This window comes from Gossypium hirsutum, chromosome D10 (assembly GCF_007990345.1).
Source record: "Gossypium hirsutum isolate 1008001.06 chromosome D10, Gossypium_hirsutum_v2.1, whole genome shotgun sequence".
Classification (NCBI taxonomy): domain Eukaryota; kingdom Viridiplantae; phylum Streptophyta; class Magnoliopsida; order Malvales; family Malvaceae; genus Gossypium; species Gossypium hirsutum.
The window spans coordinates 66,209,491-66,281,579 of record NC_053446.1 but is presented as its reverse complement, the minus strand read 5'-3'; the positions used below and the strand labels follow the sequence as shown (position 1 = coordinate 66,281,579).

Below are 72,089 nucleotides of genomic sequence, written 5' to 3'. Positions count from 1 at the left end.
TAACAGTTTACTTAACATAATAATATTCTATAAGTAATATAATAAAATATATAAAAAGAAAAGATGATGAGACGTTTATCATCTTTCTTCTTCATATTGGTGCTTAGCAGGGAAAGAAAAAAGAAATTTTCTTTACCATTTTTCCTCCAAATTTGAAGTATAAGGTATGTTTTTCTTCAAACTTTTCATAGATTTTGAATATTTAAAACTTATTTTACATATATGTACCAATAGTTTTTTGTTTTATCAAGTATATTAAAAGTTGGCATTAAAGGATATTGATGGAACACCCCTAACCTGAATTCATCACCAGAACAGGGTTACGGAGCATTACCAAAATTTACAAATTAATTTTTAGACATTTCATTTCATCTAGCATTCATATTTGAAACCAACCAAAATCAAAATATTAATGAGCCAACGTTGGCTAAATTAACTTATACACGCCATTATAACTAGAATCAAATCATCCAAAATTACCGATAAAACCAATGAATAGTGTGATATATCTCCGACAAGTTTCCAACCCAATCGAGCTTCCAATAATCTGTAGGGTAAATAAGAAAAACAAATACGTAAGCAATGAATGCTTAGTAAGTTCATGTAGTCTTTAATCATATTAGTTCTTTTAAAATATGAAATCTATACATATCAAGGATAACCAAATATTGATACCACAATACCCATTAAGCTATATTCATCAACTTACAAGGTGAATAAATCTACAGTATCACTTAAACATATTATCTCAAGCTTAGTAGGATTTTATATAACTTTAACTCTTGAAAATTTCTTTATTTTCATTTGCATTTCTTTACTTCCCATGCTTGTTCTATATGCATGTCACACAAGTCATAAACATATCATTCAACCATGGTCACAAGCTAGTGTATTTACCCAAAGCCTTTCCCGAACTGATCACATGATAAGTCATTTCATAAGAAAATTGGTTAATTTAAACCTTTATATTTTTTCATGAGCAGTAGCATATTTTCACTTAAATACTTACCAATTCAGTGCATCATATAAATAATTATATTACCATTCAAGACAACTCTCGATATTTTACCTTTCGAAGAACAATTTACGGATATGAGTACATTATTTTCAAAAGCCCGAAGGCTGAACTTAAGCTTATGAGAGCTAAACAGATAGTAAACACGAAAGTCCGCAACAAATGTTGAACCTCGGTTTACTTGGGTAATTTTCCGTCAATTCATCCTTTACATTTGTAATGCCATAATCCAGTTATGGTCTTATCCATCAATTCATCCTTTGGCACAGAACGATTGTACTCAATCCCGCAGTCAATCCAAACTGGGTATTAAATTCGATAATATATTTCCAATAATTCAATCCATGTTTTCTATTACCCTTATTATTTTCCAAATTTATCTCGTTAAATTTCTCAGAAATTCAATGGATTTTTAGAGGTACACTTTCAGTGTACAAATCTGGGTCCGTCAATTCATATTCATGTGCGCACATTTCCATTTTAGAGAGCACACTCTCGCGAACCTCATCCTTATAGCAGGATTATCAGTCCAAGCTAAATCCCCTATAATATAAACTCATAGAGTATTGTCAGGATTACCAGTCCAGGCTAAATCTCCTGCAATGACAATTACTCTAATGAGCTTGGATCTGAATTACTAGTTCAGGCTAAATTCAGACCATAATTCGGATTACCAATCCAGGCTAAATCCATTTTCCACATATTCTTCGGGAAGGCTATATCAGGATAGGATCACCCGTTCGGGCTAGATCTCTTTTACCGTCAATTCCTTTTCAGAGATCCATCGAATTTTCCTTTCATTCAACCGGGATTTATTTTCTCTTTTCATAAAGAATACCAATACTTCATCAATTATCATACAATAAACATCCAAATCATATTCACAAAAAAATATATATATATATTTCAAGCATTTAAGAATATTATTCAAGTTACCCGAACTTACCGGGCTAAATTGCAGAAAATCAAAATTCAGGGACATTTTGATAATTTTCCATTTTCCTCGAATTTCCACCCAATCTTGATCTAAATTAATATTTCATTCACTTTATTAATTTAAATAATAAAACAATTCATTTTATGCAATTTGGTCACTTTTTGAATTTTTTACAAATTTACCCTTAAAATATTACTTTTATTCAATTTAGTCCCTGAACCTAAAACATGTAAATTAGCTATTTTAAAATAAACTAATATTAGCCGAATATTCACATATATTTTTCCTCCTCCTCCACTCCATTCCACATCTTTGATATATACATAATACCACTATTTACTTGTTTACTCATAACAAGCTGTTCACTTGAGTTATAGTCACTAAATTAATTATATCTTAATCTACAAAACTCCGAATTGAGATCCAAAAATTTTATCTGAAACTAGACTCACATATATTCTTACCACAAAATTTTCAGAATTTTTTGTTTATCCAATAAGTAAATTTATTCTTTAAAGTTCCCCTATTTCACTATTTGACAATTCCGACCCCTCTTCACTAAAAATTAATTATCTCTTTGTAAAGAATTTGGATGATGTTTCTGTTTGTTTCTATTGAAAATAGACTCATTCAAGATTTTAAAAATATAAATTTAAGCTTCTAATTATTTTTATTCAATTTTTGATGATTTTCCAAATTTAGAATAGGGGGACCTGAATTCATTCTGACCTTGTCTCACAAATTTTATTATATCTCATGATTTGCAACTCCACTACTTACACCGTTTCTTCTATGGAAAACTAGAATCAATAAGCTTTAATTCCATATTTTATTCATACTCTAATTCGATTTCCAATGTTTATGGTGATTTTTCAAATTTAACCTACTATTGCTGTCCAAAACTATTTTAGTGCAAAATGTTGATTACTAAATTTATAACACCCTTATTCCCTTTCTCTATAATATTTCCCTTCACTTTCTCTTATTTTCCTTCACTAATTTATCAAAAACATAAGACCTTATATAAGAAAACTCTACTATAACATTATTTCCATGCTTTTCAATAATATCAAACTTAAAAATATATTGAAATCTTGATATTCTTACCTTGTGCTATTGAATTCAAACTTTAACTTGATTTTCTCTCTCCTCTAGCTTCTATTTCTTGAATCTAACTTGATATTCTAGCTCCCCATTGTCTCCTTATTATTCTTCTCTCTTGGAAGCTATGGAAATTCTTTTGATTTCTAGGTGAAAAAGGTAAATTTTTGGTGGAAGGACCAAATTGTAAAGAAAGCAAAACTTTCTTTCTTTTCCTCTCCTCTCACTTTGGTTGCATGAAAAGATGGTGGGTTGGATGATTCTTCATCTTCCTTTTCTTATATGTACATACAAAATAAAATAATGATAAAATAATAAAATATCATTTAAAAATCAAATTAAAATATTAATAAACTAATATTTATTTATTTATTTAATCTAAAATATCTCCAACATCATCATTATCTTCTAGATTTCTCTCTCTTCTAATTGACCATTTTGCCCTTTATGATCTTTTAAAATTTTATCCTTGAGTCATTACTTAATTTGGTAAAATTACGATTTATTCCCTCAAAATTCTTCACCTTTTTCAATTTGGTCCTAATCCATCCATTTTCCTTAGTTTCTAGATCACTCCACCCTTAAAAAATTTACACCATTGGTCCTTCAACTTTTTCATATTTACACTTTAACCTCTCAAATTTTGAGTATTTATTCTTGGGTAACAAAACTTTTCCCACTTTTGCGATTTAATCCTTTCTTGAACTAATATGTCATAATATACTTCCCAATGTTGACATAACTCCAAAATTTCCCCTTTTTATCACTTTATTTCCTTATGTTATTATATCAAAGATAATATCTTATTGTAAAAATTTTTGGGGTATTACATTGGAAGCTTATAAAATTAAGTGAAAAGTGTATTTTTTGGATGGAAAATGATTAGGAGACGGTTTCTAACTTGTTAGAAGTGTAAAAATGAAACAAAAATAGTTAGATAATGTTATAGTAAGTTTGGGCCAAAGTGAAGGGGAGGAAGAAAACCTTGGTCACTTTGTTTAAAATTATGTCAAATGATAGCTTGTGAAGGAGTAAGCCTTCCTATGAAAACGGAATAAAAAATGGTTAACCGAGTCAAATGATAGCTATTTCGTCTTAATTGTTGGAATACTGCTTCTTTTGATTATATTTTTTTTATATTTTTAAATCGAGTGTCATGTTGGAATACTTCTTATTTTGAATCGATTGGTTATATGTTTAAATCGGTTATTACATAACTCTCCTAATTTTAACTTGCTCCCAAGATTAATATACTAGCTCCGCCAGTGTCCTCGTATATTTATGGGAAAAGTACTATGATTTCAATACCCATAGCTGTTGAGGTTACTTATGATGTACTTCCTCTAAACATCTTTAGCACAAAACTAAAAAAAAAAAAACTTGACTTTCTATAATGCAAGAAAAGCCAAAATTGGTAAATAATGAAAATGTAGTTTAGAAAATAAAAAGGTGTAATATTTCTATAATATTATGTTTGGTAGAAGTATTACTTTATTTCTAGTATGTTTTAGCACAGGAGTTAGTAATAAACTAATTTAATTGGTAATATTTAATCATTCTTATGCTTTATGTTTAGCAAGGAGAAGAAAAAAATTTTGCTTATTTGTAGATGTCTTATTTTTTAAAAGAGTTTTACTCATCATTTTAATTTAAGTTTTAATTTGTACTAATTATTTTTTATTCTATATCCAACCATTTTAACATATGTGTATTGAATAAACTTTTTCCTATGCTTTTACATTAGAACCAAATATAACATAAAAATTAAATAACTTAAATTTAATGATTATATTTTATTTTTAAATATAATTATAAAAGATAAAAAATTAATTAAGATAAAAAAATAAAATTTGGATTATAAAATTTCAAAATGTTGTAACGACTAAAATTACAATTTGGTATGTAGGTCAGTATTGATCGAAATGAATTGAAGTTGGTGAAACACATTAAGATTTTAATAGAAAGGGGATTAAAACTACTTAATACTAATTTAAAATTGAAATGATAATACGGACTAGACCTGTCCATGGGCTGGGCGGCCTGGCCCGGCCCGACGGCCCGCCCGAAATATGGGAGGGTTTGGGTAAAAATATAGGCCCGAAATATGGGCTTGGGCAAAATTTTAGGCCCGTTTAAAAAATGGGCCGGGCCTCGGGCAAGATTTTTTGGCCCGGGCCCGGCCCAGCCCGGCCCGGCCCAAAAAATATTAAATATATATTTTTTATTTTTAAAATATAATAGTTTTGTATTTTAAGTTTATTTACTTTCATTTCCTTAACTAGTGTTACAAAATAATAATAAAAAACATCAAATTTGTTTTACTAATCAAATGTTAGATTTTGTTACAACAATTAATACAATTAATACAATTAATAATTTGATAAATTTACTAATCAAATGTTAGATTTTATTACAACAATTAATACAATTAATACAATTAATAATTTGATAAGTTTACTAATCAAATGTTAGATTTTATTACAACAATTAATACAATTAACAATTAATAATTTGATAATTTTACTAACAATTAATTTTAATAACAATTAGTTTTAATTTTATTAAAAAAATAATTTAAATTTTAATTAAAAACGGGCAGGGCCGGGCCGGGCTAGGGCCCCATATTTTTTCTTCGGGCCGGGCCTGGGCAAAATCTCAGGCCCATATTTCGGGCCGGGCCGGGCCCGGGCCTAGTAAACGGGCTGAAATTTTTTTGTGGGCCTGGCCCGACCCCGGCCCGGCCCGGCCCATGGACAGGTCTAATACAGACTAATAGGAGCATGATATTCACGGCTAATTATTGTAGTGATGTTGCTAAATACCTAACATTTTGGACCATTACTCACCCCTTTACTTGTGAGAAAAATGTGCATTTTTTAAATATGTATTGCATTAAATCCCATTTTGTTAAGGGTCGGTTTAGAAGGATAGTGGGGTGCGTTTAGTTTACTTTTTGTATTATGTTATAGTATCGTTACTGTCAAAACTATTTTTTGATAAAGGTCATCAACTTTTATTTTGACGACGAAAACGAAAATAGGAGTCGCCACTAGAGGTGTCTATAGGTCGGGCGGCCCGGCCCGGCCCGACGGCCAGTCTGAAATATGGGAGGGTTCGAATAAAAATATAGGCTCAAAATATGGGTTTGGGCAAAAAAACGAGGCTCGTTTAACGGACCGGGCCTTTGGTACCACTTTTTTGGCCCAGGCCCGGCCCAAATATATAATGAATATATATTTTTTAATTTTTTAATTTTAAAATATTTTTAAAATAATTTTTTATTTTTTAATAATTTTTTTGTGTTTATTAAAAAATGGGCCGGGCCGAGCTCGGGCTTAGGAATTTTTCCCGGGCTGGGCCTGAACAAAATTTTAGACCCATGTTTCAGGCCAAGCTGGGCTCGGGCCTAGGACGCAGGCCAAAATTTTTGGCCCGAACTCGGCCCGGCCCATGAGCACCTCTAGTCGCCACCAATCATTTTTATGAGGTGTGATCGGGTCACCTCGTAATTTAATCATTTTAATGAAAGTTTAAATTTACTAAAAAGATAATTTTTGGTCTACAAAATCATTTTAATGTCAGTTACGCACGAGGAAGGATTAGCACCCTCGATGCGCCCAAAATCCCTTATCATACCACCCTTATCCCTTTCTAATCTTCATGCCCAACGTAATAGACCATCTCCAAGATCCTTAAGACGATCCGAAACCTCTTTTCTACTATTGTTCCATAGGCATGGAATTTCCTCTTCACACGAATTTTCTAGCAGCCACCATTGTTCAAATTGAAATCTCTGTACTTTAGGACCCTAGACATCATCATCTGTATCCAACAATAATGGGCAATGATCCAAAAAAAAAGTGCCCCAGATGCTTGAATATCCTATAATTTGGGAATAACATCCACCAATCCATGTTTGCCACAAAACAATCAAACCGCTCCCTAATATTATTGTTCTCAAAATTTCCCCTTTCCCATGTAAGCCACGACCCAGTAAACCCCAAATCCTCACATTGACATTGTTCCAAAGTCTCTCTAAATCTCTCCATTCTCTCTCCCTCCCTTACCACCCCTCCCCCCTTTTCAAACGAATACAGTATCTCATTAAAGTCCCCTCCAACCAACCATGGTAAACTGCTATCTCACCCTAAGTCCTTAACAGATTCCAAGTCACCTCCTTTAAATGAGCATTAGGAGACCCATAAAATCCTGTAAATCTCCACTTCCTATCAACAGACTCTTCTTCAACTTCCACCTCAATATGATTGATCAAGAAACTCCTCAGATTTACAATAATTCCTTCCTTCCATCCTATACTCAGCCCACCCCTCATACCCTCAGATGGTACATCAATACCATTATGAAACCCACACTGACATCGAACGCGTTCCATCCTTCTACACTTCAACTTAGTCTCCATCAAGAAGACCACATAGGGACGATTGGCTTTCAGCACGTGCTGAAACCTTCTTCTAGCTCGAGGGCTCCCTAACCCTCGGTCAAAATTTATGTTATAATAATATAATATTTTATATATCACATTAATTATTACAAAATATTTTCTTATTATAAAATAAATTTTGATTGTTAAAAGGAAATTGCACTATAATATTTTATAACAATTATATTTATCTAGTGTTTGTTTTACAAAGAACAATGTAAAATATAAATTTATATATTAAACATAAACTCAATTAAACAACGAAAAGATGAGAAAATCTCAAATGTATGTTTGTTTTGTTGTAAATGACTTTTATGAAATATTTTATGTATATCTACCAAATAACAAAAAATATTTTACATAGATTCATTCAAACACTAGAAAATATTAGCTTTCTCAGAGAAGTAAGTCATTTTCCAAAAATAAATTTTCAAAAGTTATTTTTTAGTAAAACAAACGGAGTCTAAAAAAATGCATTAACAAGTAATAACCCTTTACCTAATTCAATACTTATAAAAAAAAGGTTTAATGATAAATTTGGTCACCAACATTTACATGTTTTGTCAAAACGGCCCTAATTGTATTTTTGAGCCTTTTTTGGCTACCAACTTTTGTTCTTTTTTTCAATCTGCTTTTTCTAATAGATTTAATGAATAAATTCAACGTTTCAAATTTTCTTTTCTTTCAAAAGATTTCAATCTTTCATACGTTTACTTACTGAGAAGTTTTTCTATTGAGTTAATTTTTTTAGATAATTACGTCTATTTTCTTTAAATTAAGAGTTATTTTTTAATTTAATGTATATTTATTTATTTTTATTTTTTTCGCATAAAATTATCTTATTGGGTTATCTTAGTAATAAATTATCTCATTAAAAATATTCCACATATGAAATTCCACATCATCCTCGTTAACCTTTTTAACGATACTTTCATTAAATATGTTAGAAAAAGTAGATTTAAAAAAAGAACAAAGATTGATGGTCAAAAAAAGGCTCAAAAACACAATTAGGGTCTGTTGGAGATCGACTCGATTAAGTAAGGAACAAGTAAAAATAGCAAAAGAAATTGAGAAATTGAGCACACAATTTTAACGTGGAAAAACCCCTCCAAAAAGGATAAAAACCACGTGCAAAGATAATTTTACTATAATGGCAAAAGAAGCAAAGAGTACAAAAGATGGAATAAAAAACTAAAACCTCGAAAACCCCAAAACAAAGAACCCTCAAAACGTAAATACAAAATTCTCTAAATGTGTTATGAGTTCTAATCTAATAGGGTGTATTTTCTAAGGTTGTAAAAGAGCCTATTTATAGGCTAAATTCATATGTCAAATAATAATAAAATAATCTAAACTAATCAGTGTTTGATTGAAACAAGTAAACAGAGTTTAACTAAAAGATTATTTCTCAAATTTGACTGAAATAGGAGTCATACTTAACAGGGTCATTTTAACAAAATATGCAATTAAGCCGGAAAAAAACAAATCACAGACCATTTGAATTCTAACTAAATAAGGTCTCTAAACATTAATTAATGAATTTTAAATTTTTTATTCTTTTTAACTTTTTTGACACATGGTAGCTTGTTATTAGTTACAAAATGATATTAATAATTTTTGTAACCAAATTTGGATTGAGGCAACGGAATATACAAAATTAGATTGATACAAACATCAAAGTGATAATTTAACTATAATATAGGAGCCAAAAAAGATATTATTACGTTCCAATTGGCAAACTATCTATCTCAATTTTAAATTAAAAAGCAAATGCATTAATGAGTAATAATACTTTACCTAATTCAATGCTTGTAAAAAAAAGAAGCAAATTGAGTTCTGACAACATTAATTAACCATTTAAATTCTAATTTAAAGTAAGTATCAAATTGATACAAATTTAAAATATAACCACACAAAATTCACACATGGAAATGGACAATTACAATAAATAAGTTAGTGACGATAACGAACTTCCAAAATGTCACCACGTGTTGATTTACTTATGACTTGTCCTATTGAATTGATGAAATTTAAAAGGTTTAATTTTGCATTTGACCCCTAAAATTGACATTTCTTCTAATTTAGCACTTGTGATTTTTTTTTTTAATTATAACTATTTTTTGTTAATGGTTTTGGTTTTCTTTAACGCCATTAAAAAAAATGAAATAGCATTCCAAGGTTATAACACATGAAGAAAATATCTAATTTCTTTTCAAAAAGTATATATATATATATAGAAAATAAACGTATTTATATTTTTAAAAGAGAAAAGTCAAATTCGTATCAAACAATATTGTTGAAGAAATATTTGATAAATAAGACTAACCATGCTGTTGAGTTCAGTGTCAAGTTAGCTCATCATGTCTCGGAACCATATCCTCGTACAGTGGCGGAGCCATGTTGAGGGCATGGACACCCAAAGTTTAAAATTTTCAAATTTAGTCCTTTCTAAATTTACACTATAGCCCTCCTAAAAATATAAGTAAGCGCCTTAAAGTTTAAGATTTTTACAATTTTGCCCTTTGTATATATATTATAGCTAGAGGTGATCATGGGTTGGGCTATTCGGCCCAGCCCGATAGCCCGTCCGAAAAATAGGAGGTTCGGGTAAAAATATAGGTCCGAAATATGAGTTTGGGAAAAAATGAGGCCCGTTTAGAAAATGGGTAGGGCCTCGAGTAAAAATTTTGGCCCGGGCCCAGCCCGGCCCAAATTATATATTAAATATATATTTTATTTTTAATCAAATATACTTTTTAAAATTTAATATGCTATTTTCTTTTTAAAATATACTATTTTGGTATTGTAAAATTTAATATGGGTCGGGCCGGGCTCGAGATTAGCAATTTTCTTTTGGGCTGGGCTTGGACAAATTTTTTGGCCCATATTTTGGGTCAGGCTGGGTCAGGCCCGGGCCTAGAAAATGGGCCTAAAATTATATGGGTCCAGCCTGACCCATGATCACCTCTAATTATAGCCCTCCTAAAAATATAAGTTGGCCCCTCCAATATTTTTATAAGATTAAAAATAATATTAAAAATTTTATTATTGATAAAAATAAAGAGAAAATCTTCTTGAAGAAGCGAAAGTACTCATGATGACTTTTGAATGATATTTTTGTTAAATAATAATAAATTAATGTTTATTTAATAGTTTACTTAACATAATAATATTTTATAAGTAATATAATAAAATATATAAAAAGAAAAGATGATGAGACTTTTATCATCTTTCTTCTTCATATTGGTGCTTAGCAAGGAAAGAAGAAAAAAATTTTCTTTACCATTTTTCCTCCAAAATTTGAAGTATAAGGTATGTTTTTCTTCAAACTTTTCATAGATTTTAAATGTTTGAAACTTGTTTTACATATATGTACCAATAGCTTTTTTTGTTTTATCAAGTGTAGAAGCCCAAATTTGCGGGCCCAGTACCAAAGCACCCAACCGGCCCTAAAGCAAAATAACCCCATCCCGAATGGCCCAAAATCAGGCCTAACTTCAGCAGGAGAACCCTAGGGCGCTGCACGCCGTCTGCCCAGCCCCAGCACCAATTCGCGCACGCCACCGCCACTGCCGTTGTTCTCCAATCAATCGCCAATTTCGTGTCTGCCTCGTCACATCATCGCCTGCAAAGAAAAATAAAGAAACAAGAACAAAGCAAAAGGAACAAAACAATACAATCCAACATGCAAAACGACAAACGAACAATCCAAGGCACAAAACGTCGAAATAGAAATTTAGGGATTTTTTAAATCGGTTATATAAACCGAATTCGGACTGTAACGCCGGTCTTCTTCGATTTTTTCTTTGTAAAACAACGCATATCAGAGAATCAAAAATAAAAAAGGTTTCTGTTTACCTTCTTTTTTTTTCGATTCATTTATTTTATTTATTATTTTTTACAAATTTGTTCTAAAAAATTTTTAATAAAAGAAAATAAAAGAGAGGGGAAGAGGTGCCGCACCTGTTCTCTCCGGGAACCCCATCGTCGGAGACCTTGTTTTGTCGCTGAAATCGAGCCAGAAAAGGGGTGGGGTTTTCTCCGTTCGGCTTTTGAGCCCAGAAGGTTCGGCCTTGAAACGGTCTTAAAATCGGTAAAAAGACCAATCTTTGCGTCGCTTCGAATTTCGCCTACGGCGGAGCCACGGCGGCGCAGACGAAGACCCTGTCGAACGGAGTTGAGGGCCGAGAGAGAACCAAACTGTTCTCTGTCTTTTTTTGAAAAAAATGAAGCTGGAAATGTTTTTTTCTCTTTTTTTTTTAGTATTTATATTAGGTGTAAAACGACGTCGTTTTGGTCCTATGGCCCGGTTCGACCCGACCCGATTGGCAAGGGATCCGCGCGTTTCTCTTTAGGGGATATTTACGCAATGAGGCCCTTCGTTTTTTAGCGCGTTCAATGTAGTCTTTTTTTATTTTTCGATTTCGGCCTTAAGTTTTTCTTTAATTTCAATTTGGTCCATAGACCATGCGCAGATATACCCTGAAACGGTGCCGTTTCAAATGGCATGGGATATTTCCCTTTTGACCCTGTATCTCTGTGCGCGTTTAGATCAGGCCCCGACTGTCCTTTTTTTATTTTTAAATTATGTCATTTAATTTCGTTTTAATTTCAATTTGGTCCTGGGTCCATTCAATTTATTTGTTTATTATTGTTATTTTAAAAAAAAAACAAAAACTCTTTTATATTTGTTTGTTTAAGTTTTTATTTATTATTTATTGTAAACTATTATATATATATATATTTCTTTTCTTTTCTTTTCTTTTAAATTTTCGTATGTATGTACATTTTCTTCAAAGTTGTTTATACTTTTTTTCTTATATATATAATATTATTTATTTTAAAATTTTTTATATTCATTTATTTTAAGTTTTCTTGTATATTGTTTATTCGAACCTTTTATTATTTATTGTTCTTATAAATCATTCATCTTGGATTACTATTTACTTTAGATTGTTGTATATATATATATACACATATATATATATATAATTATATATATATATTATATTTTGTTTTATTTTCCTTTGATTAGTAATGTTGGTATTTAAATTAGATATATTGTGTGTTCATTGTCGTTGTGCGTACTATAATTTGCTTATTTGTATCCATGTATATTTGTCATGCATTGATGCATCATTTTATTCATAAATTGTTATGTCATGTTCCGTTGTCATTCAATTTCATTTCATCACTTCAAAGCTACGCTCGATTTTGTACACTCCAATAATAAATCATTGTATTTTGTCCTAAATAAAACAAATGCATCTCGTTCGAGTATTGTACTCGCAATTATTCAAAAAGGGAAAAGTTTTAAATTAAGGCAATATTTCACGTTTGGAAAATTCGAGAAAATGTGCCCTAACGTGCTGGGTTTCGATTTCTCGTTCGACTAAATAGCCAAATATCCTTTTTAAACTTTTAAATTAAGGCAATATTTCGCGTTTGGAAAATTCGAGAAAATGTGCCCTAACGTGCTGGGTTTCGATTTCTCGTTCGACTAAATAGCCAAATATCCTTTTTAAACTTTTAAAATAAGGCAATACTTCGCGTTTGGAAAATCGAGGAAACGTGCCCTAACGTGCTGGGTTTCGATTTCTCGTTCGACTAAATAGCCAAATATCCTCTTAAAACTTCAAAGTATGGTTTCATTAAACTATAAGGTGATCTTGGTTTCGATGGTTTAAAGTATCGTGTCCTAACGTGCTGGATGTGATATTCCTTCGGAACAAGAGAATCTTATATTTCAATTCACGTTATCAGAGTTTCTTTTAAGGGTCGTATTTTTAAAAACTCTTCAAATTTTCAATTTTCGACACTAAGACACTAAGTAATCAACTAGGTAACAATTTTGGGCGTATCGAGGGTGCTAATCCTTCCTCGTGCGTAATCGATTCCCGAACCCATTTTTCTGAATTTCGCAGACCAAAAGCGTTGTTTTAATAAATTTGAATCGTTTATTAAAAACAACCATTTTTCAAGGTGACCCGATCTCACCTCATCAAAAAATATTGGTGGCGGCTCCCATTTTCGTTTTTTTTTTAAAACCCAAGTCGACCCCGTTTTCATCAAAAGAATGGTGTCAACATCAAGTATATTAAAAGTTGCCATTAAAGGATATTGATGGAACTTGGAAGCTTATAAAATCAAGTGAAATGTGTATTTTTTGGATGAAAAATGATTAGGAGACGGTTTCTAACTTGTTAGAAGTGTAAAAATGAAGCAAAAATAGTTAGATAATATTATAGTAAGTTTCGGCTAAAGTGAAGGGGAGGAAGAAAACATTGGTCACTTTGTTTAAAATTATGTCAAATGATAGCTTGTGAAGCAGTGAGCATTCCTAAGAAAACGAAATAAAAAATAGTTAACCGAGTCAAATGATAGCTATTTCGTCTTAATTGTTGGAATACTGGTTCTTTTGAATATATTTGTTATATTTTTAAATCGAGTGTCTTGTTGGAATACTTCTTCTTTTGAATCGATTGTTTATATGTTTAAATCGGTTATTACATAACTCTCCTAATTTTAGCCTACCCCCAAGACTAATATACTAGCTCCGCCAGTGTCCTCGTATATTTATGGGAAAAGTACTATGATTTCAATACCCATAGTTGTTGAGGTTACTTATGATGTACTTCCTCTAAACATCTTGAGCACAGAACTAAACTAAAAAAAAAAAAAAAAAAACCTTGACTTTCTATAATGCAAAAAAAGCCAAAATTGGTAAATAATGAAAATGTAGTTTAGAAAATAAAAAGGTGCAATATTTCTATAATACTATGTTTGGTAGAAGTATTATTTTCTACGTATGTTTTAGTACAGGAGTTAGTAATAAATTAATTTAATTGGTAATATTTAATATTTTATTTTTAAATATAATTATAAAAGATAAAAAAGTAATTAAGATAAAAAAATAAAATTTGGATTATAAAATTTCAAAATGTTGTAACGACTAAAATTACAAATTGGTATGTACCATTATAGGTCAGTATTGATCGAAATGAATTGAAATTGGTGAAACACATTAAAATTTTAATAGAAAGGGGATTAAAACTACTTAATACTAATTTAAAATTGAAATGATAATACGGACTAATAGGAGCATGATATTCACGGCTAATTACTGTAGTGATACATACATTTAATGTTGCTAAAATAACTAAAATTTTGGATCATTACTCACCCCTTTACATATGAGAAAAATGTGCATTCTTGAAATATGTTTTGCATTAAATCCCATTTTGTTAAGGGTGGGTTTAGAAAGACAGTGGGTGCGTTTAGCTTATTTTTTATATTACGTTATAATATCGTTACATTATCTAATTTTACTGTCACAGTTATTTTTACACTAACCGCAGATAAACGCACCGCCCATTTAAACTCAGCTTAAATCTTTATAAAAGGTTACTTAAATCCTCAATTGATCATCTCAAAATCCCTTTCCTACATATCTTGTTTAACATGGAAATTATTGAAATATATTTGCTTATATTTCTTCTTTTAATCTTTGTTATCACCAAGCGCTTGAATCAAACAAAATGTAAACACATGAATCTCCCACCAAGTCCACCAACTCTTCCCATTCTAGGCCATCTCCATCTGCTTAAGGAACCCCTCAACCGGTCCCTCTTTGCCCTCTCGCAAAAACACGGCCCAATCTTTTCCCTCAGGCTTGGTTCACACCTCGCGATTGTCCCATCATCCCTGTCGGTTGTCGAGGAATGCTTAACAAAAAATGACGTTGTTTTCGCCAACCGTCCTTACTTCTGGGTCGGCAAGTACATTGGCTACGACTACACTACCCTCGGCTCTTCCCCTTACGGTGACCATTGGCGAAACCTAAGACGAATATGCAAGCTTGAAATCTTCTCCGCCAATCGTTTGAACTCGTCTTCGAGTATTCGACGAGACGAAATCAAGAACTTGTTGCGGAAACTGTATTATTCTTTGAGTGACGATAACTTCGTCAAGGTAGAGTTGAACCCATTGCTGTCAAATCTAGCGTTTAATATTACAATGAGGATGATTGCTGGCAAGCAACATAAACCGAAAGCAGCAAAGCTTCATGATCTCCTACAAGAGCTTTTGAAACTGGGGGTCTCACCAACTGTAGGAAACTTCTTTCCATTTTTGCAGTGGGCTGATTTCTTTGGATACAAGAAGAAAGTGGTGAAATTAACGAGAGAAATTGATGGATTATTGGAAGGTTTGGTCGATGAGCATCGAAGGAACAAAGATGGTTTCGCGAAGGAGGATACGGTGATCAGCCATTTGCTTCGTTTGCAAGAATCGGAAGCTCAGTATTATACTGATGGAATTATCAAAGGGATTGTCCAGGTTATATATGAAATCATTTCAAAATCATATATTTAAAAAAAATAAAAAAATAAAAATGCGTATAGGCTTAGGGGTATAAATGAGATACTTGTCCTCGCAAGCTATTCAAGTTAAACTTGAAAAAAATTCAAACTCGATTCGATAATTATCGAGCCGAGTTTGAGCTATCGATTGAGCCGAATTCGAGCTTAATAATTCTTAACTCAAATGGCTTACGAACTTTATTTAGCTTTTCATATTCATATATTATTAAATTCTGTTATTGCCTTTAATAAATATTATTAACCTTAAGTTTATTTATCAAACCGGGTTCGAGCTCGAGTTCAAGCTTGAGTACAAAAATTAGTAAATGAGCTTAATCGAGCTCAAGTACAAAAATTAGTCAACGAGCTTAATCAAGCTCGAGCTTAAAAATAGATGTTCAATCGAGCTTGACAGTATTCGGGCTCGGCTCGAGTCGATTACACCCTTAATAGACCTAAATGTAAGGTTAGTTATTTACAAATGTAAATCAGCTTAGACAAAATTTCAGACCCATATATGAGTTCATTCAAACTTGGGTAATTATATTTAGTGTTGAACTTGATGTCATATATGAGTTGATTTGACCAGGCCCAAGAACATCTTTAGTCATCGAACAACTTATATTAAAGAAGAGTTTAATCACCAAGTATTGGATGCAGTGATAAGAGACATTGTATTCTCAAGGAAGGAACACTGGTTCGAATCTTAAAGACGATATTGTTGCGAGGAGTAGCCACGGACCCTGAATATAAACCGTAAAATAAATATGAAAAAATAAAGTAAAGGAATTTTTAGATGATCCATGCAAAGTTTATGGTTTATGATTAGATTAGTATTCAAGGTTGTAGACTTTAAGATTTGGGGTATAAGGATTAGAATTTATAAAAATAAATAAATAGCTTAATTCAATTTTTTTCATCTATAAAAGTTGTAATTTAATTTAAAAGGTTACGAAGAAGAACCATACCCAAGTCTAACATGGGGGACTTACACACACAAAGAAAATAGATAGAGAGGGAGACGTACGCTTTGATTTATTCTTGTAATCAAAAAGTAACATTTTAAGATTATCATAATCTAAGTTAATATCGAAAAAATTTTGGGTTTAAAATTTAGAAATTAGGGTTTCCTGAAATAGTTAATTTCCTTCTAAAGTTTAACTTGCTGAGTTTTATTGTCTCACTTAACCAAACTCTATTAATGATTTTCTGTTTTTTTTTTATATAATTATCACGCAGGATATGTTACTAGGTGGAATCAACACCGAATTTATAACATTAGAATGGTCCATGTCTCATTTACTCAACAATGTAAACACATTGCAAAAGAGTAAATCCGAACTAGACTTCCACATCGGTCACGGTAGATTGCTAGACGAAACCGATCTTCCGAGACTACATTATGTACAAAACGTAATCTCAGAGACCCTCCGACTGAATCCAGCGGTGCCACTCCTTATTCGCCACGTCTCATCTGATCGTTGTAACGTATTAGGGTACAACATTCCCAAGGGTACAATATTGCTAGTGAATGTATGGGCAATCCATAGGGACCCAAAGGTATGGGATGAAGCAACAAGTTTTAAGCCGGAAAGGTTTGAGAACGGTCGGATCAAGGGTTGTAAGTCGATGCCATTTGGGTTAGGAAGAAGGGGTTGTCCCGGAATGGATTTAGGCCAACGTGTTGTGGGATTGGCTTTAGGGTCATTGATTCAATGCTTTGAGTGGAAAAGAGTAAGTTCAAAGAAAATTGATATGGCGGAAGGGAAAGGACTAAATTTACAAAAAGCTAAACCTTTAGAGGCCTTTTGCAAAGCTCGCAACACAGCAAAGGAGCTACTTTCATGAATAGTTATGGTATTAGTTTTATGTCAGCCAAATTTTACTTTTAGTCCCTCTACTATATTTAAAATTTGGATTTAGTCCTTGTATTCTAATTTAGCATATAATGTCATTAAGTAGTAAAAATAAGGTTAAATTCTACTATTAGGCCCTGTACTTTGCAAAAATTGTGAGTTTAGTTCCGATGCTTTTATTTGATCAATTTTAGTCCCTTTACTTTTTGAATTGGTCAATTTTAGTCTCTGTACTTTTCAATATTTTAAATTTGAGTCCTGGCCCAAACAATAGCAGTTAAATTCAATTATTTGTTTTCTACTATGCGTACAATTGTAAATTTTGTCCATCTTCTCCAATTGGATAATTCTAAGTCCCTATACTTTTCACATTTTGAAATTTCAGTCTTGACACAAATGACAACCATTAATCTATTAATTGGATTTTTTTGGTGAGCAATATGTGAAAATAATAAGCCGACATGGCGTTATAATGATAATATGTTTGGTGCATCAAATTTTGGAAATGATAGAACTTAACTTAGGGTGTGTTTGATAAACTAAAAATTTAAGTGTTGAAAAATTAAGTAATGAATTTTTACTGCTAAATTTTATAAGTGTTGAATTTATATTACAAAATTATTTGGTAAATTAGTAAATATAAGTTTTGAATATAACTATGTTGTATGATAAAAGTAAATACTGATTTTTAAAAAATATTTATTTTTTAATTTAATCTTATTAATATAATAATTTATATTATTTTGGGTAGTTTTGATGAAAGATAAATATATTACTTTGAAATTTTCATTTTTTAAAGAAAATGATAATTTATTCTAATTTTTAATAAAACAAAATGAACTTAATATTTTCAGCATTAAGTGATATGTAGCTACCTACCTACTTGTCTTATTCAACACTTTTTGTATTGAAAATTTTAAATTACGTAAAAAATTAAAATGATTATCAAACACATTTAAAATATTAAATGTTGAAAATTTTCGCTTTGAATTAAATGAAATTTTTCAATGGTTTATCAAATACACTTTTAATGAATTTAATAGATATTGTTTGGTGAATGCTGAAATTTTAAAATTTAAAAAGTACATAAACTAAATTTGATCAAATAAAAGTATAATGACTAAATCCAAACATTGGTTAAATATAGGGACTAATATCAAAACTTAACCTACAAATAATTAGCCCGATTAACTTTTCCAATTAAAAAAGAAACACTCTTTTCAATAATATGTGTTAGAATGGATGTTCTTTAAACAAGTTTGTCAGTAAGGTGTTAATTATTTGATCTCGGTAGTAGTATTATAAAAATAGAGAGATTCAATTATGATAAATTAAAATATAAGATTAAAACATAGTAGAGGGATCAAAATTGAAATTAGACTATTTTATGTAAAGGACTGGAAAATCTTGACCCAGTAATAAAAATTCGATTTTCAATGATTGATGTTTTTTTTTTATGTATATCGATTCTTCTATGCTTTTAACAACTCACTTAGATAATATATATTTTTATGAATTGTGGAGTAAAGAAAACTTTTACATTACGTCATGTATACATAAACATAAACTTGGAAGTTTTTTTCATAGAAGGAATAAAATTAATTTGCATTCTTTAAAATATGGGAGTTAAAACTTAAATAATGGAGTCGATGTTATTTTTAAAAGTGTCTTAATCATTCTACCTAACAAATATATTTTTTTAATAATTTCGGTTATGATTATATCTGTGTTTTTTTTACATAATGTCTCCCAAACTCGTAAAATAGGAGGATAATGCATTTCAACGAACTCAAATTTATATCCTCTTACACTCACAATAATACTCACGTTAATCGAGTTAAGACTCAACCGATACCTAACAATTATTTTTAGTCGATGCAATGTGAGTGTTTCAATCCCATAGATGATATATATTTTTAATGGTAGATTAAAAGGATTTTAGTCTTATATATTTGAGGGTTCGGTAAGAGATTTAAATTAAATCTTTGCAACTAAACATGTGTAAAAATAAAATAAATTTTGGTGTTGAGCAAATCGGTTCCTCTCAAAGAAAAATTGTAGTATTTTAATTTTTGTCAACTTCGAATGCGAACAACTATGGACAATTAATTATGGTGTTAATGTTTTCTGTTAATTGTGTATAATTTTGATTTGCATAATAAAAAATTCTAATTTAACAAATTTAGCCAGCAACATTTGTGCAAATGTGTAAATGTTGAGGCTAAATTTGTTGTTTTTTTAGAATCAATACCAAATTAACAAAATATACAAAATATGTAAACATCAAGGGCTAAATTTATTATTATACCAGTCAAAAATATATGTACAATTTATAGAATACATTAACGTCGTGATTAATTGTCCTTAGTTATTCACTTTCAAATTTGATAAGAACTAAATTACTCCAATTTTTAGAGGGACTAGTTTAGTCAATATCAAAATTGAGAGAGACTAGAGAGGTCGCTCCACCAATTTTCTTTAATTTAAAAAATTACACTTATAATGAACGTAAACAAATGGATGTCCAGATTCAAATGTACTTGGACATCATTTTATTCAAGTTATTTTGGACTTGATTTTTAATAACTTTTATTTAATTTATATATATATATATATATATTGGAGGTGGAACTTCTACGTTAGCAACCATTGGTACATGGACTATCATGTCAACATCAAAATGACTAATTCAATAGTAGTTATCAGACACAACAATACATTAACGACTAACTATATATGTAAACCGTTGATTAAAGTACTTAATTGATGTGTTGTTATGATTTGATAACTTAATTTTTTTGACGGAAAAGTTTAATTGATTATTTAAAAAAAACACTTTTTTTTGTACTTTAAACCTAATTAAGCATGATAAAAAAATGCATTACCTACTAATTAAGGATGATACAAAAGCGTTACAATTGGCAGACTAACCAGCTCAATTTTAAATTAAGGGTTTATTTGTTTCACTCAAAATGGTTTTTGAAAAATATTTTTTTGTATTTTTCTATATTTGTTTCACAGAAAATAACTTAGTCAATAGAAAATAAGTCCCTTTTTATTGTAAAATGACTTACCTTTTTTAAAAGCGTAAATTATTTTTCAAAAAATAGTTCTTTTATGACTTAAATCAAGCTTAATTTACTATAATAAATTTTTATTTTATTTTTAAAAATATTTAAAATTAATAAAATATTAATATAAAATATTATAATTTTCAATATTATTAAATATACAAATCTAATTATCTATATCCAATCATAGAATAAATTATTAATATAATTTATTGTTTTAAAGTTAATTAATATTTCAAATTTATTTTAGTAATTAATATTTATTACAATTATAAATATATTAATAATAAATGTTTTGTAGTATAAAGGTTAAAATATGCCATAAGTCTATGTACTCTTTACAAATTTGGAATTTAATCCCTATACTTTTATTTTTAAGAATTTAGTTCCTCTACTTTTCAGATTTGAAAATCAAGCCCAATTGTTAACATTGTTAATTTTTTTTTCAATTTTTTTGATGTCACATTTTTAAATAAAAAATAATCGGTATTCATGTAACTAAAAAATGACGTTATAATGAACATGAATTTAACAAATTATTTTTAATAATCCTAACAGGTGAACCTGAATTTTGATAACTAAAGAGTAGGTCTAACCCAAAAATAAAAGTACGTGGACTAAATTTCAAGTTTATGAAGAGTACAATGAACTATGACATGTTTTAACCTCATATAAAAATATGATTATTTTAATTATATAAATATGAGTATCTGTTTAAATAATGCTTACATTCGTTTATCCCTTACAACTCTAACGTGTCGATATGTACTCCCGTATATGTAATATATGTAATTTAAATTAAGTTTTAATTAAGCATTATTTATTATGAAGTTTATATATGATATTGATTATTACAAAATATTTTCTTATTATAAAATAAATTTCGACTGTTAAAAGGAAATTACACTATAATAATTTATAACAATTATATTTATGTCATATTTGTTTTACAAAGAACAATACAAAATATAAATTTATAGATATATAATAAACTCAATTAAACAATAAACAGATGAGAAAAATCTCAAACGTATGTTTGCTTCATTGTAAACAACTTTTATGAAATATTTTCAGGATATTTGTCAAATGATAGAAAATATATATCTTAAAAATATTTTACACAGATTCATCCAAACACTATAAAATATTAGCTTTCTCGGAAAAATAAGTCATTTTTTAAAAATTATTTTTTGAAAATCATTTTCAGTAAAACAAACTAAACTTAAAAAATAAATGCATTAATGAGTAATAGCCGCCCTTTACCTAATTCAATACTTATATATATATATATATAAAACAAATCACAACCATTTAAGTTGTAATTAAATAACGTCTTTAACATTAATTAATGAATTTTTAAAACAATTATTCTTTTTAACTTTTTTTACACATGGCAGCGTGTTATTAGTTACAAAATGATATTAATAATTTTCTAATGAAAATTTGGATTGATGCAACATAATATATAAAACTAAATGCGATAATTTAACTATCCATCTCAAAATTTTTTTGATGAATTACAATGACAAGACAAACCTGAACAACAAACACGATTAGCGCGACTCAAACCTAGGCAAACTATTCATCTCGATTTTAAATTAAAAAGTCAACTAGTAGTAACAATAGCCTAGCCCCGACCACTAATAACAACATCCTAATCTGCTTATTTGAAAATGTATTATTTTTGTATATAAGAGTTTTATTCATCATTTTGATTTCAAGTTTAAATTTGCATTAATTATTCTTTATTTTATGTCGAACCACTTTAATTTATGAGTATTAAATAAATTTTTTTCTCATATTTTTATATTAGTAGCCAAATGTAACATAAAAAATTAAATAAATAAATTTAATGATTATATTTTATTTTTAAATCTAATCATAAAAGATAAAAAAATTAAAATTAAAATTAAAATTATAAAATATTAAAATTTTTGTACCAGCTAAAATTACATATTGGTATGCACCATTACAAATTAGTATTGGTCGAAATGGATTGATAGTGCTGAAACACATAAAAATTTTAATCAAAATGGAACTTAAGCTATTTAATAGTAATTTAAAAATACTCACGACTAATTAATTTAGGGATTCATACATTTAATGTTTCTAAATACCTAACATTTTGGACTAATTAATTTAGGGATTCATACATTTAATGTTTCTAAATACCTAACATTTTGGATACGCCTAATCATGATGGGTCGGATTACCCGTCAAGGCCCAAAAGCCCGCGCCGAAAAGTGAGAAGGTTTGAATAAAAATATAGGCTCGAAAAATGAAGTTGAACAAAATAATAAGACCCATTTAGAAAATGAGTTGGGCCTCAGGCAAACTTTTTTTGCTCAGGCTCGACCCGAATTTGACAAAAAAACAATTATGTTGTTGTTTGTTGTTGTTTACAGCTATTATGTTGCTGCTTTGTTAATATTATGTTATTGTTTTGCTATCATTTTACTATTATATTGCTACTATTTTGTTGTTATTGTATGAATATTGAATAATTCTTATTTTGTTGTTAATTTTACTATTAATTTAAAGGCATTTGTTTGTAAAGTTACAACTATGTTAGTGTTATTTAAGTATAAAAATATTTTTTATATGTATTTTTAATTTGTTAGGAAATATTTATTTTACTGTTTTTAGTCTATTTGATGTATTATATTTTTTAAATTTATTTTTATATAAAAATCTAAAAAAATTTAATACAGGTAGTTCAGACTTGGATTGGACTTCGACAAAACTTTAAACCCATTTTTCGGGTCTGGCCAGACTTAAAAAATGAACTTGATTTTTTGTACTAACCCAGGTCAGCTCAACCCATGATGAGCTCTAATTTCAGACCATTACTCATCCCTTTACGTGTGAGAAAAACGTGCATTTCTACAATTTTGCATTAAATAAGAGAATTTCCCATTTTGCTAGGTCTTTATAAAAGGGTCCCTCAATCCTCAATTGATCATCTCAAAATCCCTTTCTTACATATCATGTTTAACATGGATTTTATTGAAATATATTTGCTTATATTTCTTCTTTTAATCTTTGTTATCACCAAGCTCTTGAATCGAACAAGATGTAAACACATGAATCTCCCACCAAGTCCACCAACTCTTCCAATTCTAGGCCATCTCCATCTCCTCAAGGAACCCTTCAACCGGTCCCTCTTTGCCCTCTCTCAAAAACACGGCCCAATCTTTTCCCTCAGGCTCGGTTCACGCCTCGCGATTGTTGTATCATCCCCGTCGGTTGTCGAGGAATGCTTAACCAAAAACGACGTCGTTTTCGCAAACCGTCCTTACTTCTGGGTTGGCAAGTACATCGGCTACGACTACACCACCCTCGGCTCGTCCCCTTACGGTGACCATTGGCGAAACCTTAGACGAATATGCAAGTTCGAAATCTTCTCCGCCAATCGTTTGAACTCATCTTCGAGTATTCGACGAGACGAAATCAAGAACTTGTTGCGGAAACTGTATTATTCTTCAAGTGACGATAACTTTGTCAAGGTAGAGTTGAAACCATTGCTGTCAAAGCTAGCGTTTAATATAACACTGAGGATGATTGCAGGCAAGCAACATAAACCGGAAGCAGTAAAGCTTCATGGTCTCCTACAGGAGCTTCTGAAGCTGGGGATCTCACCAAATGTAGGAGATTTCTTTCCATTTTTACAGTGGGCTGATTTCTTTGGATACAAGAAGAAAGTGGTGAAATTAACGAGAGAAATCGATGGATTATTGCAAGGTTTGGTCGATGAGCATCGAAGGAGCAAATATGCTTTCGAGAAGGAGGATACGATGATCAGCCATTTGCTTCGTTTGCAAGATTCGGAAGCTCAGTATTATACTGATGAAATTATCAAAGGGATTATCCAGGTTATATATGAAGTCATTGCAAAATCATATATTTAAAAAAAATTAAAATTAAAAATATGTATAAGCTTGGGGTGTAAATTTGACATTGATATTCCCAGGCTACTCGAGTTCAACTCGAAAAAAATTCAAACTTGACTCGATAATTATCAAGCCAAGCTTGAGCTATCGATCAAGTCGAATTTGAGCTTAGCAATACTTAACTCGAATAGCTTGCGAACCTTATCGAGGTTTTCATATTTTTATATTTTTAAATTAAATTATTACTTTTAATATATATTATTAACCTTAAGCTTAATCATTGAAAATGAGCTCGAGCTCAAGCTTGAGCTTGAGTACAAAAATTAGTAAATGAGCTTAATTAAGCTTGAGCTCGAGTACAAAAATTAGTAAGCGAGCTTAATTGAGCTTGAATTCGAGTAGCTTGATTGTATCTTGAGCCAAAATCGAGTTTAAAAATAGATGTTCAATTGAGCTTGACAGTATCCAGGATCGTCTTCATTTGATTACACCCCTAATAGGCCTAAACGTATTTAAGTTAGTTACTTACAAATATAAACAGGCTAAGAGAAAATTTCAGACTTATATATGAGTTCGATCAAACTTGGATAATTATATTTAGTGTTGAACTTGATGTCATATATGAGTTCGGTCTGACCAGGCCCAAGAACATCTCTAGTCATCAAACAACTTATGTTAAGAAGAGTTTATCCATCAAGTGTTGGATACAATGGTAAGACACATTGCATTCTTAAGAAATATTGGTTCAAACCTTGGAGATGATATTATTGCAAGGGATAGCTACGAACTCCGAACATAAATTATAAAACAGATATGAAAAAAAAGTTAAGGAATTTAAACTGTATTAAGATGATCCATGCAAAGTTACCATTAGTTTAGAAATTAGGGTTCCTGAAATAGTTAATTTCCTTCAAAATTTTAACTTGCTGAGTTCTATTGTCTCATTTAACCAAACTCTATTAATGATTTTCTGTTTTTCTTTTTTTTTTTAATAATTATCATGCAGGATATGTTACTTGGAGGAACCAACACGGTAGTTATAACATTAGAATGGTCCATGTCTCATTTACTCAACAATTTAAACAAAATGCAAAAGAGTAAATCCGAACTAGATTTCCACATCGGTCACGGTAGATTGCTAGACGAAACCGATCTCCCGAGACTACGTTATCTACAAAACATAATCTCAGAGACCCTCCGATTGAACCCGGCAGTGCCACTTCTTGTTCCCCACGTCTCGTCTGATCGTTGTAACTTATTAGGGTACAACATTCCCAAGGGTACAATGTTGCTAGTGAATGCATGGGCGATCCATAGGGACCCAAAGGTATGGGATGAGGCAACATGTTTTAAGCCAGAAAGGTTTGAGGGCGGTCGGGCAGAGGGTTATAAGATGATACCGTTCGGGTTAGGAAGAAGGGCTTGTCCCGGAATGGATTTAGGCCAACGTGTTGTGGGATTGGCTTTAGGGTCATTGATTCAATGCTTTGAGTGGAAAAGAGTAACTTCAAAGAAAATTGATATGGCGGAAGGGAAAGGACTAAATTTACCAAAAGCTAAGCCTTTAGAGGCCTTCTGCAAAGCTCGCAACACTGCAAAGGAGCTACTTTCATGAATACTTATGGTATTCGTTTAATGTCAGCTATCAACTTTTAGTTTTAGTTCCTCTACTATATTTAAAATTTGGACTTAGTCCTTCTTTTCTAATTTAGCATATAATGTCATTAAGTAGTAAAAATAAGGTTAAATTCTACTATTAGGCCCTGTATTTTGCAAAAATTGTTAGTTTAGTTCCGATGCTTTTATTTGATCAATTTTTTTCTTCATTCAAACTTATCTGTTGTAAATACAACAAGAACAACATTCAAATGAACAACTTACAAAATACCACAATGAAACATTTCCTACAAGTGAAAACTAATATTCGACATCAAAGCTAATTCTCACTACCAAGCTTTACACATGTCACCACAATTAATACATGCTACAATTATTTGATCAATTTTAGTCCCTATACTTTTCAACTTTTGAAATTTGAGTCCTGAAAAAAAAAGTAACAGTTAAATTTGTTTGGTTAAATTCAATTATTAGTTTTGTACTATGCATACAATTGTAAATTTTGTCCATCTTCTCCAATTGGATAATTCTAAGTCCCTATACTTTTTACATTTTGAAATTTCAGTCTTGACACAAATGACAGTTATTAATCCATTAACTAGATTTTTTAGTGAGTGATATGTGGAAATAATAAGCCGACATTGCATTACACATAATAATATGTTTAGTGCATCAAATTTTGGAAGTGATAGAACTTAACTTAGTGTGTGTTTGATAAACTAAAAATTTAAGTGTTGGAAAATTAAGTACTATTTTTTTACTACTAAATTTTATAAGTGATGTATTTATATTACAAAATTGTTTGGTAAATTAATAAATATAAGTAATGAATATAATTATGTTGTATGATAAAAGTAAATATTGATTTTTAAATTATTATTGATTTTTTAATTTAATCTTATTAATATAATAATTTATATTATTTTAGATAGTTTGGATGAAAGATGAATATATTAATTTGAATATTCTATTTTTTTAAAGAGAGGGTAATTTATTCTAATTTTTTAATAAAATAAAATTAATTTCATATTTGCTACATTAAGTGATATGTAGGTAAATGGAATATATACAGAATTGTGATCAATCAAATATTGCAAAGCCCTGATATCTATCAATCAGAATTGGATCATAACGGAACTTCAGTCTATATTGATACCATAATATCGGATTGGGGGTGGAGGTTAGAATTAGAGATTGATAGAAAAGCAAGGATATGGGCTAGTGTAAGTAGGAAACAGAAAATATCTATTCTAGTTCTATCATCAGCTATGGGTTCGAATCTAAGAGAAATTCTAAAGAATGTTTGCTACCCTAAGATTTTCTTGTCTTTCTTGACCGATAAGGAAAAAGAAATTGGGTCAAAAGAAAATTCCAATTTGGAGTTTTATTAACAATTTTCTTGTGTAGGCGGGGATCCAATATTTTCTGAATCTTTGTGTAAGGAATTACAAAAGAAATTCTTTCAGCAAAGATGTGAATTAGAAAGGATTGGTCGACGAAATATGAACTAGAGATTGAATCTTAATATACCTCAGAACAATACATTTTTGTTACCGCAAGATATATTGGCAGCTGCGAATCGTTTGATTAGAATGGGTACTCTTGACAATATGAATCATTTGAAAAATAAGACCTGCTTTTTTTATTCAACACTTTTGCATTGAAAATTTTATATTAAGTAAAAAATTAAAATGGTTATCAAACACATTTAAAATATTAAATGTTGAAAATTTTCGTTTTCAATGAAATAAAATTTTATTTTTTAATGGTTTATCAAATACACTTTTAATGAATTTAATAGATATCGTTTATTGAGAATTAAAATTTTAAAATTTAAAAAGTACATAAATTAAATTTGATTAAATAAAAGTATAATGACTAAATCCAAACCTTCGTTAAATACGGGGACTAATATCAAAAGTTAACCTACAAATAACTAGCCCGATTAACTTTTCCAATAAAAGAAACTTATTTAAAAACTCTCTTTTCAATGAAAGTTTGTCAGTACGGTATTAATTAATTTATAAATAGAGGGATTAAATTATGATAAATTAAAATATAAGATTAGAATATAGTAGAGGGACCAAACAGGGATTGGACCATTTTATGTAAAGGGCCGGGAAATCTTGACCCAGTAAGTTTGGGCTGCTTGGGCTGATTTGTGATTCAAATTGGTTACTCGCCAACACCACTATTTTTTTAATATTTATTGTATTTTTAATTTTTTAATTATATTTAAATAAAAGTAAATTTTTAATTAATAATTAATAATCCGAGTGGGACCGAGTTGACTTAAAATACACTGAGTTTGAATTTTGGTGTATGATATGAGCATAACACCTCTTATCATTGGTTTCATTGGACCGTTTGCTATAAAGGCAAGAGTGTGATTTTCAACAACAATAATAATAGTAATAATAATAAAACTATGTTTGAGTTTGATGTTTGGATTATTTATTTGTAATAATAATTAATTGTTGATTTTTTTTCTTTGTACTTGAAAACAATTTAATTCCCATTTTAATTTGAAAAAAATGACTTTTTATCATTTAATTTTTTTTAAAAAAAGCACTAATCTCTCTCTCTCTTTTTAAACTTCCGTTTTTCATGGTATTTATAGGTTGGGTTAGGTCAGATTAAGTCGAGACTTGATTTTAAGAAAAAAACAATTTCACAAAAAAAAACTTGAGTTTGGCTCAACTAAGTTTATTCAAATAGTTCATTTCACTGTTTAAAAATAATAAATTATTAAAAATAAAATTTTATATTAATATTTATGTATTTTTATAATTAATTTTTAGTGGGTATTTGGTACATTGGCTATATACTTTTTTATTTCATAAGCAGTTTTAAAAATTTGACATTTTCTCTCTTATTTTAAATATTTTATTATATTCCTATAAAACACCTGTCAACTATTGGCACTGCTTGTGTAGTTTAAAAACTCCACAGGGTAGCAAATAATTTTTCATTAATTTCAAATAAAATTTTAGTTCAAAAGGGTTAGCCCGAGAATAAGAATTTTTTTATCCAAGCTTAAGTTGATCAAGTCGAACAAAGCCACCCAACCTATGATCAAGTCAAAACGCAATTAAAATAAATTGCTTTTTCCCTATTATCTATAAGGTAGAAGTTGTTTCATAAAAACTCATACGAACCATCTTTATAATTTTCGAACTTTAATAAAAATCCATAAAAATGCAATCAACAAGTAAAAAGGACTAAAATTTTAAAAATAAAAATAAAGAGACTAAATCTCAAAAATCCAAAAATATAGTAACTAAAGCCGTATTTAAACCTAGGAACTCATCTTGTCATCGGCTTTACGTTGAATTTAGACGAAGTCATGAAGAATTAAAAAGAAAAAACAAAATCCACAAATTTGATTCTAAATTTCTACATTCTCATGTAAGACAAAGAGTCATCTTTCTAATACCCCTTCAAAGAAGTCATGGATTTCATTTGATGGATGAATAAAGTTTCCAAGAAGAAATTCTCTGGAATTCTTTAAACATCTTCCATAAATGAATAAGCACATGTGCAAAAATCTACTGTATTTGTTGCGGCTTGGTGCAATTGGTAAAAGCGAAGATTTTGAATTGAGTATTCAGATTAAAGATTCATCATGTATAACCATATATGTAGATTTTTAATTTTATAATATGTTATTATTATGTGTAAGTTTTAATCCGATTCAGTCGATATTAATCTACATTGTTTAATTTTAGTTCTTTGTTGATTTGTGTTAGACCTGTCCATGGGTCGGGCGGCCCGGCCCGGCCCGACGGCCTGCCCGAAATATGGGAGGGTTTGGGTAAAAATATAGGCCCGAAATATGGGCTTGGGCAAAATTTTAGGCCCGTTTAAAAAATGGGCCGGGCCTCGGGCAAGATTTTTTGGCCCGGCCCGGCCCGAAAAATATTAAATATATATTTTTTATTTTTAAAATATAATAGTTTTTTATTTTAAGTTTATTTACTTTCATTTCCTTAACTAGTGTTACAAAATAATAATAATAAAACATCAAGTTTGTTTTACTAATCAAATGTTAGATTTTGTTACAACAATTAATACAATTAATAATTTGATAAATTTACTAATCAAATGTTAGATTTTATTACAACAATTAATACAATTAATACAATTAATAATTTGATAAATTTACTAATCAAATGTTAGATTTTATTACAACAATTAATACAATTAACAATTAATAATTTGATAATTTTACTAACAATTAATTTTAATAACAATTAGTTTTAATTTTATTAAAAATAATTTTAATTTTAATTTTAATTAAAAACGGGCCGGGCCAGGCCGAGCTCAGGCCCCATATTTTTTCTTCGGGCCGGGCCTGGGCAAAATCTCAGGCCCATATTTCGGGCCGGGCCGGGCCCGGGCCTAGTAAACGGGCTGAAATTTTTTTGTGGGCCCAGCCCGAACTCGGCCCGGCCCATGAACAGGTCTAATTTGTGTTGTAATAATTTATATTCAAATTCACCCTCCTTGACCATAAGCAATTGATTATAAATTAAATCCTTAAAACATTATATGAGAACTCTAAAAAAAAAGTGGCATTGTGTAATCTCACATTGAGAAAAAAATTCTATGGATATATTGACGGGTGCGCTGCAGACATGGGTGTACCCCGGGGTTTGGCAAGATACTCGGTCCCCTTTAAAATGAATTTTTCTTTTTATTTAGGCATTGTAAAATTTTTAAAATTCTAAATTAATTGATGCGTCATTGAGAACACCAAAAATATTTTATCCCTATAAAATAACGAAAAGAATAGTATAAAGGAAGTAGGGTCCAATCCTTAAGGACTGGATTTGCACAATTTCCTGTTCCTCGAGATCCTGGGCAGAGTCGTGCCCAAGAAAAACGACGTACTTGGAAAAAATAAAAAAAAAACATAATTAAAAATTTGGATGAATTGAAATTGCGTAAATTGAAATTGAAATTGTAAAAATAAACAGAGTTGAGAAAAGAGAGTCTTTGATGGAGAGATTCCAACCTCCAGTTATCTCGATCCTCATTAGGTTCAATCCTAGGCTTTTAGATGATCTTGCTCATAACAGAATAAGCCATTTATAGTGGCAAAGGACGCATATGACCACCAGCTCCACTTAGATTTTAGACTTACGATATAGAGGAACCTGACTCTAGCCAACCGTCACTTTTGTGGGACCGTCTTACACTAGATCATCACTTCTCAATGGCGAATGCCATGCCATTTTGTCTCTTGGGCTCGACAACCACTGACGCAGTAAGCTAACTAACCGACTGTGCAACCTTCTCAAAACGTACAAAGCGGTTGCCTTTGCACAAGATGAAAAGATCACTTTTGAAAGGACATGGACGGAAGCGTCAGTCCTGTAATGCGAAGAAACGATGAATATTCGTTGAGAAGGCTAAGCGCGGATTCTAAGCCTCATGAGCCCTTTTTGCGAAATCTCGACAACCTTTGGCTAGATGAATTTAGTGGCTTATGCTTTTTGGGAAAAAAGAAATAAACTTAATAAAAATGGAATTTTATTGAATAAATGAAAGGAACAAAAGCTAGAGCTTTTACAGAAAAGATGAGTCAAATTTGTGTCACTCCATCCCCGATTTATAGTACTTAGAAAACCTAGTTTGTTCCTATTTAAATTCTAAAAGATAAATAAAGATAAAAATTGAAATTAAATCTAAATAATAATCTTAACAATAATCATAATATAATTCAAATTTAAATAGAGTATTGTGTTTATAAAATCTCTTCTTTGAACTTTTGCCCCCAAGTCTTCCACACTTTATATTTTCGGCACCACTTCTTTCCTATTTCGCATGCTGGTCCATTTTATTTTTAAATTCACGCTTTTTCCCCCAAATTTCCTTTTGCCTTCAATTTAGTCCCTATAAGATAAAAAAAACCATAAATAGCTCAAATTAGTAGGATCATACTCAAAATAAATATGTAATTAATACATAAAAAATATGTCATTCTAGAGTATTATCAAATTCCCCCTACTTAGCCCATGTTTGCCCTCAAGTATGGTTCCTATCCACCATGTAATTTAGATTTTACCTTGAAAGAAGTATCACTCCAAAATTTTATAAAAGGCATAATCCATATGAAAATAAAAAGAACCTTTAGCTTGCTTTAAGTAAAACCGAAAAAATATTTCAATTTAAACATACAAAAATCAAAATCGACTTGGATAATTTCATGAAAATTAGGTAATTTACTAAACTTACCAAGACACCCTATTTGCTTTATTATTATTTTTACTTGTTTTTCCTTTTTTCGTTTTTTCTTTTCTTAAGAATATATTGAACCTTTTGACGTGAAGATAGATGACAACCAAGCACCCCACCCTGATTACTGATCCCAACATACTCCTAATTTATTATATTTATATATGTTTTTTTCTTAAGAATATATTGAACCTTTTGACGCGAAGAGAGATAACAACCAAGCACCCCACCCGGGTTACTCATCCCAACACATTCTTAACACATCACACAACCTTTTGAAGTGAAGTAGGATGACAACCCAAGCACCCTACCCCGGTTACTCAGTCAGTCACGTTTTAAGTTGCGCTCATAACCACAGAGGCATCAAAATTTATTATTATCATGAAACAGAATTTTAATTTTGGAGGACTAGGAAAAACAATCAAGTGTCAAAAATAAGTTTCAGCAACCACCTAACAGTCATGAACATAATTTTAGCATGCAATTGTATTAAGTGTCCTCTTTGCATTTAGACTTAATCGATTTTACTATAAGCAAGATAGGGTTAACTCTATTAATCATAATTATTTTAGCATAATAGAAATAAAACAATAGAGACGAAATTAAACTAGCAAAATTATAACTAACTCAGTAGACAAGAATCATGCTTGCAGGTCAAACAGTGGACAATTTCTGGTTAAAATCTTGGGCATGAAAAGAGGCAGAATATTCTAAAAAAATAAATGTGGGCAGAAACGAGCACAAGGCAGCAGCAACAATAACACAATAGTAAAAGCAGCAGATAAAATGACAGAAATAATGATGAATGCCTCCCCTACTTAAAACACATTGTCCTCGATGTGAGAAAAAAATATGCGAAAGAAAAAGATTTTAGAAAAAATCCCCATGTAGTTATTGTCATTCACGTATAGTTGCAAGGAGGGGAAGGTTTGACATCACGTGGAGGAGAGGAAGGAAATGAAGGCTGTGGTGTAGCTCCTATTCCCATTCCTTCAAGATGTCATTCCAATTTTAATTTTTCTTCTCGTCGATTTTCTTGGATATAAGAAGAGAGAATAAAATTTATTAACATGAAGAAAATAAAAATAAAAATAAAATATATATAAAAATAAAAATAAAATTGGGTTGCCTCCCAACAAGCGCTTGTTTAACGTCGTTAGCTTGACGCTCCATATTTGAGCTTGGAAATTCTCTTTTTTTACCACATCCACTATATTTGGGTTCAATCGTCCTTACGCCTCTTGCTTTGGTTTTTTATTTTCCTCCAAGAAAATCTTATGAACGCATGTCAAGGGGTTGACCCTTTTAAGTCAGCAATGGTCTCATCATTCTCTAGAAATGTGCATTTGAGATGCTCGGGAGATGGTTTTAATTCCAGATTTGGTGCCTGCACAATAGAAGGTAGAAGTTTTGTATTCATCGGAGACAACAATTCATTAATAGATTTGAAATCATCAAACATCGTTTTAGGTTTATCTCCATAAGATGACTCAAAAGTTTCTTCTACTAATGAGTCAATCATGTCGACAGGGTTTACGTTCAAAATTTCACTAAGGTGACTAATAGCGCCATAAACGTTAAACTTCACAATCTCCCTATCAAACTCCATCGTGAGGGTTCCGCTGCGCACGTCAATCTTAGTATTTGCAGTACTAAGGAAAGGTCGCCCCAACAAGATGTCTGAAAACCCAATAGCGTTATCCTCTTCCATTTTTATCACATAAAATTCCGCAGGAAAGATAAGTCCATTGACTTTCACTAATACATCTTCAAGGACTTTTTCAGGATGCATAATAGACCTGTCTGCTAATTGAATGATAACACCTGTTTTCATAAAAAAAACCCACGTTAAGTGATTCATAAAAAGAAAAAAAGGCATTACATTTATGGAGGCCCCTAAATCACACATAGCTTTTTTAATTCCTAAGTGGCCTATTTTGCATGGTATTGCAAACATGCCTCTATCTTTACATTTTACTGGCATCCTCTGCTACAACACCGCAGATACATTTTCACCAACACTTACTCTTTCATTTCCAGTCAATTTTTGCTTGTTGGTGCAAAGCTCCTTAAGGAACTTGGCATACCGCAGAATTTGTTTGATGGCATCCAACAATTGTATGTTGATCTTGACGTTTCTAAATGTTTCAAGGATCTCTTTTTCTTCCTTACCTCTCCAATTTTGGTTCAATCATCCTAGAAACGAAGGTTGAATTATAGGCAATAGAGGTTTTGTTTGGACCTGTTCATCGTTCTCCTGCTTTTTCTAGGTGGAATCTTGATCAAGATTTCTGCCAGGATTTGGTTCTAGTACTTTTCCACTTCGCAACGTTACTGCATTTACATGTTGTCTTGGGTTAGGTTCCGTTTGTGACGACAGCTTCCCTTATGAGTTCATTTTCTCAATTGATGTGGTCAATTCTCTTATAGCCGCCTCGATTTTCTGTTGAAAATCCTTTGTTTCCTTTTGGAAATCAAAAGTTTGTCATTGTATTTGCTATTGGAAATCAAGCACACTAGCTGTTAATTTACTGACCATGGTTTCTAGAAAGGTACCTGAATCTCGCGGCTGTTATGGAATCAAGTTTTGGTATGGCTGGTTGTACCGTGGGTTAGATCCGTAACTCAAGTTAGGATGATCTTTCCACCCTGGGTTATAGGTATTAGCATAAGGGTCATATCGTCTTTGGGATGGTCCAAGAAAATTCCCCATAGCATCCAAATGGGCCATAGTATCATCACACAAACTGGGACACACGCCTGTTGTATGTTCGGGTGTTACACAAACTCCGCATGGTCGGGTTGGTCTTGTTTTTATTACAAAAAAAGAATTCATGATATTAGTAAGTCGATCAACTTTATCTTCTAAAGCTAAAATACTTAGCTGGTGAACCCTTCTAGTGGATTTAGGATTGGCTCAGAATTGCTGAGTATTTGCAGTCATCGTGGATATCAAGTCCCTTGCTTGTTGGAGAGTCATGTTGACCAATGCCCCTCCACTGGCAGCATATACAATGTTCATTTTTATGGGTTTCAAGCCTTCATAAAAGTATTGGAGTAGAAACTGTTATGTTATACCATGTTGTGGGAAACTTGCACCCAACTTCTTAAATCGCTCCCAATAGTCGTAAAGAGACTACTTCTTTTTGCCTTATCCTAACAATCTCCCTTCTTAACTCAACTGTATGTGATGCTGGAAAAAACCTGTTGAGAAACAAACGAGAAAGATCAATCCAAGTTGAAATAGATCCAAGGGTAGATAAAATAACTATTCCCTACCAGTAAATGAATTAATCTGCAAAAAGTTGGCAGTAACTGGATTAATCCTAAATTCAGTGCAAAATCAGTATCCATAATAGGATACACAATGCATAATGGCAGTTGTTCTATAGGAGCTTCGGCCATTTGCCGGATTGTTTGAGCCATAGGTTGATGTGCTAGATTTGGGTTTCCGTTAACCCTAGCAATAAGCACTTCTTCTGGTGGATCGATTCCTATTCTTTCATTCTCTAGTGTTTGAGTAGGGTTTTCATTAACCCTAGACTTAACTTCGTCACCTGCTTCTATTTTCAGCAGTTGGTTACTCTGAGTCCCTACCACCTCTAACTACTTTTTCCGTAGCTTCATTTTTTTGCGACTAGCTCTCGCAGTCTTTTCTATTTCTGAATCAAACATAAGAGTTCCTGGAGCAGATCTGGTCATAACAAACAAAAGAAACAAGATTAGTACGTTACCAGTTCCTGGCAACGATGCCAAAATTTAATACGTAGTTGAGAGCACCAAAAATATCCTATCCCTATAAAATAACGAAAAGAATAGTATAAGGGAAGTAGGGTCAAATCCTCAAGGACTAAATTTGCACAAATTCCTATTTCTCGAGATCTTGGGCAGAGTCGTGCCCAAGAAAAATAGCGTACCTGGAAAAAAAATAAAAAATAGAATTAAAAGTTTGGATGAATTGAGATTGAATAAATTGAAATTGAAATTGTAAAAATAAACAGAGTTGTGAAAAGAGAGTCTTTGATGGAGAGATTCCAGCCTCCGGTTATCTCGATCCTCCTTAGGTTCAATCCTAGGCTTTTAGATGATCCTTCTCATAACAGAATAAGCCAGTTATAGTAGAAGAAGACGCCTGCGACAACCAACTCCACTTAGATTTTAGACTTACGATATAGAGGAGCCGGACTCTAGCCAACCGTCACTTTTGTGGGACCGTCTTGCACTAGATCATCACTTCTCAATGGCGAATGCCGTGCCATTTTGTCTCTTGGGCTCGACAGCCACTGACGCAGTAAGCTAACGAATTGACTGTGCAACCTTCTCAAAACATACAAAGCGACGGCCTTTGCACAAGATGAAAAGATCACTTTTGAAAGGACATGAACGGAAGCATCAGTCCTGTAATACGGAGAAACGATGAATATTCATTGAGAAGGCTAAGCGCGGATTCTAAACCTCATGAACCCTTTTTGGGGAATCTTGGCAACCTTTGGCTAGATGAATTTAGTGGCTCATACTTTTTGGGAAAAATGAAATAAACTTAATAAAAATGGAATTTTATTGAATAAATGAAAGGAACAAAAGTTAGAGCTTTTTGGGAGAGGGAGCTTTTACAGAAAAGATGAGTAAAATTTGTGTCACTCCATCCCCTATTTATAGTATTTAGAAAACCTAGTTTGTTCCTATTTAAATTCTAAAAGATAAATAAATATAAAAGCTGACATTAAATCTAAATAATAATCTTAACAATAATCATAATATAATTCAAATTTAAATAGAGCCTTGTGTTTATAAAATCTCTTCTTTGAACTTTTGCCCCCAAGTCTTCCACACTTTGTATTTTTGGCACCACTTCTTTCCTATTTCGCATGCTGACCCATTTTATCTTTAAATTCACGCTTTTTGCCCCCAAATTTCTTTTTTCCTTCATTTTAGTCCCTACAAGATAAAAAAACCATTAATAGCTCAAATTAGTAGGATCATACTCAAAATAAATATGTAATTAATACATAAAAATATGGCATTCCAGAATATTATCATTAATAAATGTAAAATTAAACTTTTGCCTTCCTAAAATTATAAAAATATAGAATATTAAAATGATAAAATTATATTTTTATTATCGTAAAAATTACAATTTTAACTTCGACCCTAATTATAAATTCTATCATGTATTTTGAGAATAGAATAATGACTTGCGGTAGGCAGCATCAGATCATTCATACTTGCGTGTGTGATTTCTCCTAATGAGGACAATTAAATTGGACCAGTCGTAACGAAAGGATAGCAAATCAAGAGATTAGTGTGAGCACCCACATGAGTGGGCGAAGAGATTAGACTAACTGGAATGAGAGGTGTGTGATCACAAGATTGAGTAGGAAAAGAGTATCACCGAAATATCTTAGAAATTTGATGATAGTTTTCCCTAAATTATGTAGATTGTTATTCTTTTAATTAAATAAAATTTACCTTTTCTTTTCAATTTGCTTTCTAACCCATCCCCATCAATTAAAAATGCATGAACTTCCCTAATAAATAGTCGTTTTCACACATATTCTTTAATTAAAAGGATTGGGCCCGATTAACAAGTTTGACAAAATCACATAAAATTATTGTAAAAAGCTTTACTTTTAACCTACGAACACGCTATTAACGATTAGTGAATAATTGAACTTGCGATTAAAATCACGCTTGTTCTTATTTTTCCCTCAAAAAGACTTCAACATTTTTACTCAATTTTGTATATATAAAGTTTAAACGAAAAAAAAAACAAAAATAAGCATAATTTAGATAATTTATTATCCTAAAGAAAATAAATGGACTTCTCCAAAATTTGGGATCAGTTGAAAATTGTGAATTATTTATTCAAAGTTTGGTTGTATTAAAATATAGGAAGGTTCTAATTTAATTCCAAATCAATCGATGACCAATTAATTTTTATAAATAAAGGGACAAAATATTTATATTCAAATTTTCAGTTAAAATCAGTGTTTTTGGAATTAGATCGATGGCCGAACTGATTAGACAATCGATTTTCGATCTGATCGGTCTAACCAAAGTATCTACTTTAAATTAAATAAATTGTTAAAATTTCATAAAATAAAAAAATATATAAAATGTGGTTCAACTGATTTTTTAGCCCCATTCAACTAGTCTGATCAGTTTGTGAGTCAATCATTTTTTTTGCCTCTCTTTACATCGGTACCTTAATCGGTTATCGATTTGATCAACTGGTCTGATTTGATTATGAAAATACTGGTTAAAATCAATCTTGGATTCAATCTCTGCACAACCTCTATCTCTACTCTCTATAAATAAAACTCCAAATCAATTATTCATTTTTAAAATAATTTTGTTGTGCAAACTTTATTATTATTTTTTAACGTGCGGTAAAAAAATCATAGGTATTGAGAAATCACCTTTTTTACGAGACTTTGAAGCAAATGAAAACGCGTGGGTGATCATACCCTAAAACCTTTATAAAGGAGATCAATTGAAACATCATCCCACAAACACATTTTTTGTTTCTAAAGTCTTTCCTTAATTATTAAAGAATTTAAGCAAAGCATTGTTGAAACTATAGTTTCAAAAGCTTCCTAAACATGGCTAAACATTTAGGGTTCTTCATCTTTCTCATTGTGGTACTAACATTTTCGAATTTCAAACGTGTTGAATGTGGAATCCTCAAACGTGTTCATCGACGAGGTTAGTAATAAATAATTTCTTTTGGGTTTATTTCGGTTTTCTTTTTACATGAATTCTGAAAGAGTATCAATTTGTTTATGATAGGAGGGTATGCAAATTTGGCCACCCTTGGAGTTGTGTGCAAATGTTGTGATGGTGAGGGAGGTGAATGTAGGAGCTCATGGGATGCTTCTTATTCTTGCCCAAAGCTTAAATGTCTTCCATGGAAGTATCAGTAACCATTTATATGAATATATGATTAATATTACTATAAGATTAAAGCTATGTTTTTTTACTATAAATATCAATTTCAGATAACGAATTGATGATGATACCCTATATTAGTTATTTTTAAATACAATAAAAATAAAACATTTCAAGTTTTGCTTGTAATTTTCATGATGATTTTCATTTTTTTCAGAATAGTGGCCCAAATGGGTTTTGCTTTTGTTCATATTTGAGTTATATATATCACCAAATAAAAAACATTTAAAAAATTGTTGAATGCTATTAGAAAAAAAATTAAAAAAGATTGTTGAATTAGTGAATTTGTGAAAATGAGTGATTTTTTTTTTACTTTTCTACTCTTTGTGAATTTTGCTTTGTTAGAAAATATTTAAGAATTACTAGATTATGATATGGTAAAAGAAATTTATATAACAATTATATTTATAAAATAGATTGATATAAAATAAAAATGAGATTTTATTTGAAATGTTAAAGTTAAGATATTAAAAATTATGGTGTTTTAGTTCAAATCTTGTCAAATGTGATTTTTTAGATTTTACCCTCATAATAATGTTTCTTGTTTTATAAAAAGAATGGATTTTTAGTAATTTCTCAACTGAGTTGGATCTCAATTGTCTTTGTTGATTGATACCAACTTAGTTAGCACTAAATAATAATATAGATTAAATTACTATCCTAGAATATAAAATGACAAAAATATCGTCATAATAATGTTCCTTATTTTATAAAAAACGGGTTTTCTGTAATTTCCCAATTAAGTTAGAACTCGATTGCCTCAATTGATGAGTGATACTAGTTCAGCCAATCCTAAATATTAGTATAGATTAAATTAACTTTTTTGTCCTAAAATATAAAATGACAAAAATATCGTCATAATAATATTCCTTATTTTATAAAAAATAGATTTTCCGTAATTTTTCAACTAAGTTAGAACTCGGTTATCTCAATTGATGAGCGACATCAACTCTGTCAATCCTAAATATTAGTATAGATTAAATTAACGTTCTACCCTATCCTCAATTATTTATATTAACTCTTATTTTTTCCAACTAAATTATTTTAATTAATTCGTGACAACAACAAAATAAAATGTTTAAATAATAATATTCATCATGTAAAACCAAATAAAGTATACACTTGTAAAGTTTTTTATACCATTAATACTTCAACATGGACAATCATATTTAATGAGAATTTGAAAACATGAAGTTAGGCCATAGATTCTGACTAGCTAAGAATGTTCTCTCTTGCTTTCACTTTCCATGCAAATTGACTATTGGATCAAATTCTCAAGTGTGAGGTTTTGGATTTCTAGCAGAATTTATGTATGTAAATTGGTAAACTAGTTTTAAATGAATTGGGAATTAATTACAACCATTTATGCTTTTAGTTTGATTCACAAGCTTTTGATATTGTGAATCTACAAGGTTTCTTGATATGATTGATAATTCTCTAAAAACCATTAATTCTTTTTAAGATTTCTGTCTACTTATTTAAAATAGTTTATTAGATTAATATCATGAGTCAATTCAACAATCAATTCAGTTGTGAAATTATTAAAATATCCTTGTTTTAGAGGACAATCAATATATCTATACTATATAAAACAGATTACTACTCCACAAATAATCATTAGTTAAAATAATTTTATAAATATATATTTTAATATAAAATATTTTCGTTTACCTACATCAGTGTGATAAAATCTAATATATATCAAATTTATAATTTCACTGTCCAGATGAAATCAAGAATTTTGTTTATATAAAATTATAAAATTTTTAAATTGAATTATTAATTTTTGGTTAAAAATATAAATTTTCAAATGGGCGAAGTCTTTGTCTACCCCTACCTTCGTCTTATAAAAGGCTTTGTCTTATAAAATGGTGTAATTCATTTTTAGTCCCTCTAGGAAACTAATAGTTCAACATAGGTTTTTTTTTCATATAAAATTTCTGGTTTTGACCCCCTAATTTATAATTTTTTATCTTGGCCGCTTAAAAACAATTTTTTTTTTAATTTTCCCTACAAACTTAAAAATCAATCTTGTCAAATTATGAGTTACTCTTTTCTTCACCTATAGAAATTACTAAAAACAAGGGAACACCAGTGGAGAATATATATAATCATAAAGTACTTTAGACACATTTTTAGGAAACAAAATTATGCTTTTGAAATTTAACACTCAAGTTGTTTGCAATAATTTAGAGAAATTGGCATCCACTGCCTAACATTTTGATTGAATTATCAAGGGAATCCTTTTACATTTTTAGTATATTGATTAATCATAGAGGATATGTTTGCTTGGTGCTCTCAAAAGGGCGAACTATACATATGGTCATCCAATTATTAAAAATTTTCATTTTAGACATTAAAAATAAAAAGTTTGTAATTTAAGCGTTCACGTACATAGTTCAGAATCACAAATAACAAGCTGACATGGCAGTTAAAAAATCGATATGATAATAAATTTAGTCCTCAACTTGTTAATGAAGATCAAACAATTATTCTGAAGCGTAGTAGAACTTGTGTCAGGACCATGGTACCGATTAGAGTTCAATGAAAGCATTGCAACGGGGCATTGGCAACCAGATGCTTACACAATCAACAGTCATCGGATGCAGCAAGGGTATGCAGCAACCAGCTGTTGGTTTTACATCAAATTATACCATCTGCATGACATGAATTTGGATGTTTGCAACAGACACAACATATGAGCAACAAGTAGATTACCAAGGTTACTACCTCTATCGTATGGTAAATGCAGTGGCCAATGAAGATATGGTGTTTGGCATCGCATACCATAGCTTTACAATCGGGACGAAACGGGGCTTACACCCCACGCTCTTTTGCAATTCTCTGACATTAGCGCGGGGCCACACTTTGGAAGTCTTGCTCTACGCTAACCAAAATCTTGCCCATTATTACATAGGTCTGGTCAGGGAGGGGAAGAGGGAGAGGGACGAGGTGACGAGGGTTTTTACTTTATTTTATATTAAGATAAGATTAAGATTAATATAAAATTTAAATTTATTATTATATTTTTTGAAAATCTCTATGTATTTTTATATATTTCTTTGGATTTTTAGAATTAGGATTAAATTGAAAACAATTGTAAATTTTGAGAGTTAATTTTTTAAAATTATGACTCAATCGATATAATATATAAAAGTTGAGGGCTAAATTTGTTATTATAATAATTTTTAATTGTTTGTGATTTTAACGGGAGTGATCAAAATGATTGAACTATGTACCATGAATACTTAAATTACAAACTTTTTATTTTGAATTCTTAAAAAAATAATTTAATTTTAGTAACTATCTTTGTAATTTACCCTTTTTAAAAATGTAAAAAATAAAACCATCGAAATGGAACATTATTAGATTCATGATTTTATTTTCTATACTTATCATAAAACTTTTAATCGAGTTGGTTTAATAGGTTAATTATGTATGAATTTAGTTAAAAAAATAAATATATTCTTTCTTTTAAAGGATACTACTTTTTGTCTTATCATATTTTTATATAATTTTAAATAAAGTAATTAAAAATCACATTTTCAAATATCGAGAGCATGTATTTATAATGTTTATATATAAATTTTTTATCATTCCACTTATAATTATTGTTAAAAAAAATACCAAAAAATATTTTATTTCACCCACATAGTAAATGTGTTATAGTCTAAATTTTTAAAGACTTTGACAGATGTCACAAGTATATTAATTTTTACAATATTAAAATTAAATATATAGAATAAAATTTAGTAAAAATTTATAAAATCATAAAAATAATTATAAAATTGAAACCATTCTCAACCCGACCCGAAAATTTTAACGGAAAAAATCTAATTTTATGAATATATATGTATATATATAAGTAATTACATTTTTTTTGTGTGTGGATGATTTGAACCTTGCTAGTCCACATCTATGTTCCAAAATTCATTGAAACAATTCAGTGTACTTCGCAAATGTTAAAGGAGGCTCCCTATGCTCAAAATTAGGAATAAGAATCTTATTATAGACTTCAGCAACACTGTTTTTCAGCTTTGATGTGGATTTCAAAATGACCAAATGTTCCACCAAATTCAATAACCAAAAATTGGAATTTCTAACTAAAGAATGTTCATTTGCATGATAGATCTAATAATTCATACATTTGTATTAGGTTAAATTATGTCTTTATTTTTCAAAAATGTAAATTTTAATCACTTTATTTTTCTCATTTTAAAAAATCAAGTTCGATGCTTAATAATGTTAAATTTAGGTTGATTATGTTAGAACAATTGTATTTCGATATGATAATCATTTATATCATGTAAATTTTAAAAGTGAGAGGGATTCACTTACACTGGTACACCCTTTCGTATATTTTGTATGACTAATATTCTAATGATCTAACTGTCATATTTTATATTCTATTCATATAGATTATGCATATCAAATTTGATGTAAATTAAATTTTTTCGACTATTTATTTTATGTAAAAAACTTTCAATACTTCAATAAATATTAATATATACAATATTTTAGATCGATTTAAAATTTTTCATGTATGACAAGTACAAGTATATTGATGATTTCAATAGTTAGTTTGTTAAAATATTAATCATATGAGTGTTAGTTTTTAAATATATTATTTTAATTATTTTCTGGTATCACGTAATCAAAATATTTTTTAATTAAAGATTGCATATTCTTGGACATATATACTTAGCTATCAAAATGAAATCCACGGGAACCGGTAATTAAAGTAAATTTTTTTTATTAGAAAGTTAGATACATAAAAACAGAGGTGGGATAGAGGCTGTCAAGTATCTTTGCCTCCCTCACAAATAGAAAAAAATAATTATTCTTTAATTTATAAAAATTTGAAAGCTATAAAAGTAGTACAATAATAAAATTATATTATAATGTTTTCAAAATTTTATAATTCAATTTTGGTCCCTCCATAAAAATTATCAAGTGTATCATAATAAATATATTATTCAATAAATAGTCGATAAACTATTGCTATTGACAGTAAATACCTTAATTTCAAAAAAGAAAATATGCACACTTCTTTTGAATATCTTAAAACTTGCATTACGCGTAAAGTTATAGATTTAGTCCATGCTTTCGGATGAATCATTCTTATCCCATAGACTTTCCAAATTTCAATATTGACGCAAAGAATAGCCCTTACATCCATTAATTAGCTTTTTTTTGTAAATAAATGTAAAAAATTAATAAATTGACATTATGTTACATACGGATCATATGTTTGCAGCATCTTCTTTTGAAAACAATAGAACTTAATGAATTTAATAGTTATTGTTTAGTCAAGACATAAATTTTAAAATTCGAAAAAGGATATGAACTAAAACTGATCAAATTAAAATATAAAGATTAAACCCACAATTTACGCATAATACAATAATTAATTGCAAATTTGAATATATATATATATATATATTAGAAAAGCAGGATATCTATATTCTGCTTTTCCCTGAAAACAATATATTCGGTCATTGATTCTTGAAAGATATGTAAGGAAGATAAATAGATAGATTGCTTAATATACCCATTGCATTGGATGAGGGTGTCTTCTGCGATTCTTCCAAAAGCTGAAACAAAACAAAACAAGATAAATAAATAACTTTTTAAATTCAATAAATATAAATAAAGAGATGATGTTGAAAAGACTAAAGGAGTCAACTGTTAATTAATTTTATAACATAAAGCATTTTCCCACACATCAACCAAAAATGAAAAAATAATTAATTAAAAGGAAAAGTATTTTATATAAATTCCACAAACAAAATTAAGGGTGGGATTGGATAGGCGGTGCGTTTATTTGAATTTAGTGTAAAAATAGTAGTGACGGTGATATTAAATAATGTAATGATATTGTAGTGTGAGATAAAAAAATAAGCTAAACGCGCTGCACCGCCCATCTAAACTCACCCTAAATGAGTCTATATTGTTAGCAAAATATAAAATTTCACATGAAAGATTTTTTTTAAAAAAAGTATTCAAGTCTGAAGTTGGGTCAAATATTTTAGTAAGTCTCGATAAAAAATGTTAAATTCGAGAAGTAAATTTGAGTAAGAAAATTAAACTAATTTTAAAATATGAATTGGACTTGAATTTTAACATTTAAGATTTGAGCATGATCCCATTTGACCCGATTTTAATATTGTAATATATTATCAAATTAAGTTAAATATTAAAAAATATGATAAGATTATCTATTTTAAAATTTTAATGAAAGGAAAAACATATATATAGCTTATTAAATATTAAATAAAAATAGTATAAAGTATTTTTTATTTTTTAAGAAATATGGAAGAGTTTAAAACTAGTTTAGGTTATCAATTTAGAAATATGAGTGATAAATTTTGAACTTCCTTAGATTTGGACAATCATATATTATATTAGGAATATGATCTCGGATTGACTTCTTAAAATTTCAAAATAATATTATTTTAATTGATTTTATATTTTCATAAAATGAAACATTTTTTTCAAATTTAAAGTTTGAATTAAATGTGATTAAGTAAATTGGAGTGTTTTTATTCCTTCTTTAAAAAAATTTAAGTCGATATAACACTTAAAACTATTCATAACTTTTTTTTGTGAAAAGAAATAAATTATACGAAAGTAATTAAGTTAATTTCTCTAAGAGAATCTCCAAACAGTCTAAGGCCTAATCTCCTGTCGCAAACCATCTTGGCAAGTCCATCTATGATTTTATTCTCCTTGCAAGAGAAAAATAACATGGATTGTTATGTGGGTTGCAATGTATAAATATTTAATGTGTTAAAATTTATCATTATGCTTATTTTTAATTAATTATTTAATCATTTCATAGAAAAATAATTAAAAAATGAAAACACCATTTTATTAATATTAATTGTTTTACTAAAATTGATTCTGAATGAATCTCGAATTGACTCAGTGATAGCAACTAGATGAAACATATTTATTATAATAGTGATAAGAGTATTATTATGGTGTCTTCTTGTGATTTTATTTATAAAAGAAAGAAAGAAAGAAAATGTCGTCATATTCGTGCCCATGCTTCCTAAATGGCTTATAAATAGCTGAAGACGGTTTACCGACTTCCACATCTTGCAGTCTTTCGCTCTCTGTTTGCCAATTCCTCTATGTTTGTGTTTGGTCTCCTTTTTTGAGGGACTTTTCACTGTTAACGTATCTTTCAAACATCAGTTCTTTGGTTGACAAAGAAAGCTTTTTATTTTTTATTTTTTTCAGTTTCTCTTTTAAGAATCTGATATGGAAAACAAAAGTCAAGTGAATGGTTCTTCTTCTTCTTCATCTTCTTTACATCATCTCTTTTCTCCTAAGGACTCTCCTTCATTATCCTCCACTAGTGAGATTCTTGGTAGTATTTTCCCACCTCCACCACCGGTAAAACACTTTTTTTTTTTAAAATACCCTTTACTCTTTAGGCAACTGTTGTGCCTGCAAATATGTGAAACTTTGATGGGGTTTATGTATTTTAAGTTAATGATTGTTTAAAAGTATGTATATCAAATGTTTGACTATATTCACTGTGCTGCAAATGTCTAAATTATGTTCTCTTTCTGATTCCAGGTTCAAGGGAAGGACTCTATTCACTCAGGTATTAGGGGTACATGGAATAATTGCCTTTCATTGCCTCGTATGCTTGTTTCTTAGATGAAAACTATATATATATATATGTATGTATATGGAGTCAAATTAATGGTGATAGCTAAGTCACAAAGTTTACTTTTTTGCTTGATTCTCAAGCAACTTAATGACATATGAAGTTGTATGAGGGAATATAATTCAAAAGTTGCAAAAAATGTTATGTTGTAGATCATACCACAGATGGAAAGGGACAAAGCAATGGCACAACCAACAATGACAAGAGTTCATCCATTTATCACACTGAAACAATGGAACCTTGCTATCTCAGCTCATCTATCTACTATGGAGGCCAAGAATATTATTCTCCAAAGCAGCAAACCACTGATGCTCCCCTATATGTAAGTGTATTTACACATAACAATATTCCTTAAACTGATACCCTCTTACATGCCAAACTTGAGAGAATATTGTGTACTTTACACAAAGGTTCTACATCTTCTTTTATACTCAATTCTTGGTCTTTTTCTTTTACAGTTCAGGAAGGAAGGGGAAGAAGATGATCCCATTGGAATCAATTCTAATGGTGCTTCAAGGGGCAATTGGTGGCAGGGTATGAAGCTATGAAATTCTTTTACGCACTAGCGATAGCTGCGTTACTGGTATTCATGCCTGACATTCGCAACCGAGTTGGACTAACATAGAATGATAGTACAGAATAGTGTTTAATCAACTATTGTTTCTTTGAACAGGCTCACTGTATTACTAACGTCTCCATCCAAAATAATGCAAATGTGTCAACTCAAGGTATAAATGAAAACTTTGTAATCCCATTCTGTTACGTATTTTGAGCTTATATGTTATTATTTTAATGTGGTTTAGGTGATTAAATTCATGTTTATGAACCATTTTGCAGGAATGGTAGAGTTTGATCAACCTTATTATTATGGATAATAAGCTAGTAGATAGCTACCATAATAGTAGAAGCATATACATGTATATGTATATGTATATGTATATTTATTTGAATGTATCTAGGTCAGTGTGTGTGGCATCTTGTTCTTCTACTTTTGTTTTTGGTTGCCTAGTCTTATCTCCATGTACTGAACTATGCTTGTGGGAAATTTTCCCACTAGGAAATCTATTAATATAGCTATAATATTGACGTATACATTATCTTTAATGTTCATGCTATAGTTGAACATCCATGTCTAACGCATATCTAGACATGAGTATCGAGATACAACTCCAAAAACCCTTCAAAAATGTGGAAAATTAAAAAAAAAACGATCAAATCGTATCTAACACTAACATTCAATTATGACAGAACATATATTTATTACATTTAGGCATAAGGTAAAGAGCAAAAACAACAATATTCTTCATTCAAGTTTCTAATTACAAAATTTGGATAGTTATTACGACTTCATAAAATATTCAGTACGAAATTATTTATATTATGTATATAAGAAAAAAATTGAGGATGAAAGACCAAGTTTGACGACAATCGATGCATTATTTGTGAGGTATGCGTAGGTGGCACGGTTAAAATTTAGTAATCAGAGACTAATTGTAGTTGTGAGGTGAAAAATTTCACTGCATCACAGGTGCAGTGAATCCAAAAGCACCTAATGCCATCATATCTAAGTATATAAAAGATATAAAGACTCTTGAATCGACCACCACCAAAAGTTAATCAAGGATCTCTTGTGCCATCGCCCTGGTATTCCCAATCATGTTATCCAACTCTTAAAAGTGAATAAAACTCAACTTGGTACATAAAATTAAAAAGTGGATGTTCAAATTCACTATCAACAAAAGTAAGAGTAACAAATCGTATAACTTCGTAGAATAATGTAAACACAATGCTTCATTGATGTTGAACTAGAGGAATCTTATGACTCCATGGTTAAGACAATCACCAATGGAGTTCATCTCACTTGACTACAGACGACAAAACTACAAACATCCACTTTAGAGTCCACGTATGTTGGTTTATTTGTAATTGCAATTAGGAACTGGATTCCCAATAGGCAGAGGAATACAGTTACCAAGAAAATGACCACTCTCTTGTGGAAGATTTATGATGCCACACAATTCAATTTGGGAAACTCATCTTTCAGAAGATCATCAAGCATGCGGATAGAGTGTACGCCAGGCTATGTCTTCCTTTCACTCCTTCAATTTTTCAGAATTTGTTTAAGCAAAATTCTAAACTTGTGTTAGCCACTAAAAAGTATGAGAGGAAGTTTGTAGATTTTAATATTCTTACAAGTGGCTTGAAGGGAAGCACACCAAGGCCAATCCAGGAACCGTGCCTCCAGATAAAGTACGTTCTGGAGAAGCAGTGCCTGCACTAGTTGGCACAAAGAGTGGCACTCTTGGGCAATTTTCAACCTTTGAGCAGAGGATGTTGCAACATCTCACTGCTGACATTGCCTCACAAGAACAGATCATTTAACAACTTCAAGCCAATGTACATAGAGCAAAGGCCTTGAGGAATGATTTTTCTTTGGCAAAATGGTTGTGGCGGAGTTCCCAGGGACCACAATGGAGTTTTGAAAGCATTATTCTCTAGTACGTTGGGAGACATCGAGCAAGGACAAGCGGAGTTGATGGCGATCTCCAAGGCACTAGAATGTTTTATCCAATGAAAGGGCGATGCCTCGCGTGGTCTCATTATTGAATCATATTCTGCGCGTGCAATTTCTTGGTGCTCAAACAATCAACTTTGCCCAAGCTTGTATTGTATGATCCTGAATTGTATTGATGCTGATGTTAGACCTGAGATGAAAAGGTGGGCTGGTTTCTTGGCAAAAGTGGGGGCTGATCGTACTGAATTCTTTGTAGCATATGTTCAAGTTTTCTGGTATTTTAGCTTGTATTCTCCTGATTTTTAAACAAAAAAGAAAAAAGAAAAAAAAAGAGGAAGTAGAAGAAGAATCAACTTGGAAGAGCGATATAGAGATGTGTTAGGGAAGGTGGTCTTTTGGGGGGGTTCCTACTTTGCTTAAGAGTATATCCGAAAAGGGATTCCTACAAAAACTCATTGCTAAAGTCATGTTATTCTCTGGGAAACAAAATAACCAAGTAGATTTGTTGGGATTTTTGTCTTTCAGTGTGTTTGTTTCTTTTACTATTATGAAAAACAATAGATAATCAAATCAAAGATGCACACGCAGGGGCTGGCATGAAAAGTTTTCTATTTATGCTATTTACAATTTCTAAAATTTTAAATTAATAATGATAAAACTGCACTTTAGCCCCTTAAAAATGATAAAAATTTAATTTAATTCTCTAAAAATTATAAATATATAAGCTATTAAAATGGTGAAATTGTATTTTTACTATCGTAAAAAATACAATTTAATCGCCCAAAATAAAACTTTCCTAGCTTCAGCCCTGATCGACAATGCTAATATAAGTTTGTCACAAAAAATGGCATTATAGTGGACTTGAAGCTAACAAAAAAATTTAACGATGTTAACGCTTCATTAAATTTACGTCAAAATTTTAATTAGAATAAAATATTTAGACTAAATAATGACATTATGAACGTTGAAGTGCCAAATTATAAAAGTATAAAGGCCAACTCTCGAATTTTAACACAATATAGGGGCCAAAATTTAGATTTAACTATTCTTATATAATTAAAAAGTAGAGGGACTGAAACTGAAAGTTAACCATTATTGCTAAGAATTGTGGTGATAGTTTTCTGTCACTGTCCCTAACAATGACAAATTTTTATCGAACTATTTGCTTCAAAATTTAAATTTTTTATCGAGTTTTTTTAATCGAATCAAATTTTGCTCATCCCTAATTTTGAGAGTTTTTCTTTAAAAAAATTTTAAATAAAAATTTTAGGGTTTGAAAGATGAACTATTTATAAAACTTTTTCCCTAACTGAAATAGAATTAAGAATTAGGAATTGATTTAAATTAAGGACTTAATTAATAAAAACAATTTTTAATTTGGGCAAGGAATTAGTTTAAAATTAGGAATTCAGTACCTTATGGGGTAAAAATAAGAGAATAAAATATTTTAATTGAAAATGCACAAAAATTCCAAACTTAGGACCAAAGAGAATGCTAAGTTTTAACACTAGAAAACTGAGTCTTAACATAAGCCTTCAAGAAATTGGTTTTAAGGATTTTGGCAAAGTAGAGAAAATGAATAAAAATCAACACAGGATGCAATCAAGGGAGTTTGAATATAAGACCTTAGCTTGCTTAACACTTTAGCCATTAAGCCTAGTATTCTATTCTTATCAACAATTAATTTCTAATGCATTCTAAGTTCGCTTACCCTATTCTTATTATTCTTTTAAAAAATTTAACTTTCTTCTACCCCTAATTTTGGGATGTGACAAGGCAACTCAAGCTGTTTTGACGGAGTATAAAATGTAAGTTTAGCAATTACGGTTATCCACAATCGAATTGAGTTCTTCTTTATTTAATATATAATTGATTTTAATTTTTTATTATATATATTTAAAATAATGAAAATAATTTAAAAGTTTTTGTAAAATCATAATTTTTTAGAACTATTTATGGAAAGGGCCTTCTACATAAATTTATATTTATGGTGAGGATTGAAACTCAATCAATAAAAAAAAAGAGAAAATCGAAAATTGGAAGAATAAAGTTATTATACAGTACTAGAAATTATATAGAGAAAGATATTGAATGTTATGGGATTGGGTTTGGGTAATTTTAAATCTATATTTAGATTAATTTATTTCAAAATCAAATAATTTTGAGTTTAAATCTTTTAAATTTGTTGATCGGATTTTATAAAGATTAAAAAACATATTGAAAATATGTAATATTAATTGGATTATTTTAAACTATGGCATAAATACTTGAGTCTCAAAATAAGCACTAGCTCAATAAAACGCATATGATAATTTAGAGTACTATAATAAAACACATACTGATAATTCAGTTATTACATTAAACATTTTTAAACATATATGAGACAATTGTGGTAAAGCTGGCTATGGAAATTCTATGGTATCGGATCCACTACTGCACAGGCCGTAAAATAAGCTGGAACAATTTTGGGGAGTTCCAAAGTTATGGGATGGCCTCGGTCTTCCATAATAGATAAACATCTCCCCGAGTAGTAGAACTCTAGTTCTTCTGTGTTTACTGCATGAAATTTGTGGAGATGCTCCTATAAGTCGAAAAACTATGTCCGCAACTTGTCGGACAGTATAGGTGAATCCACGTGTGAGTCCCATAGCTAAATCCCAAAATTCATTAAAACAAATAAGAGACAATAAAGTATATTAAACACAAATACGAATGTGAAGGGAAAATAAAAACAATTTATTCGATATACCTGAATTTAAATTGTCCTAAGTTGTATGGCCGATTGGAAGTATGACAGAGGATGATGTGCAAAGTCGGAACATGTGCCATGTTTCATCCATTCCTTGAACCAAAACCCAATGCCTGACCCTGTCGATGCCAAGTTCGGCGATAGTGTGAGCAATTGGTTCCAAAGAGCTACATCGCTTACCAACAATTGCTTTTAAATAAGAAACAAAAAAATTGATTAGATTACAGATAAATTACTTAATAGTTTCAAGCGAAGAATGTAAGTATGCATACTCTGAGATCTGATTGTGATGTCATAGGTTGTGGATTGGTGTAGGGATGATGTGTATCATATGGGGGCACCGGCGTGTCATGAGCGTCTTGCGCCCAAATTCCATGTATTTTGAATTCAGTTGGGATTGGGAGTTTACAGTTGAGAGTAGAGCTATAAACAGAGGGAGGCCACTGAAGTGCCAACTTGTAGAAGTCTACCACTGGAATTACTGACGGCTGGGGTACTGCAAATGCTACCTATAATGAAAAATGATACAATGCATTTTTACAAATTTACAAATCAAAAGCAAACTACTCCATCTATAGATATTACATGCATAGGTGGTTGGGCTGAGATTGGATGATTGTGCTTTGCAAGCAGCTGATTTATGATCTCCTTTATAAGCTTGGCACACATATTTCACAAAATTTTCAAAGTCGTGCAACCATGAAATAAATATTGAAGTTACTTGTCACAAAATTTTACTTCACAGTCACACCAATAGAGAGAAATAAACAAACTCACTTGTCTGAGTGGCTGATGATTCACCACCACCCATGGCACATATTCTTGAGGTGGCTTCAGATGTGCAGTCTCGTTAGCATATTGCAGCAGAAGCTGCATTTTATTAATTTGGAAATTCAATGTTAGAAAAAGCTAAGGAGAAGTGTTAATTAAATAATAAGACATGCAGCCAACCTTATATCCAAATCCAGTAGTATAGCATTTGTTGATTATCTCCTCATTTGTTGGAAATTGGCCAACCATGATACTGTTACATTTTTTGGTTGAAGTGCATACAGCTTGATGACATGCTGCAGCACGTATGCTTGCTGTAACAGCAAGGTTTTCTCTTTAGTTTCATTCTAATTAAACTAGTTGAAAATGAACAAGTTGATGACAACTTGATGCATTAGGTGTTGAATGACTAGCTTAGGTGGCTTGTTTACGTGTACAAGCAATGTTTATCATGTTACTAGGCTCCTTAGTGGTAGTAGGTAGTATTTGGTGATGTATTTGACTATAAATATATTGTTTTTCTAGTTGAATGAATGAGCTGAATGAGCTATCAGCCATAAGCTCCCTTGCTGCACATTTGTGAGCAAGTAAAAATACTTCTTGCATCTTGCTTCATTGTTCTGTGCTCTCTGTTCTCTTCTTTTGCTGCTGCCAATGTTCCAACATCATTCAATCTCAGCTTTTCACTGCAATTTTTCCACAGTGCTTCGACGGGCCCCCCTTTAAGCTTTGTTGCTCTGTGCAGCCAATGAATTCCAAGTGTTCTTTCTGCACCACAGTAGAGTAATTAAACATGAGTTGGAGACGAGTACAAATACTTATGGCTAATAGAACTATAGAAGTTACCACATCAGGCCAGAAATGGATGACACAACTATGTATAGTGTTTAAGTGGCATTCTTCTTCTCCATGGTGCACATTGTTGCATAAACTATAATTAGTTACAGTAGAAGAAAGAAATTGAACTTCATTAGTTAATAATGAAAATACATTAAAATGAAGAATGGAGTTGGAAACCTGGCAATGGATTTCAGCATTGCTCCAAGGGACCAATCTTAGGGTGGGTGGATGGGCGATTGGGTGCGGTGCGGTGCGTTTAGCTTATTTTTTGTCTCACGCTACAGTATCTAATCTCACTGCCACTGCTGTTTTTACACTAACCGCAGGTAAACGCACCGCCCATCCAAACTCACCCTTAGATTGATAATGGTATGGAGGTCAGTGTGGAAGACCTTGACGAGGTCATTGGAGATAAAGGAGGCACAACGTGGACATAAACTTGTTTCATAGTACAGTGACACAGTAACCTTGTCATTAGCATTATCTAAAGAGGAATGGGAGGGAGAAATAAGCATGAATATTGCAAGAGCAGCCAGAATAAAGAAAATCAATGGTCGAAGATAAGCCATTATTGTTTAAGTGATAGCTTTTGCACAATGCTGAACCTCCATTATGCAAGGGTTTTTATAGTTGAGAATGGGGATGATGACTATTGTTTTCTTTCCCTTTCAGTAAACCATGTGACGAGAAACAATTAATGTTGTTGCTATATCTAATGCAGACAGGTTTCAGTAAACCATGTGATTATATAAGTTGTACACTTTTTTGAAATATTAATTGTAAAATTTATGGCCCCATACACACTGCATGGGCTGTTCTTATTTAGCTCAATTAATGGATGCATCCATCTTTGCGCAAAGCTCAAACTGGGTTCCAAAGGAAGGAAAAAATAATGCTTAACCATGTGCCAATTAACATTTTTTTTTTAATTTAATCTTCTTTTTTGTGGATTATTTCAACTCCAAAATACATTAAAACAATTCATTGTAGTCCTCATATGTTATGGTAGACTTCAACAACACAAATTTCATCTTTCATGTGGATTTTACAATATTCACTTTTTCCCCAACTTTTATATTCCTTTCCACTTTATTTTAAACCATACTTGTGGACATTTATATAGATTTGTTAAAATAAAAGAACTATATATGTCGTCATCTTAAATTTAAATTAAATAGTACATATTTTATGATAATTTTGAAGTTTAATGAAATAAAAAATTAAATTAAATTAAATTGTAAAAATTTTCAAAAATCTAATGATAAAAAATTTAAATATTAAGATAAATATTCTTTATGATATTGAAATGATATTTATATTTATGATAATGTTATTTATCTTTGTGATAATTAAATTTATCTAGCCATTTCAAAGTATAATTAAGATTTCAAATTTTATTTATTTAAAATTATTAAAATTAATAATTATTTATGTGTCAATGTCTAGCCCATTAATGAAGATCTTATCACTTGGGGAAACTTATTTGGAGAATCAGATTAGACCGAATCACCCTTATTTAATCCCTTAAATCAAGGAAGTTGTATTAGATCGTTGAAGTCTTGGTTTCGAAGAATCCTTATTTACCTTGCTTCTTCTTATTATATTATATTTTCCTAGTTAATATGTTGTTTAGTAGGGATTGTGATAAATCGTTTCTATGTTAGCAAGTCTCAAACAACTCTATATAATTAAAAGGCTTGTATATGTTTATGTACTTATAATTTAGAGCACCAAGTGTGATCAAGTGAGGAACTTCGCTTTGCAATTTGCTAGTAAAACCTTTTATATTCTAGTTTTACAAGTTAAATTCACAAGGTAAATTTAGTGGTGAGGGTTCTAGTCTTCAAAGATACAAATGAGGAAATTGTCATGGGTGTGTAATAGATTTAGGATCACTGTGTAAAAGTTTTAATATAATAGATACTTCTCATTGAGCTAGGCTCTGAAAATATAGGGAAATCAAACTTTGTCTCATGTTTGTGTTTATTGTTTCAACTGCAATGTTGAGGAGTGCCCACTCCCTTGTCACTACTTCAAGAACGTAACTTATCTCAATTTCATTTTAACAAATGGTATAAGAGTCTACCACTTAACATAGCTAGTAGAGATCCTTGGTGTTGCTAGATTCGAGCTTTGGGAGGTCCTTTTACATCCTGTACTCCCAAGCTAGAGGTTGACAATTATGCTTACTGGAAAGCACATATGAAATCTAATTGTTAACTTTAAAATTTTTGAAAAAGTTCAAATGAATACCTGAGAAATTTTAGAAATATTTATCTTCAAATAAATCTTGTTTGAATATTTAATTTTGACTTGATATATCACTTGGAACCAGGATTTGACACTTTCCTCTAAGGTGTACCTATGTTATTTTTGGTCTAATCTTGTACACCTATATTTGACAAAAAAAATTTATGTTTTGGTGCTCAAAAATAACAATGTTAACTTTTAGTGTTTAATTCAGATTTAATAAAAAAAATTATTATTATTTTTAAAATTTTTGTGATGTATATGCAACTGGAAGTCTTGCAGAATTTGAAGGGCAATTGTTAGAAGAATTAATTCATAAGAAACTAATTGTTGCATTATCAAATGTAAAAGGAAGCACTTATAAGGGTAATGCTTACTTGTATATAAGCATTTTAAATATATTAAACTAATTTCAATAAAAATTATCATCAAAAGGGTTTTTCAATTGACTACATCAGTCCATCCTTTGATAAAAAAAAAAGCAAGAGAGCTTGGAAAGTGGTAAAATCATTATGATAATTATGTATATAAACTAGGAAAGATTACATTCAGTATTTATTTGATCCATCTTTAATTAGTTGACGTATTATATGACTCATATGCTCTTGTATTCCATTGATTGGAATTAAGCTCTCAACATAAAAGAAAAAGAGAGACGTACTCTCGATGACGATCCAGGTAAGTGTTGATCCCAAGCACCTTAAGTTCTTGGGTGGAGGGATCAAATAAGACTACTTCATAATTTGTCTTTAAAAGAAACATTTCACCATTTTTCCAAAACCCTAATGGTTTGACAACTCCAGGAAAAGATTCAATACCGAATTGCTTAGTCTATACTTCTCCATTCATAACCCATAAATCAAATGACATGTCAATTCTTTCCACTGTGTAAGTAATAACACCAAGAGATCCAATAAACACCAATGCCTCGAAGATATCGTTTTGTGGATAAAACCCAACAAATTCTAGGATAGGTCAAACCGAAAACTTCCCATTAGCTATGTCAAATGAAAGAATCAAATGTTTTTCATAAGGAGTGTTCCCCGTTAATGTTTGCCAAAAAAAATCCATCTAAGTAATTATTACTGAAATATAAATCGAATGGTCTATAATTAGGAGATGGAATTTCCTTCCAAGAATCACATTTAAGAGAATACAACTCAACTTGGGACATACCATCACCACTTGAAGTTTCACATTCACTATCAACAAAAGAAAGAGTAACAAATCGTATAAATTTGTAGTCATCAGTTTTAGAATCAAACTCGAAAGCACCGCAGTCAAAATGAACAAAGTCACAAGTAAGGCCTGGGTAAGTAAGGCGTTGGACTGAGGATGGAGGAAGGATTTTAAATTCTGTAGTTGATGGGTTCCAAATGGCAACCTCCGTATCATCCATGCAAGGACTATGTAAACAAAATAATCCGTGACGAGCACCCCAAACATAGGGGGTACCGTGCATAAAAAAAGGAAAGCGAATGTTTTGTTTTACTAAAAAGTTTTCATCTTTTTCAACTGAAAGTTGAGAGAAATAAGGGATGTTGGCATTGGCATCAAATCGTTGGAGAACGGGGTTAAGGTTGTTTTTAAGGTTGTCGTGATAATGCTTGGAAATGAAACCAGGAGTTTGAAAAGAAGAACACCAATACTTACAAACACAGTTGAAACGAATAAGGGACTTAACTGGAAGTTTACACAGAATTTCCATAACCAAAGCTTCTGGCACTTCAAATCTTGGCATCTGCATCTATGGTAACTATATTTTCCTAAAAGTTAGGAGTCATCTGTAGTGGCAACCTTAACCTTGAAGAAAAAAAAAACATAAAAGGGAAGTATTTAATACATTATTTACATGCATTTTTTAAAAACTTTCCTTATTTGCGTGTAAAAGATAATATTTACTCCTCGTTCACTAACCACAATCCAATAAACTTGGAAAAAAACAAGGCAAATTGATATTGTAGGAAAATCAGTTTCATATGATATTTATAATTCATAGCAAAATGTTTAAACAAATGAGGTAAGTTAGTAAAACGACTCTCTCTCTCTAACAAAAATTTAGCAAACTGGTTAAAAATCTTATATGTCATCTATTAAGTTTAATATGAGAGATCTTTTGTCTTGAGCATCGGATTGAATGACTCCTAAAAGATAAATATATAGCTACGATTGACTGCACTGATAGTAAATCGGGGAGAACCTAAGTAGAATAGATCTCGAATTCGTTTATAGATTTATTCACTTCTGACATACTTAGTCTTGAGTGGTTGCTGAACTATGTATGCCCGATTAGGGGTGAACGTTCGATTAAATCGAATCGAATGGAAAAGTTTCGAGTTAATCGAGTTGACAAATCATATTTTATCATCTTAACTCAATTTGAAAATTTCTCAAATTGAGTCGATCAAGATGGAATCCGAATCGAATATATTTTTTCGGGTTAACTCTGAGGAGATCGAGAGTGAAAGTCTAAAATTGAATCAGGTGCAACTTTCAGAAGAGAACAATGTGTTATGTTTTAAAAATAAAAAATTGACCGAAGAAGTTTCATATGCGAAAGAATTGACATTTGTAACTACTGTTGGGTTTAAGAATATAGTTGGTGAGATAATCAGACTTTCATTCAAAATGTGAAGTTGGAAAAGGAATTATTGGTAGCGAGAAGATCTATTATTCAAATCATAAATGGTGACAACACAAGACCTTGGAGGAAGGGGTGGTAATCTGGCCACTCCCATGACTTTTCTAGAGTAGCTGGTGATGTTTTTGAATTGTGGAATTTTGATTTCGATGTACTAGAGATGGAATTCCAGGTCAGGAAGCAATTGGAGGTAGCTCTTGAAGCTGCACTAGTCGAGAAGGAATTCATAGAAGGCGAATATTAAAGAAACTAGTTTATTGCAGATCAAAGGATGAGATGTCAGATATTTTTACAAAAAAAATTTTATGTTAGTCGATTTAAGTTTCTTAGGCATCTGCAGCACTTAAGTCTGGAGGAGAATGCTAGTGTCTCAAGAGCTGTAAAAGTTTGTTATTAATAAGACTAAGTCCTAGGGAGAATTGTTAGCTTCTTAGGAGTAGGAGTAGGAGTTTAAATTTTGGTTGAGGTTGTTACTTGAGGCATGTATATAAGAGCTGCTTGGTTAATGAATTCAGTCATCCCTTTCATTCTTATTTTTCTTTGTTTCTGTTAGTTCTCTGTAAAAACCAACAACATATCGAAATTGACATTATGGTGATAAGCCAAAACACTTGAAATTTGAAAGTGTCAGTTTTACGAAAAAGCTACGCAAATCAGATCAGTGGCACACCAAAATCAGGAAAATTACAAAGGATGATTTTGATGGACTAAGACGTAAGCTATTATAAGATAATTTTTGAAAATATGATATCAAATTTCAGCACTATTGTTTACTGAAGCAATATTAAAGTTCAAAGATACTTTCTTTACGAACAAGACTGATATTGTATCAAATGCTAAAGTTCAAGGAATAAATCCAACGAAAATATAAGAAACTAATTGTTTCATTATCAAATGTAATGTTTCATTGTATATAAGCATTTTAAATATATTAAACTAATTTCAATAAAATTATCATCAAAAGGGTTTTTCAATTGACTACATCAGTCAATCCTTTGATAAAGAAAGCAAGGGAGCTTGAAAAGTTGAAAAGGATAACATCTTAAACATATAAACCAAATAATAACAGTAATGTTAAGAAGCTCACAAGTGATTGTAGTCAACATAAAGTGCACATCAAGAGAAAAATGCTCATTAGGTCTTACACATTTATGTGCAAGTTCCCTATCCATCATCATATTTAGTATCTACTTGATCTATATTTCTATTTAAATTCTTCGATGCATCTCCAACTAGTTGTCGTATTATATGATCCTTATGCTCTTGTATTCCACTGATTGAAACCAGGCTCTCAACGTAAAAAAAGAGGGAGACATACTCTCGATGATGATCCAGGTAAGAATTGATCCCAAGCACCTTAAGCTCTTGGGTGGAGGGATCAAACAAGACTACTTCATAATTTGTATTTAAAAGAAATAGTTCATTATTTTTCCAAAACCCCAATGGGTCGACAACTCCAGGAATAGATTCAATACTGAATTGTTTAGTCCATTCTTCTCCATTCATAACCCATAAATCAAAAGACTTGTCAATTCCTTCCACCGGGTAAACAAGAACACCAACTGATCCATTAAACACCAATACGTTAATATTGGTTTTTGAGAAAAACCCGACAAATTCAAGGATAGGTGAAACCGAAAACTTCTCATTAGCCATGTCAAATGAAAGAATCATTACTTTTTCATAAGGAGAGTTCCCCGTTGCTATTATCCAATAACAAATTCCATCTAAGCAATTATTACTCAAACAATAATCTAATGGACTATAATTAGGAGATGGAATTTCCTTCCAAGAATCGCATTTAAGAGAATACAACTCAACTTGGGACACCTCAGGACTTTCAATTCCACATTCACTATCAACATAACAAAGAGTAACAAATCGTATGAATTTGTAGTCATCAGTTTTAAAATCAAACTCGAAAGCACCGCAGTCAAAAAAAACATGCTTACAGGTAAGGCCTGGGTAAGTAGGTCGTTGGACTGAGGATGGAGGAAGGATTTTAAATTCTCTAGTTGATGGGTTCCAAATGGCAACCTTCGTATCATCCATGAGAGCACTATGTAAACAAAATAATCCGCGACGAGCACCCCAAACACAGGGGGAATCGTGAATGAAAAAAGGAAAGCGAATGTTTTGTTTTACTAAGAAGTTTTCACCTTTTTCTTCTGAAAGTTGAGAGAAATAAGGGATGTCGGCGTTTCCATCAGTTCGCTGGAGAAGGGGATTAAGGTTATTTTTTTTAAGGTTGTTGTGATAATGCTTGGAAATGAAACAAGGAGTTTGAAAAGAAGAACACCAATACTTACAAACACAGTTGAAACGAATAAGGGACTTAACTGGAAGTTTAGATAGAATTTCTGTCACCAAAGCTTCTGGCACTTTAAATCTTGGCATCTGCATCTGCATCTTCTTCTCTTTTTTTCTCTAATTTGCGTGTAAAAGATAATATTTAATCTTCGCTCTCTAACCACCATCCAATAAACTTGGAAAAAAACAAGGCAAATTAGTATTTTAGGAAAATCAGTTTCATATGATGTATATAATTCATAGAAAAATTTGCAAACAAATAAGGTAAGTTAGTTTATATGGCATAGTTCACTACAAAATTTAGGGGTTTTGGGAAGATTAAAAATGTCCCTAATAGATTTGGAGACAATTTAAGCAGTCCCTTACATGCATTCTTAAAAACTATTTTTAAATTTTTTTAGGGATAATTATGAAAAATAATCTTCATAGATTAATTTCGTCCCTAAAGCTTTATGGACGAATTCCGTCCCCAAATTCGTAAAAACATACGAAAATAATTAGGGATGAATACCATCCCAAAATTATTTAATCAAGTTTCGTCTCTAAAAATTCCAAGGTTTTGCTTTTCTTTTCCTTTTGACTTAACCTTTACATATCCAACTTACAAATATTCAACAACTAGTGCTCAAGTTTCTAACATGAGGGAAAGCAAGGGTAACTTTTTAAGCATCTAATCCCCCATTTTGCCTTTTTGTAATGTAAGTATATAGTGAAATTTGGGAATTACTTTTTCGATGGTTAATCTTATTTTATCATTTTTGCTTAACTGTTTTAAAGCCCCTAATTTTGTATGTGGATATGCATGCTAGGGTTTGTTCATTTCTGGGGTTTAGGGTTCAATACTAATTACATATGGTTATTAAATGTTTCTAGTTATTTGGTGTCTGAATTTAATTTTTTTTAAATTGGTACTTAAGTTTTTTTTTTTTTGATACTGAAACTTAATTTGGCAAACAATATGCTCCAGTTTGCTTAACAAAAGAGATATTGGAAATGAAAACAAGAGTTTTAAAATCTAAAATAAAAGAAATTCATTATGTTAAATTAAAAAAGTAAACTAAACTAAAAGTAGGAACATTTAAAATACAAAATGAAATTTCATGTCATCTGTCACATTTCAATTATACGTTGATTATTTTTACTACCTTATAAAAAAATAACATTGTTAGAATATTGAAGTAATTTGTATATGTTTTACAAGTTTAGGTACTAATTATATGTAAAAAAAAAAGAGTCAAGTTTAGATACCAAATGCAAGTTGGTGATTGAAGCAGTTAGACCAATAATTTTCGATTCAATGGAACCATTGTCCAGTTCGATTGAATAAACTACTAAAAATCTTTCAACTATTTTAACCAATTCAATTATCAGTTTAATTGGTCTGATTGGGGATGGATATTTTAATTAATATTCGGTCCAATTGACTTGAACCATTATTTTTTTTATGATGTATGAAATTAGCTGTCAATAATGGCAGGTAAAAAGTATACGAGCAATTTGCTTAGGCGAATTTTCGATTGAATATATATAATCAAAACCAATAAGAAAAAATGAGTCAAATTAACTCCCCTTTTTGCATATTTTGACCATGCCTGTCATTAATGTCCCTAAAGGTTTTAGCCTAAAAGTTAATAATGGCAAGTGGTGCTTTGTCTCAATACTTTGGATTAAGGACCTAACTTTGATGTTGAACGATTCTTTCCCCATTTTTTGTTTTGCATTTTCTCTTCAATGGTTCAAATTAATTTTTATGTTTTTTGATTTTTTTTTTAACTTGCAATTGAGGACAAGCTAAATTTTGAAGCCTACAACATATTTCTAGCATTTTATTTTGATGACTTCATGTGTTTGTTGAATGCACTATAAAAAAATATGTATATGTATGTAATTATATCTTGTGGCTATGAGAGTGAATGCTACTTTGCCCAAATTGTGACTGGAGACAGGCTGTAGACATCGGCTTGGCTACTGTCAATTGTTCTTTGATGTAAAAGAATGGTTGCTTAGAATTTAAATTTAGGCTACTGTCAAATGTTCTTTGATGTGAATTTGATATTAGATATTTCATCTAAATCAAAATCGTTAAATATTTGATATTAATAATGAAGTGAATTTGATATTAGATATTTCACATGGTAATTCTGAAGAAATATAGAGTCCTGTTTGCTTGCTAACAATCATCATTGGTTTTTATGTATTATTATTTTCAGAGTCTGGTTTGTTCATTTGTGGGGATTCCAGTTGTTTTATGTTCAACTGTGCTAAGCCATACTTCAGTTAAAATGAATCAAATTTAAGATTTTGATTTAATTTAAGTTGATTGTTGTGATAATTAAAATTCAAATTTAGATTTGAATCTAAATTTAGTTAAATAATCTTCTGTTTACTTCTATTTTTTTACTTGTGTTTTTTCGGTACTAATTTACTTGTGTTTTTTTTTCCAGAAGTTTGCTTCTAAATTGAGGAAATTTAAGTTATTTATTCCTATGTTTCCCTAGTTAGTTTTTTTAAAAAAACATCTCCAATTGTTTAAATTTCGGATTTGGTTATATTTTAGCTTTATAGTTTAATTTTTATTTTTGAGTTTTAAAAGGGAGTTTTAATTACGATTTTTGCTTTTAAACCTCTAGCTATCGATTTTAATTATCATTTTTGCTTTGTATGTTTCTAGCTCAATTTGCATGTAACTTTGTAGCTTATTACATAATTTGAGGTTTAAATTATGATTCTAACCTCTCCACGTATTATTTACCCAAGCAAAAACAATTACACAAATTATTATATAATTCTTAAATCACTTTATATATTTGAGTAATTGAATAAATTATGGGCGATTAGTTTATTCGGTTTAATGTGAATAATTTATCGATTTTTGATTTTATGTCAATGAATTATCAATTTTACTTCTAATTTAATAAATTATCGACCTTATATTTGTTTAATTGATTGAATGTTAATGTTTAATAATCTTTTACATACAAAAAATTGATCGATTAATTGATTGAATGTCAATGAATTATCAATTTTTAATACATAAATTACATAACTTATTAATATTTATATATATTTTTAAAATTTATAACTTACATTACTTAAATAACTTAAATGTTTAATATATAACCCCATAATAGTCAGGATATATAACCTATATTTCAAATTTATTACTAATAAATTTTTAAATTTTATAAATAATTATAAATAAGATACATAAAAGTGATATACTTACATAATACATAACTTACATAATTTAAATTTTTAATACATAACTTACATAACTTATTAATATTTATATATAGTTTTAATATATATATTTTTAAAATTTATATATTTTTTTAAAATTGATACATTACATAACTTACATAACCTAAATACATAAACTTACATAATACATAACTTACATAACTTAAATTTATCAATCATATCATAACTTACATACTTTGTTAAGATTACCAGACCATACATCAGACTTCAAGAATTAAGAAATGGATCGATCTTGGATGAATTTGTCAAGGGTAAACAACGATTATCGAAATGGAGTACAAACTTTTCTAAATTTTGCATTTCAATATGCAAGCCAAGAGAACAAGATTCTTTGCCCGTGTAAGAAGTGTGGCAACGTAAACTGGCATTATCGTGAAGTTGTACACGAGCATCTAATTGTTGATGGGTTTATTCGAGGTTATAATAAATGGATTTTCCATGGAGAATGCACGCCTAGTACTTCCTCTTCAACGATGGATGTATCTTTTCCTGGTACTGCTTATCATCAGTCTGTTACAGGAAATAACATGGAAGGTATGTTGCGGGATGTATTTAATATGCACCATCATGGTTTCCAATCGTTCCTAGCCGACTTTGTGGCATCTGATGATTGTAATATCATTGGAAATGCTTTTACCAAAACGGGAAGAACTGTACCTCATGAAGAGCTGAATGGAGAAGCGGCGAAGTTCTACGCGTTATTTAATGAAATGAACGAAAAACTTTATGAGGGATCAAAATTTTCAAAAATGTCTTTCTGTATTCATCTTTTTCAATTAAAATATTTGGGAGGCTGGACCAAAAACTCTTTGACAATGCTGTTAGAGTTTTTAAGAGATATGTTTTCGTCTGCAAAAATCCCTCACTCATGCAAACATATGAAGAAGATGATAAAAGATTTAGGTCTTGGGTACAACAAAATTCATAGTTGCCCGAATGACTGCATGTTCTATTGGGGTGACCGGAAAAACCAGCAGTGTTGTCATGTATACGGCCAATCCCATTAGATGAATAGAAACATAGACGATGGGAATGATGATGAAAATGACACACAGTCAAGGAAGAAGCCAAATAAGATTTTGCGATATTTTCTGCTAACACCAAAGCTTCAAAGGTTTTTCATGTCGTCGAAGACAGCCAAGTCGATGAGATGGCACCATGATGGACGAACGAATGATGGATTACTAAGGCATCTGGTGGATTCTTTAGCTTGGAAATCATTTGACAGTAAATTTCCAAACTTTGCAAGCGATCCTAAGAGTGTGAGGCTTGGGCTAGTATTTGATGGATTTAATCCTTACAAGATCCTGAGCACTGCGTACAGTACTTGGCCTGTAGTGCTTGTTCCTTACAATTTGCCTCTGTGGATTTGTATGAAGCAATCTTCCCTTATCTTATCTATGATTATCCCTGAGAGAAAGGTCCCGGGAATGATATCGACATTTATTTGCAGCCACTTATTGAAGAGTTAAAACAATTATGGGCTGGTGTTGAGACATAAGATGTACTGAGAAAGGAGAACTTTAATTTACGTGTAGCTTTGATGTGGACTATTAATGACTTTTCCGCTTATGCCTATTTATCTAGTTAAAGTACCAAAGGACGTTATGCTTGTTCTTGTTGTGCTGCACAAACATGTTCGCAATGGTTATATAATGTGTAGAAGTTCTCTTACATGGGGCATCGTCAGTGGTTACCAGGAAATCATATATTTAGATTTCAGAGTTATCTATTTGACGGTACTGAAGAGTTCAAAGAAGGTCCTTCGCAGACCGGTGGATCTGAAATCTTATTCATGTTGAAAGATATGAATTTTAGTTATCAGAAGATGAACCAACAGCCGAACACGCAAAGAAATAGAAGATCAAATGATGAATTTAATGATGAATCTGATGAAGAGGATGATTCTAATGAGGCAGACTTGTGGAAAAAAAGAAGTATTTTTTTAGTTTCCTTATTGGGAGCATCACGTTTTACAACACAATCTTGATGTCATGCACATTGAGAACATGTTTGAGAGAACATCATCGGGATAATTTTGAATATCGATGGGAAATCGAAAGACAATCTTCAGAGTCAACTTGATCTAGTCCATATGGGAATTTGGCAAAGTATTCATTCCCAAGCACTTCCCAATAGGAAATATCAGTTGTCGCCTTCTATTTTTTCAATGTCGAAGATAGAGAAAGAAGTGTTTTGCATGGTGTTGAAGGATATAAAGGTTCCAAATGCATATGCATCAAATATATCTCGATGTGTTAGTATTAAAGATCGAAGACTATATTCCTTAAAATCACATGACTATCACATCTTGATGCAAGATTTACTGCTAGTTGTTGTACGATGTTGTATGTCAAAAAAGGTGACGTCTTGTATAATTGAATTATCCAATATAATGAAAGCCATTTGTGGAAAAATTTTAGATGTTCAAGAACTTGAGAAAGTACAAGATCGAGCCGCTTTGACTTTATGGAACTTGGAGAAGATCTTTCCACCTTCTTTCTTCACTATTACGGTGCACTTGCTAATCCATCTCCTGCATTAAGCAATACTTGGTGGACCCGTTTTCTATCGATGGATGTATCCTATAGAAAGGTGTTAATTTATTTGTAAAATATTCATTCATTCACCTCTATGCCTTTTTAGTTACAACTTCTAATAATGTTGTATATCGTGTTTAGGTTCCTATCCAAATTGAAGTCCTACTATCGCAATAAGCATTATCCAGAAGGATCGAATGCTGAAGGCTACTTGGCAGAGGAATGTATGACTTTCTGTTCAAGATATTTGGAAGATGTTGAAACAAGGTCAAATAGACCAAGTAGAAATGCTGGCCTTATTGATCATAACTTTGCCGAAAATTATTTGTTTCAAAGTTATGGAGAACCGATCGGCAAAGTTGAAATCGGAGAATTAGATGATAGATCGTGGGTACAAGCACATCGATATGTTCTATTTCACCACGATTCAATGGAACCATTACGGAAGTAAGTTACATAATACATAAATATTCATCATTTATAAATTGTTTATCTTCTAACAAATTCAACCTTTTTTTAACATAGTGAGTATAAACAAATATTAAGATCTCGTTCGCGCTCTCGAAGATTATAACATCGAGAGCTTAATAAGTTATTCATAGAATCATTTCATGAATGGTTAAGCCAAACGGTATGCAATTAAAGCTTTCATTGACAAATAATAATATTTGCTCATAACATTTATAATTACTCAGTTTACTTTCCATTCAATAGGTTTGGAGTGGGAAGGATGTCAGCGACGAAGTTAAATGGCTTTCCCAAGGTTCGAATAGAGTAGTAAAAAGATATAGTGCATTCTTCATCAATGGATTCAGATTTCATACAAAATATCGAGATAGATTGAGGAGAACTCAAAATTGTGGAATAGTTGTTAATTCTTCAATAACGAGTTATGCTAGTGCTAGGGACAATAATCCTGTTGTGGGAAATGTGGAGTATTACGGAGTTATTACTGACATAATTAAGTTGGATTACTATGGCAAATGGAAAGTTGTCTTATTTCGATGTGATTGGGCTGATGTTAATACTACTCGTAAAATTAAACAAGATCAATTTGGTTTTACAATGGTGAACTTCTCTCGATTGATTCACACTGGACAACAATTGATAGATGAGCCGTATGTATTTTCATCTCAAGTGAAGCAAGTTTTTTACTTAAAAGATCCAACTGATGAGGGTTGGTATGTTGTACTCCGTAACATCCCTAGAGGCTTGTTTGACATGGGCAATGAAAGTAGAGATGACATCGACGACAGATCAGGAGCTTTGCCTTTTCCAGAACAAAACTTAAACGAAAATATCCCTAGTACTAGTTCACAATTTCAATGGGTTCGTCAAGATGTTGATGAAGATATTTACGAATTATGATGTAGTAAGATTTTACGATTAACTAATTATATGTAATATAATAATTTAAATCTTGGTCTTTTTTAATATTTCAACTATTTTATATGTATTGTTATTGTTGTAATTAGTTACTAAATTTTGAAATATTGTATGTGAATTGCAGATAAAATGACTAGAAGAAGATTGCGAGATCTAAGTATTTTTCAAAATACTCCAAACTCAAAAGAAACAATTAGTGAACAATAGACTACTATTGGATCTTCAAATGTTCCGAATACACCTGATGAACCTGCAGAACCACCAAGTAATGTTAAATTTAATTTACATACGTGTTGACTTTTATTATTCATATCATTTTTAGTTGAAAGTGGTGGGACACGCAGAGGTCGATGACGTACGCTTCTCAAATATTTGTACTAGTTAGATCCAGTCGAGCGTGTCAAAGTATGTAGAAACAGTTTTGGTCAGCCTGTTGGATCAGAAGCTCCACTCTTAGCACGATATTTGGGCATTATAGCACGAAATGCCAATATGCTACCTATCAACTACGAGTCATGGCATCAAATGCCTGATAGTAACAAAAATCAAGCTCTCGATAATATTAAGGTAACATAACCTTAATGTAATTTATAATACTTTGGTTTAGGTATCATTTATATTTACTTTCTAAGCTTGTGTTTTTTTGTAGGCGAGATTTGCTTTAGAGGTCTCCGATAATTATGTCAAGAAGGTATTGGGAAAAAGATGGAGAGACCATAAGAGTACTTTAAAGAAAGAATATTTCAAGACAAAAACATCCCTCGAAGAGAAATTACGAAATGTCCCACCGGGAATGCTGAGGTACCAATGGGAAGATGTGGTTAGATTTTGCAACTCAAAGAAAGGAGAGGTATTACGTACTTCCAAACTCTTATAATTATTTCTGTTTATAGTATTTTACTACATATGTAATAATAATTTCATAATGTAGGATCGTGAACGAGTTGGAAAAACCAGCAGGCAAAAATAGAAATTCACTCACACAGCTTGGTCGAAGAGTTTTGCTTGTGTAGCTGAGGCCGACGTATTTTGAATCTATTAATAGTGTCAAATATATTATTACTTTCGATTAAATAATATATTCACTTCTATATTGCAAGAGCTGTCGTCAGGTCAAAAAGTTGGACGCCTTCAACTTTTTGACATTACACACAGGAAGAAAGATGGATCTCTTATGACTCTTGAAGCTACAGAAATTATGGTATGTTTAGTTAATAAAATTTGAATTATTTTAAATATTTATAGTGTTTAATTATAATAGTTTAATTCGTCGTTTGCTTATTACATAATATTAAGTTGTGTCACATTTGTTTTTATTATATTTTTTTTATAACTCTTTAATCAATTTATTAGGAGAAACTAAAGGACAAAAAGGCGGAGTATGAAGTGATTGCCTCGAGTGATAGTTCTGTTAATGTTCACAACATTGATAATCAGATTATTACTAAAGTTTTGGGTCCTGAGCGATAGCGCCGGGTTCGATTTCAACGATCTTTTGTTAACCTAACCCAATATTTTGGATCCAGCTCGCAGCAATACATGCCTTCGGGGAGTCAGGCTCAAGTTGAAGTTCAGAGGTTAAGAGACCAACAGGCTCAGATGCAAGTAACCACAGTTGAGCAAATTACTCATCTTAAAGCAGAGGCAGCATCGAGAGAGGTTAAGTTCAAAGAAAATATGAAGAACTCCAGCTACAACTTAAAGAATAGGCTACTATGAGGAAACAAGAGGCAGCAACGAGGGAAGCAGAGGCTGCAGCGAGGGAAGCAGAGCAGAGCAAAAAGTGCAATGCACTCTAACAACATCTTGAGAATAATATGATGAAGATGTTTCAACAGTCGCAAAATTCGCCATCTTAGACAATTGTATGAATAATTTTAACATTTTAACATTATTGTAAGAATAATTTGAATTATATTTCATTTATTAATTTATATGATATATCTTTCATTGAATTTGAAGTATCATTTATATTTGCTGCTTTTGGTTGGTTTCCATGTCAGATTTTACAAATTTGCCAAAATTTGTGGCGTTTATGATAAAAGCGCCGTTAAAAGTCATGATCTATAGCAGCGTTTGTGAGAAAAGCGTCATTAAAAGTCATGATCTATAGCAGCATTTGTGATTGAAGCGCCACTAAAGTCATGATCTATAGCGGCGTTTGTGAGAGAAGCGTCGCTAAAAGTCATGATCTATAACAGCGTTTGTGAGAAAAGCGTCGTTAAAGGTCGTGATCTATAGCGGCGTTTGTAATAAAAGTGTAGCTAAAGGTCGTGATCTATAGGCGCCACTAAGAGTCATGATCTATAGTGGCGTTTGTGCGAAAAACTAATTGTTGTGATGTATATGCAACTGGAAGTCTTGTAGAAATTGAAGGGCAATTGTTAGAAGAATTAATTGATAAGAAACTAATTGTTGCATTATTAAATGTAAAAGGAATAACTTATAAAGGTAATGTTTCCTTGTATATAAGCATTTTAAATATATTAAACTAATTTCAATAAAAATTATCATCAAAAGTGTTTTTCAATTGACTACATCAGACAACCCTTTATCGAGCTTGGAAAGTTGTAAAATCATTCTGATAATTATGTATATAAAATAGGAAAAGGCTAACATTTTAGATATAAACCAAACAATAAATGTTAGAATTAAGTGAACCGAATCCTTATTTAAATAAAATATTATGGTAAAATAAAATAAAAGTAAAATCCCTATAAAATTATACTTCTTTTATTTTATTTTAGAATAAGGTTTTTTAAACCTTATTAAACTCCATCTATTTGATATTGATTAGAATAAGGTGTTTCACTCCTATTAGAATATGGTTTTACAAGCCTATAAATAGACATAGTCTACTCCTCTTGTAATTAATTCGAATTCGACATAGTGAATTTTCTTCTCCTCTGCCCGTGGTTTTTTCCCGAAAAGGTTTCTACGTAAAATCTGTGCATTTTTTATTTTTATTTCTATTTATATTTCTTTGCGATATATTGTCATTACCGATATTTTATTTTTACAAATTGGTATCAGAGCTTCCGGGTTATTCATCTCAATCACGATAATGATGTTTTTGAAGTATGAAATTCCGCTGTTGGATCACAACACCAGATTTGCGTTGTGGCAGATAAAGATGCAGGTAATTCTTGCACAGATGGACTTAGAGGAAGCCCTACTAGGGGTAGATAAGATGCCTTCAACATTGACAGAGGAAGAGAAGAAGCGCAAGGATCGAAAGGCGTTAACACAGTTACATCTGCATTTGTCTAACAAAATTTTACAGGATGTGATGAAGGAGAAGACCGCCGCTAGATTATGGAAGAGGTTGGAACAAATATGTATGTCGAAAACTCTAACTAGCAAGCTGCATATGAAGCAGCGTCTTTATGCTCATCGTTTGGAGGAAGGTGCATTTGTGCATAAACACTTAACAGTGTTTAAAGAAATTCTCTCAAACTTGGAGGCCATGGAGGTTCGATATGATAAGGAATATCTAGGGTTGAATCTACTTTGTTCGTTGCCCCCGTCTTATTCAACCTTTAGAGATACGATTTTATATAACCGCGAGTCTCTCACAGTTGATGAGGTTTATGATTCTTTAACCTCGTATGATAAGATGAAGCATCTTGTGGTTAAAACCAACTCTCAGGGAGAGGGTCTTATTGTTCG

The 72,089-nt window shown here is 30.9% G+C and overlaps 5 protein-coding genes and 2 long non-coding RNA genes across 15 annotated transcripts; 4 read left to right on the top strand and 3 right to left on the bottom strand.

The window, feature by feature from the left end:
- Positions 1–10,811: 10,811 nt before the first annotated feature.
- On the bottom strand, positions 10,812–12,115 carry LOC121222611 (uncharacterized). The gene is made up of 2 exons (XR_005919960.1): positions 11,458–12,115; positions 10,812–11,119 (listed from the first exon to the last, which is right to left on the bottom strand). It is a non-coding gene; the product is annotated as an uncharacterized lncRNA (long non-coding RNA).
- A 2,927-nt stretch (positions 12,116–15,042) lies between these two features.
- Positions 15,043–17,702, top strand: LOC107935304 (cytochrome P450 81Q32). Its single transcript, XM_016867875.1, has 2 exons — positions 15,043–15,831; positions 17,094–17,702. Exons 1-2 carry the CDS (start codon positions 15,043–15,045, stop codon positions 17,700–17,702), a joined length of 1,398 nt encoding a protein of 465 aa, XP_016723364.1.
- Positions 17,703–23,744: 6,042 nt separating this feature from the next.
- LOC107935284 (cytochrome P450 81Q32) lies at positions 23,745–26,485 on the top strand. Its single transcript, XM_016867863.2, has 2 exons — positions 23,745–24,653; positions 25,678–26,485. Exons 1-2 carry the CDS (start codon positions 23,769–23,771, stop codon positions 26,284–26,286), a joined length of 1,494 nt encoding a protein of 497 aa, XP_016723352.1. The 5' UTR covers positions 23,745–23,768; the 3' UTR covers positions 26,287–26,485.
- Positions 26,486–39,041: 12,556 nt separating this feature from the next.
- Positions 39,042–39,605, top strand: LOC107935320 (uncharacterized). Its single transcript, XR_001694193.2, has 2 exons — positions 39,042–39,233; positions 39,318–39,605. It is a non-coding gene; the product is annotated as an uncharacterized lncRNA (long non-coding RNA).
- A 6,961-nt stretch (positions 39,606–46,566) lies between these two features.
- LOC107935281 (uncharacterized) lies at positions 46,567–48,247 on the top strand. Of its 2 annotated transcripts, none has more exons than XM_016867859.2 (6): positions 46,567–46,877; positions 47,064–47,091; positions 47,310–47,479; positions 47,616–47,691; positions 47,831–47,885; positions 47,995–48,247. In XM_016867859.2, exons 1-5 carry the CDS (start codon positions 46,743–46,745, stop codon positions 47,845–47,847), a joined length of 426 nt encoding a protein of 141 aa, XP_016723348.1. In that variant the 5' UTR covers positions 46,567–46,742; the 3' UTR covers positions 47,848–47,885; positions 47,995–48,247. The 2 variants fall into 2 exon arrangements, 1 of the variants encoding a protein (XP_016723348.1); XR_001694187.2 differs by having other exon boundaries at positions 46,571–46,877; positions 47,616–47,740.
- Positions 48,248–51,898: 3,651 nt separating this feature from the next.
- LOC107935310 (ribonuclease 1) lies at positions 51,899–54,655 on the bottom strand. Its single transcript, XM_016867880.2, has 6 exons — positions 54,039–54,655; positions 53,373–53,960; positions 53,199–53,291; positions 52,694–52,930; positions 52,422–52,610; positions 51,899–52,322 (listed from the first exon to the last, which is right to left on the bottom strand). The coding sequence occupies exons 2-5, from the start codon at positions 53,439–53,441 to the stop codon at positions 52,428–52,430; spliced, it is 582 nt and encodes a 193-aa protein (XP_016723369.1). The 5' UTR covers positions 53,442–53,960; positions 54,039–54,655; the 3' UTR covers positions 51,899–52,322; positions 52,422–52,427.
- Positions 54,656–59,946: 5,291 nt separating this feature from the next.
- LOC107935318 (F-box protein CPR1-like) lies at positions 59,947–61,336 on the bottom strand. 8 transcript variants are annotated; one of them, XR_005919959.1, is made up of 3 exons: positions 61,083–61,330; positions 60,876–60,960; positions 59,947–60,778 (listed from the first exon to the last, which is right to left on the bottom strand). XR_005919959.1 is itself a non-coding variant. In XM_041103725.1 (3 exons), the coding sequence occupies exons 2-3, from the start codon at positions 61,128–61,130 to the stop codon at positions 60,088–60,090; spliced, it is 921 nt and encodes a 306-aa protein (XP_040959659.1). In that variant the 5' UTR covers positions 61,131–61,137; positions 61,264–61,336; the 3' UTR covers positions 59,947–60,087. The 8 variants fall into 8 exon arrangements, 6 of the variants coding, with proteins under 6 accessions (XP_040959659.1, XP_040959661.1, XP_040959663.1 ...); XM_041103725.1 differs by having other exon boundaries at positions 59,947–60,960; positions 61,083–61,137; positions 61,264–61,336; XM_041103727.1 differs by having other exon boundaries at positions 59,947–60,960; positions 61,083–61,137; positions 61,233–61,331.
- Positions 61,337–72,089: the final 10,753 nt, after the last annotated feature.

Bases quoted from the DNA above. Each gene is read 5' to 3' on its own strand.
- LOC107935281 (XM_016867859.2), top strand. From the start codon at position 46,743: ATGGAAAACAAAAGTCAAGTGAATGGTTCTTCTTCTTCTTCATCTTCT. The intron at 46,878-47,063 runs GTAAAACACTTT...TTCTGATTCCAG, and splicing joins TTTTCCCACCTCCACCACCG to GTTCAAGGGAAGGACTCTAT. The intron at 47,092-47,309 runs GTATTAGGGGTA...GTTATGTTGTAG, and splicing joins GAAGGACTCTATTCACTCAG to ATCATACCACAGATGGAAAG.
- LOC107935304 (XM_016867875.1), top strand. From the start codon at position 15,043: ATGAATCTCCCACCAAGTCCACCAACTCTTCCCATTCTAGGCCATCTC. The intron at 15,832-17,093 runs GTTATATATGAA...ATTATCACGCAG, and splicing joins TTATCAAAGGGATTGTCCAG to GATATGTTACTAGGTGGAAT.
- LOC107935318 (XM_041103724.1), bottom strand. From the start codon at position 61,320: ATGCCAAGATTTAAAGTGCCAGAAGCTTTGGTGACAGAAATTCTATCT. The intron at 61,138-61,263 runs GTTAAGTCCCTT...CCCCTTCTCCAG, and splicing joins AAATTCTATCTAAACTTCCA to CGAACTGATGGAAACGCCGA.
- LOC107935284 (XM_016867863.2), top strand. From the start codon at position 23,769: ATGTTTAACATGGATTTTATTGAAATATATTTGCTTATATTTCTTCTT. The intron at 24,654-25,677 runs GTTATATATGAA...ATTATCATGCAG, and splicing joins TTATCAAAGGGATTATCCAG to GATATGTTACTTGGAGGAAC.
- LOC107935310 (XM_016867880.2), bottom strand. From the start codon at position 53,441: ATGGTTGGCCAATTTCCAACAAATGAGGAGATAATCAACAAATGCTAT. The intron at 53,292-53,372 runs GTTGGCTGCATG...AATAAAATGCAG, and splicing joins CTACTGGATTTGGATATAAG to CTTCTGCTGCAATATGCTAA. The intron at 52,931-53,198 runs GTGAGTTTGTTT...TTTTCATTATAG, and splicing joins ATCATCAGCCACTCAGACAA to GTAGCATTTGCAGTACCCCA.